The following is a 65,712-nucleotide window of genomic DNA, read 5'->3' as shown; positions in this document are numbered from 1 at the left end:
ACCGACTTGGTGGGTTTGGGGAATGACTTTCTTGCAACCAAATGTCAAACACGAGGTTCCAGAAAGTGACTCCCTGGGCTGGGGGGCAGGTGGGGGTGACGTCGTGCTTGGGGCAGCTCAGTAGACTCTTGTGGGCTCAGTTGGGTCCAACTCTGTGCGACCCTGGGGCCTGTAGCCTGCCAAGCTCCTCTCTTCATGGAATTATCCAGGGAAGAATACTGGAGTGGGTAGCCATGCCCTCCTCCAGGGAGTCTTCTCAACCCAGGGATCGAAGCCACGTCTGCATTGGAGGCGAATTCTTAACTGTCTGAGGCACCTAGGAAGCCCCCTGACTTATGGGTACTTGTTGCGTTTTCCAATGAACACACGGCATGACAGAGGACCACCGGAACCGAGCCAAATGGGCAAACACCCAGCCAACGCAGCTCGGCCTGGCTCCACACCCCTCTGCCACCCCCTGAGGGTGGTGCTCCCGGCTGACCTCAGTGTCCCTGCAGCTATGTGGACATGGGCCCAATCCGGGAAGCACGTAGTCCAGCAGCGGGCAAGTGTTGAGGGCTCTGCCTTCTAGAAAGTTCTCTGCAGCCTGGAGAATGGTCGAGGCTGGAGGCTGTCACCCCTGGGGGCGGGGTGGGGGGGGAAGCGGCAGTGGGTGGAGAGAGATTCAAGAGGCAGAGCCCCCAGGAAGCCGTGGACCAGAGAGACGGGGCACTCAGGCCTGTGCCCAGAGTGGGTGCAGGGCTGGCTCTGCAGGGGGAGGATGTGGCTGCTCCCAGACAGACAGCTGGGTGCAGGGGTCCGGGCTGAAGACGGGGTCTCAGCCCTGGCAACAGATGAGGGAGGCAGCGGCTCCTGGAGCGTCCGAGGTGGACGCTGCCCGGGAAGGAGCCCCAAGGACAGGAGGAGGGCAGCAAGACGTGCAGGGGACGTGCTCCCCCGGGGGTGATGCTGGAGGTCAGGGAGGGACGCAGCCACAGCAAGTCCCGGGGAACCTGGCTCGTCTGGGCCGGGGAGCCGGGTGAGGCTGGAGGAGCCTGGCTGGATGCTCCTGGCTGGTGCGGGGTGTGTATGGGTTTGGGCCTGCAGCTCACTCCATCCTGCCCTTGGGGAATGCCCAGACACCGGGGTCTTGGTCCCTGCACCGACCCCCAGGAAGTGACCAGGGCTCAGGGGCGGACGGCTGAGCACAGGGGCATGGGTGCACAGAGAGCCAGGACCGTCTCGGGGCCAGAAAGGAAAAGGGCAGCGCAAAGACAGAGCAAAGCAATTGAGGGGAGGTGGTCGGCAGGCATGCGGTGGCCGGTGAGAGCTCAGCGGTGGACTGAGGTTGAGTCTGCACTGTGGTCAGGGGAGAGGGCTGCTCCTGTGAGTCCTTAGGAGTAGAGGAGGCTGGAAGAGGGACAGAGAGATGGCAGGTGGCGGGGCTGAGGATGCGCAGGGCCTCCGAGGGTCAGTCTTAAAACTTTTCTGCCTGCTTGAAATAATTTCCTCCCAATTAAACCTTTTTTTTTTTTTTAAAAAAAAAGTCAAACCAAGAAAACTCTTAAACAATGGCAAAATGGTTGTTCTTCAGTTGCTCAGTTGTACCTGACTCTGAGACCCCATGGACTGCAGCACGCCAGGCTTCCCTGTCCTTTACTATCCCTTGGCTTTGCTCAAATTCATGTCCATCGAGTCAGTGATGCCATCCAGCCGTTGTTCTCTGTTGCCCCCTTCTCTTTCCCAGTATCAGGGTCTTTTCCAATGTGTCGGCTCTTTGCATCAGGTGACCAAAGTACTGTTGCTTCAGTCCTTCCAATGAATATTCAGGATTCATTTCCTCTAGGATTGACTGGTTTGATCTCCTTGGTGTCCAAGGGACTCTCAAAAGTCTCCTCCAACACCACAGTTTGAAAGCATCAATTGTTCGTCACTCAGCCTTCTTTATGGTCCGACTCTCACATCAGTGCATGACTACCGGGAAAACCGCAGCTTTGACGAGACAGACCTTTGTCGAGAAAGTGACGTCTCTGCTTTTTAAGACACTGTCTAGGTTTGTCTCGCTTTTCTTTCAAGGAGTAAGCATCTTCCAGTTCCATGGCTGGAAGTTCCATGTCACCATCTGCAGGGATTTGGGAGCCCCTGAAAATAAAGTCTGTCCCTTGATGATGGGAGGCGGGGGACCCGGACAGGGGTCTCGGGAGGGTCCCGGGCCCACCCTTCTTCAGCAGGTCGGGTGAGTGTGGTGGGCCAAGGAGGCAAGGCAAGGTGGGAGGTGCCAGCCTCAGGGACGGGACGCTGCCAGGGGTCCACCCGGGAGTGGACAGAGCCCCGTGGATTCGGATGGGCTGTGGTCCCTGCGTTCCCTGCAGCTGTGAGACAGGCCTCCCTCCCCCTTCACCTGCACCCTCACCTCGCCAAGGAAAAGCCAGGGGAGCGTCCACCTGGGGCGCCCACGGGGCTTCACCTCTTTAGCTTAGCCCCTGGCAACCTGTCCACCTCTGTCCCCTCTGGTCCCCAAATACCAGCTTCATCTGGGCCCAGACTTGCTCCCCCTCCAGCTCCAGCCCTGGGCCTCCTTGTCACCCTCCTTCCTGACCTCCACTCACTCCCCTTCACAGCTGGTTGGCCTTGGTTTACCCAAAAATGAAATGGGTTTGCAGGTGAGTATACCTGCCTCACAGGACAGACAGGTGAGGACTCCTTCTGGGAGTCCTCCCAGCTTCCCCAGTCACTGCTCCACGACACACCTGCCTCAGCGCCAGGCCGAGAAGGCTCTCTCTCCTGGCCTCCACCTAGAAGCCTTCAGTGAGCCCTCGGGGCTGAGGGCACACGGTCTGGGCCATAATGACCTTGTGTAGAGGGGAGATATCCTCAGCTGGGGCAGGAGTTTGCATGCCCACTGTCCACACTGGGCCCCCAAGGCTCTGCTCATGTCTGGCCCCACCTCCCGACCACCCCATCACCAATGTCCTTGCCAGACTCCTGGCCTTCATCCTCCATTGTCCTGCGGGGCCTGGGCAAGACCTCCAGATGGCCTCCCCCCGCTGTGAATCCAGATGGCTGGGACAAATATCAATAACCTCAGATACGAAGGTGATAGCACTCTCAGGGTGGTATCGTGGACCCTCCACCCGGAATCCTTCGCAGCCAGCCTGGGGCCTTCCCCCTCCTCGCGGCTTCTCCTTCCGGAGCCCTGCTCCTTGAGGCTCTCGTTCCGTCGCTCAGTCGTGTCCGACTCTTAGGGACCCCGTGGACTGCAGTACCCCAGGCTCTCCTGTCCTCTCTGTCTCCTGGAGTTTGTTTAAACTCATGTCCATTGAGTCGGTGATGCCATCCAACCATCTCATCCTCTGCCCTCCGCTTCTTTTGCCTCAATCTTTCCCAACAAGTTGGCTTTTTGCACCAGGTGGCCAAAGTATTGGAGTTTTAGCTTCAGCATCAGTCCTTCTAATGAATATTCAGGGTTGGTTTCCAGGGCACTCTCAAGAGTCTTTTTCCAGCACCACAGTTTGAAAGCATCAATTCTTCAGCGTTCGGCCCTTTTTATGGTCCAACTCTCACATCCATACACGACTATTTGAAAAACCATAGCTTTGACTATTCAGATCCTTGTCAGCAAAGTGACATCTCTGCTTTTTAATACACGGTCTAGGCTTGTCATAAGTTTCCTTTAAAGAAGCAAGCACCTTCTGATTTCATGGCTGCAGTCACCATCTGTAGTGATTTCAAACCCAAGAAAGAAAACTGGTCACTGCTTCTACTCACCCTTCTATTTGCCATGAAGAGATGGGACTGGACGCCATGGTCTTCATTTTTTGAATGTTGAGTTTTAAGTCAGCTTTTTTACCCTCCTCTTTCGCCCTCATTAAGAGGCTCTTTAGCTCTTCTTCTCTTTCTACCATTAGAGTGGTATCATCTGCATATCTGGGGTTGTTGATATTTCTCCAGGCAATCCAGATTCCAGCTTGTGCTTTATCCAGCCCGGCATTTCACATGATGTACTCAGAATATAAGGTAAATAAGCAGGGTGACAATATACAGCCTCGAGGTTCTCCTTTCCCGATTTTTAACCAGTCTGTTGTTCCGTGCCCAGTTCTAACTGTTGCTTCTTGATCTGCATACAGGTTTCTCGGGAGACAGATAAGGTGGTCTGGTAGTCCCATCTCTTGAAGAATTTTCTACAGTTTGTTGTGATCCACACAGTCAAAGGCCTTCTTGTAGTCAATGAAGCAGAAGTAGATGTTTTTCTGGAATTCCTGTGCTTTTTCTATTATCCAATGAATGTTGGCAATTTGATCTCTGGTTCCTCTGCCTTTTCTAAAGCTCATACATCTGGAAGATTTTGGTTCACATACTGTTGAAGCCTAGCTTGGAGGATTTTGAGCACAGCCTTGCCAGCAGGTGAAACGAGTGTACCTGGACAGTAGTTTGAACCTTCTTTGGCTTTGTGGCAGTTTCAGGCTCACTGGAGCTGCCCGCCTTGCAGGGAGACCCAGCCAGGTGCCCAGGAGTCCCAGCCACACCCCTCGGCCTGACCTCCAGCCCCACCAGGGGTCGCGTGTATGCACAGACCCCTTATCTGCGCCCCCGTCTCCTCAACCCTCCCCGGCCTCCGGTGGCTCCTGCAACCCGCCTGCTGCCCCGGGCCCCCACCTGACCTGGTCTCTCCCCTTGCAGACTCCCCGTCCCTTTCTGTACCCAGGCCAGGACCCCAGGGCCCGGCTCACCTGATGCCGGAGCACGGGGTGCTGGGGAGCTGCACCACCAAACCCCGAAGCTCCTCCCCGAGTAAAGCCCGCCCAGCGTTGCGCACACTCCCGCGCGAGGAAGCCTGAGCGCGTGATGAGGGTCACGGTGCAGCTGGAGACCCCAGGCCTCCCTCCAGCCTGCTCACAGCCGACCGTCTCTCTCCCAGCATCTCCTTGCTGTGCCCACACCCACACAAGCCCCCCAGGATGCCTCTGCTGGGGTTTCTGCAGCTGGCATCTGTGTCTGGATCCTCCCGAGACCCGACCTTCTCCTGCTTCCTGTCTGTGCTCGCCGATGCCACGCCTGGGCCCCCAGCGCCGCCAGGAGCCCTGACTTCTCATCCCTCGTCCCCAGCCTCCCTCAAGGTCTCTCCTCTCCTGCCCTGCCAGCCAGGGCTCCAAGGTCCTCAGAGGAGGGGCCTGGGGCCCCAGGATGAGTGCAGGCCCCTCCCCTCCCACCTGGATGGGGCTGAGAGTGAAGCGCTCTCGGCGCTAAGCCCCGAGGTGTGGGGCTGTTTGTTTCAGCCACTCCTTCCTTCCCTGACTGGCACGTCCCTGAGTCAGCGTCCAGGGCACCGACGAAGCACAGCCCAGCAAGTCCAACAGCAGGACTCACGTCTCCAGGCCCGGAAGCCGGAATCCCAGACCCAGATGCGGGCGGGGCTGGCCCTCTGAGGCCCCTCTCCTGGGTGTGCGGATGGCTGTCCCCTCCCCACGTCCTCCAGGGTCGGCCTCTGAGTGTGTCTGAGCCCTGACCACCTCTTCCTACAAGGACACCGTCAGCGCTCCCGGCGGATCAGACCTGCGTCACCCTCTTCTGCCTTGACCTGGCCCTGCGCCGACCACTTCCCTGATTTCGACCCCTGCTCTTCACTCACCCCACCCACTCTCTCACTCACCACCTCCGGCCCCAGAGTCTCATCACCTGGTCACTGGAGGGTGTGGTCCTGACACTGCTTTCCCTAGGGACCTGTCTCACCCGGGCCTCGGGGGCCACGCTGTGCGTGGCCCAGCCTCCCCGGGGTGGTCTGCCTGGGCATCTCACAGGCAGGCTGTGCACCTGGGCCCTTCTGCCCCCGTCTGCCTCACCCAGACCTCCTCCCGGCCAGCCCCTCAGGACCTGCACACCTCGGCTCAGCACCGCAGGGGGCTAGAAGCCTCCCTGGTGCCCACCCCGCCCTCCCGCAGGACTCATTGTTTCCCCCGGTCCTTCGTTGTGTCACTGGAGACCGCGCCGGGCTGGGAGCAAGAGGGGGCTGAGCGTGGCCTCTGCCTCCTGAAGGCCCCTCTGGAGTCTGTGTGATCGACGGCATGTCTGCTTCCTGGGTGGACCCTGAGCTCTTCTGAGGAAGGCCAGCTCTCCTCACCTGCCCCCCAGCGGGGCACAGGGGCCCTCGGACTTGGACACTGGGTCCCCAGGGGTGCCGTCTGCTTCTTGCACGTGTCCTGGACCTGGCAGAGTGGAGGAGGGGGTGGAGGTTTGAGGAGGGTGGGCCCGGGGCATTTCTGCCTGGCGCTGTGAGGTTCTCGCACACGCATGCAGAAATGGGGTGGAGGGAGAAGGGGAGGCTGGAGGTGTGGTCAGCAGCTGGTCGGCCCCGGGACGTGGGGGGCAGCTGAACCTGGGGTCGGGCAGAGCCTCAGGGCAGGAGCTGGACCTCAGGAGGGGAGAGGGTGGCGGAGCAAGATGCGGCCAGGGAGGAGGAACCCGGTGAGCGGCGGGACGCTGCCCCCCTTGGGCCCAGAGCCCGGGCACCCTCGGGCACGGTTGCCATGGGCCCCCACCTCCCAGGCGTGGAAACAGAGTGTCTCTCACCCTCCAGCTTCAGCAAGTGTCGGGGCCTCTTTGCTGGACACACAGCAGAAGGCAGGGGTGTGAGCGTCCTGGAGCGGCTCCCACACCTCCCGTCCTGGAGCCCGAAGGTGGGGACCCAGTTGTCACAGAGGTTCCTCCTGGCCCCTCCCCAGTGTCTGGTGGTTTCCTGGGGCTTTTCGGCTTGAGATGCACCACCCCCACCTCGCTTTCATCTTCAGTTGGCGTCTCCCAACAGGCCGGAGGCTGCCTCCGAATTTCCCCTTTTTGTACAGACATCAGTCATCCTGAATTATGACCTAGTGACCTCATCTTCACTGGCTGCATCTACAGTGACCCTATTTCCAAAGAAGGTCCCGTTCTGGGGCGCTGGCCTGCGGGGCTCCAGCCTACGGATTTGGGGACACAGTTCAGCCCCTCCACAGGAGGGACCTGTTGCTTCTGGGCCTTTGAGGGTGGGGATGGGCAGAGAGGACACTCTGTGGAGGGCCCCAGGATCTGGTGAGTGCTTGGTGGTGCGGGCCAGTCCCGAGTCCCCCAGCCTTGGGGGCTGGCAGAGTCCAGGGGCAGCAGAGAGACCCCAATAGTTCAGGAAAATAAAGAAAACTGTGAGTGAACACGGGGGTGGATGAGGGGGCTCCTGTTGGCAGGGCAGCTCAGGTTGGGCCCCAGAAGTCTGGAGAGCAGGGGCCAACGAGGGGTGAGCCAGCCGAAGGCCCAAGGTTCGGGAAAGGGGACCATGCTCTGGGAGTGCACCCAGGAGACACCCCCCAGGGAGGTCACCACCCTTCACGTGGAGGCTTAGGGACTGGGACCATGCCCTCTGCCTGGGGACAGCAGCCGTGCAGAGGTGGACTTCGAGGCTGGGACTGCGGGTGGGTGGGGGGCTCCTGTGCAAGGTCCCAGCCCCCACACCCTGCACTTCAGCCTCACCTCCGCCTCTGGGCCCTCCAGGCCCCTGCAACTTGCTCAACGCTTCCTGGTGACTCGTGGTTTTTTCTCTTCTCCTCTTGCAGCAACAGATTAGAAAACAACACCCCAACCCCAGCCCCGATGCACTCCAAACCTCAACCTGCAGCCGGAAGGGGGAAGTGAAACCCGGCTGGGGGTGGGGGCTCCAGGGCAGCCGCCCCAGGAAGCGCCCAGAGCTGCAGTCACACGCACAGTGAGGACTGATGGCGGACACTCCCGGCCACCCTGGCTCCGAGGAGCGGCAGGAGCTGCTGGCAGAAGAAGACACAGGGTAAGGCCCCGGGCCGGGCCACACGCATGCCCAGGCCTGCACAAGCCTTTGCATCTGCACGCTGTGGGGCCGCGCTTAACCCGAGGTCTGCGGCACCGCGGGGCCCGGCCGGACGTGGCTCACAGGCTGCTGCAGGGCGTCTTCCTGGGTCCCTGTCCCCACCCTGCCCGGGGCAGCTAGATGCTCTTCTGTCCACCGCTGCAGCTGGGCCTCACTGGGAGAGGTGGGTTCACCCACCCGCCAGTGGGATGCGAACCGGGCTCCAGGCAGCTGGACACCCAGGGAAGAGCCCGGGCCTCGGGCAGGCAGGACGGAGACTGTGAGGGCAGGAGGTGGGGTGGGCCCTGTCCAAGAGGCCTGGCCAGGAGGGTTGCTCAGCCTCGGGAGCCTCGAAGCCTGTGCTGGGAGTCCGGCCAGGCCCTCTCCCGGGCCGCCCTGACCCGCCAGGGGTGAGGAGGCAGAGGGCGCTGCGGGGTCTGTGTGCCCGGCAGGTGGGGGGATGTGAGGGGCTGACCGGGGCTTCGGGGGGGGCTGCGCGTGGGGACAGCCGGAGCTGGGAGGGGACGCTGGCCACCCGGGTGTCTGCAGGAGGCCGCCGGGCTCTGTGGAGCACCCTCACCTGAGAGGGGGGGAGGTGGGGTCCCTGGCTGTGGGGGTCTGATGGTCCCAGGGTGCAGGGGCTGCACAAGAGAGCGGCCAGGGCTCGTGGACGGACAGCAGTCGGGGCGTGGGCAGCTGTGTGGGGAGAGGCCACGGGCCCAGCGGGAGGGTGGCGGGAAGGAAGGAGCAGAGGGAGGCGTGAGACGCTCAGAGCCACAGGACCGAGGCGGAGCCGAACAGCTGCCCCCACTTGCTCCAGGGCCGCTGCGGGGGGCAGGCGAAGGGAGAGCCAGCTGGCCCACTAGGACCCCCCCAGCCGGGCCACCACAAGCCAGGCTCCCCACGGCCTCAGGGTCTCCTTGCAAAGTGGATTCTGCCCCCAGCCCTCCCATGGGAGGTTGGAGGCAGTGGTACCCGGTTCCACGATGATGCTTTTATTGATGAGGAAGGGAGGCTGGAGCTGTCAGCGAGGCGCACGCACGGGCAGGTGAGGGCGGCGCACGGGCGTCTCCTCCCGGCCGAGCTCCAGGGGAGCCCTGGGTGGGGGCCATGGGCCTGAGTCCTGGGGGGCAGGGGCAGCTGGGCAGCAGCTGGGCAGCTGGGGTCCAGGGGGGTCAGGGCGCACGTGCCCACCCCGGGCTGTCGGGGGTAGCTGGGGGTTGCAAAGCAAGACCCACCGCTTGCGGTAGAGGAGGGGAGAGAGGCGTGACCCAGGCTTGCTGCCCCAAGGAGGCGGCCTGTCCTCCTGCGGGGCCGGCGCGCCGCATGGAGCAGGTGACAGGAACAGCTGTCCTCGCTCGGGAATGGCTCTGCACGTCAGCGCTGCCCAGCCCGGGCTCTCATGCGCCTCCGGCCACCACATGTCCATAGAAGGGCACAGCTTGCGCGGCGGCTGGCAGGGGCCTGCCCGCTCCTTGGCCCCATCCTTGACCCCCCCACCAGCTGTCGTGCACGCGGAGGAGAGGGGGCGATAGAGGCAATGGCCACCAGCCCCGGGCTGGGTGGCTCGCCGGGGCCTGTCCCTGGGGCTCTGGGTCTGTCGGGCGCTCGGCGGGGAGGATCAGTCCAGAGACATCTCTCGCCCTGGAGCTGGGCGCCCCCAACATCCACCCCCAGGCACAGTGCGCATCCTGACCTTTCAGAATGAAACTGAGACCCAGGGCAGGGGGGTGGGGGGGTTCTCGTTTCACAAGGTGACGAAGGGAAGCGGGGATTTTCCTGTCTGGGGTGACAGAGAAGTCCCGACGCCCAGGCAGGGGACCTGAGGCTGGGAAGCCCCTCCAGGGGGGCCCCCGGAGGGCCAGGGTCTGCTGGGACAGAGAGCAGAGCTCAGAGATGGCCGAAGACTGTCTCCCAGCCCCCACTGGCCGCCCGCAGCAGAGCCGTCAGGTCGGTGGGTCCAGGGCAAGCCATCCCCTCAGACTGCCTGCGCATGGGACCAGCCCCCTCAAACTGCCCCACTCTCCCTGTCGCCCACTTGCCTCTCCAGCAGGCCCAGCACCACTTGGAGCAGCGAGTGGCGCCAAAGCCCGCTTAGGAGGGCGGATGGCCCCCCCAGCCACGCGGGCTGATGGGGCGGAGGGATGGGGGCCACACACTGGGGCTCCTCTCCCGGCCTCCGGCCCAGATCCGGGGGCGGCAGTCAGAGCTGGGTCAGGCCTCAGGACCCCCAGGTGGGCCTCGTCTCCTCCTCCCCCAGGTCAGGGGTCTCGGGCGCCCGGAAATTTCCCAGGGGAGCGGGAAAGCTGAGCTCAGCGCAGATGATGGATGCCTTCCTTCTGTGCCTCCTCCCGCCTCCATCTGGACCCTTCACATCCCCTCCTCGGTGCGGGGGAGGGAGAGGACCTTCACACACACGGGGAAGTCACTGCAGGGCCCACCCTGCCGACTTGGGAAGCCGGAAACCCTTCCCTGCCTCCCCACCCCCTTCCTGGTCCCCATCTGCCTTCTCAGAACAATCCTGGAGCAGCAGGGGCAGAACCGGGGGGGGGGGTCTTGGGGTCAGGATGGGCGGCCCCTGCCAGAGGGGTACCGTGGGTCGAAGCGGCGCTGCCCACCCCCCACGCCCCCCGCCCGGCCAGCCTCTGTAGCAGCACCCCTCGCAGGGCCCAGAGCAAGGGCCAGCCCCCCTCGGGCAGTGGCCAGAAGCCCCCAAGGCCAGCCCTGAGTGCCGACTTTGCCTTCCTCGGTCCTGACCCAGGGCAGGGGCTGGGTGGGCCCAAAGACCCAGGGCAGATGGCACCGACTGCTGAGGCTGGCCTGGGACTTTCTGGGGTGACTGCACCCCACCCCGAGGCCTCAGTTTCTTCAAGTGCACAGTCATCACTCACAGCCTGGACCGGCCTCGCTGAGCGCTGGAAGCACTGCCCAGCCAGGCAGGCCGGTGCCAGGGCCCCTTTCCACGGGCAGAGCTGAGGCTTGAGGGCTGCACCCGCTGCTGGAGGGCAGCTGGTCACTGGCTCTGACCATCTGCTTTCCTGCAGGGGCCCAGACCCCCTGAGATCCAGCGAGGAGTCGGGAGGACCCAGAACTGGCTGGGCTGCCCTCAGAGGCCCTCAGAAATCCCATAGACTGGTGCTCCCTGAGTTTTCTGGGATGTGGAGAGCCATCCTAAACAGAGCACAACTCAGAAGACACCCCGGGGTCTGCCCCCAAAGCAGAGATGGGGTTTGGCACCGGCAGGGGCAGCAGGTCCTCTCCAGGGCCCCCTGGAGAGGTGCCCTCAGCTTCTCCCCCAGGCCCAGCCCCAGCCCCGTGCATCTCGGGGTCCTCTTTCCAATGGCTGCTCAAGGCCTTCTTGGAGAAGGGGGTGGAGAGGAGGCCTGGGCCACAAGGCCACCAGTGAGGGCAGTTCCCAAACCTCCCCGGCCCTGAGACAGACTCTCATTGCCATGAGTGGAGACCCAGCGGGGAAGGCGCAGCTGGGGTGCAGGCCCCGGGAAAGCTCAGCCAAAGGGGAGCCCCTCACACCTCCCCTCACACACGCGAGCCTGGAGGGAGGGGGCCTGTGAGGGTGTGGAGTTTACAGGAGATAAGGGGATGGGGAAAATCAGGCCTCCTCACCGGCCAGCACAGCCCTGCAGTGCCAGACACAGGCAGATAAGGGGTGGGGGGTGATGGGAGAGGAAAGCCCTGGCCCTTTCCTGGGGTCAGGCCTGTCTGTCCGCACTCCATCAGCTCCCTGCCTCTGAGCCAGGAAGGTGGGAGCGGGTGGGTGGAGAAGCGAGCACCGTCTGGTCCCCTGGCTGGCGGGGAGGGGCTGTCTGGGAACCTGGGAGCTGGGTGCGCCTCGCCCCGCAGGAGCCTGGAGCAGGGCCAGCGCCAGGGGCGAGAGGACCCAGCGATCCGCAGGCAGAGCTGGCAGGGAGTGGTGGGGGGGGCAGCCTCAGCCTCCCCACTGTCCCCCGGGTGAGTGAAGATCGGGAGAGGGTCGCTGCCCGACTCTGTGCCCGGGAGGTGGGGCCTCAGACGCTGCACTTTTCCGCCCACCAGGGGAAAACACAAGCCCCTCACTCCAAAGGGGTCTGTGCCCCTCTGGGAGAGGACCTGCTCTGCGGATGGCTTCCCTTCTGAGGTCCCAAGGCTGCCCACACACCCTCTCCTCTTCAAAACAGAAGTGGGACGTGGGACAGATGGATCCAACCAGTTGGTTCTAGAGGGATCTGGAAAGACAGCTGGGCCTTTCTCCCGGTCCCAGCCCCTCCCCAAACCCCAGCTTCGTGAGGTTCCCACCACAGCACCTGGCCCCTCTCCCCTTGCTGGACTGAGGCTCACATGAGACAGGCGAGCTCTCAGGAACACTGCTGTACCGGAGGCCCCTCTTCCACACTCCGGCCCTCACGGACTCTCACTGTTTGATACATCTTTTTTAAAAAAAATCACTGATCTGGCTTTACTGGGTCTTAGTGGCAGCACGCAGGATCTTCACTGATCATGCGGAATCTTTCGTTCCGGCGCGTGGGCTCCCCCGGCGGCGTGCGGGCTCCAGGGCCCGGGGCTCAGTAGCTGCAGGGTGGGCTTAGCTACTCTGTGGCATGTGGGAGCTTAGTCCCTGGACCTGTGGCCCCTGCACTGCAAGGCGGAATCTTAACTGGTGGACCACCAGGGAAGTGCCTGACGCGCCTTTCACTGAGATATAGCTCTGTGTGCATGCGTGTGTGCGTGCGTGTGAGAATGTCTAAACAGGACAGAGCCCTCCCTCCCCAGTCCTCACTGAAGTTCTGTTGCGGCCCTAACCTTACTGGGGAGAGAGCACGCGCCTCTGTCTTCTATAGCCACAAGCTTATGAACCATGTCTTAGTCACAGAAGAAAGAAAAAGGATAAAAAGACGCAACAGAAGAAAAGCCTAAATGAAGAAAGGCAGGAAGTAGGGACAACTAGCTGATGGATGGATGGATAGATGCGTAATAGGTGGACGGAGGGACTGAGGGACGGTGGGTAAAGGGGCAGATGTGTGCCTGGCTGGGCGGGCGGATGCTTGCATAGGCAGATCGATGGCGACTGCATGGATGGGTGTTTGGATAGATACATGGTGGGGAGCTGGGTAGCTGGCTGGCCGGCTGGGTAAGTAGATGGATGGAGGGATGAGTGGACAGATGGATAGACGGTGGAGTGAAGGGTGCAGAGAAGGAAGGAGAGGTGGATGGGTGGGTGCGAGGGTGGGTGGTAAGTGGATGGATGCATGGATTCGTGGATGAAGGATACGGGGTGGCTGAATAACGGGATGATGGGTAAGTGGATGATGAATGAATAGCTGGATGGAAGGACAGATGGACGGATGGCTGAGTGAGCAGGTGAGTGGATGAGTGACTGGGTGGGTGGGCGCGTGCTGGTTGGGTAAATGGGCGGGGGGGGTGAATGGGTGCAGAAGGGCGGGCGGGCTGGCTGGCGGTTGGATGAGTGGACGGATGAGTGGGTGGACAGATGGATGCTGAGAGGAGGGATGCGGGACGAACGGATGCGTGGCTAACGCGAGAATGAGGGCACGGAGAGAAGGGATGACTGGGCGACTTGCGGGTGAGAGAATAGTCGGATAGGTGGGTGGGCGGATGGACGGGCGGATGGATGAGCAAACAGCTGGGTGAATCAGTGAGTGTATGATGACTGGATGGACAGCGGACGGGTGACCAGATGGGTGAATTTTGGGTGGATGGACGGCTGGATGGATGGATGGGTGGATGAGCGAATGAGTAGGTTGATAAAGGTATGAACGGAGGGATGTTTGGATGGAGGGATGATGTGTGAATTGATTGGTGGGTAGGTAGATGGCTGGACGGCTGGATGTAAAAATGGATTGATAACGGGTGGGTGGATGGATGAATGGATAGGTGGAGAGATGGAAGTTGATTAAATGGATGGACGAATTATGGGAGGATGGATGGGTAGGCGAGTGGATAGACGGATGACGGGTGGATGAGTGTGTGGGTGGATGGACAGGTAGGTGGATGATGCATGGATGAGTTTGAAGACAGGCATTAGTTATGGGTAAATAAATGTAACGTTATAGATAAATAACTGGGCAGATAAATGCAGATGGATATACATAACTGGCAGCTTTTTACGAGTGGGCAAGTTTAATTCAGATGACCGTTATGTTTACTACTGTGGGCAAGAATCCCTAGAAGAAATGGAGTCGCCCTCATGGTCAACAAGAAAGTCGGAAATGTGGTGAAAAAGTGAAAGTGAAAGTGAAGTCGCTCAGTCGTGTCCGACTCTTTGAGACCCCATGGACTGTAGCCCACCAGGCTCCTCAGTCCATGGGATTTTCCAGGCAAGAGTACTGGAGTGGGGTGCCATTGCCTTCTCCCTGAAATGGGGTACTTGGGTGCAATTTCAAAATGACAGAATGATCTCGGTGCATTTCCAAGGCAAACCATTCCGCATCACAGTATGCCCCAGCCACATCTGTGCCCCAGCCACTGACGCTGAAGAAGCTGAAGTTGACCAGTTCTATGAAGACCTACATGGCCTTTTAGCACTAACACCAAAAAAACCTGTCCTTTCATTATAGGGGACTGGAACGCAAAAGTAGGAAGTCAAGAGATCCAAGGACTAACAGGCAAGTTTGACCCTCAAGTACCAAATTAAGCAGGGCAAAGGCGAACAGGATTTTGTCCAAAGAAAACCCACAGCAAACACCCTTTCCAACAACACAAGAGACAATTCTACACATGGATAGCACCAAACGGGCGATGCCAAAATCAGATTGGTCATATTCTTTGCAGCCAAAAATAGAGACGTTCTCTACAGTCAGCAAACACAAGACCTCAAGCTAATGTGGCTCAGGTCATTAGCTCCTTCCTGCAAAACTCAGGCTTAAATTGAAGAAAGTGAGCTATGCAGCTGTGACCGATAGGCCATTCAGGTATGACCTAAATCACGTCCCTTACGATCATGCAGTGGAAGTGACAGATAGATTCAAGGGCCTGGATCTGATAGACAGGGCGCCTGAAGAGCTGTGGACAGAGGTTCACTACACTGTGCAGGAGGTGGTGACCAAAATCATCCCAAAGAAAAAGAAATGCAAGAAGGCAAAACGGTTATCTGAGGAGGCCTTACAACTAGCTGAGAAAAGAAGAGAAGCTACAGGCAAAGGAGAAAAGGAAAGATATTCCCATCTGAATGCAGAGTTCCAAAGAATAGCAAGGAGAGATCAGAAAGCCTTCCTCAGTGATCAGTGCAAAGAAATAGAGAAAAAGAACAGAATGGGAAAGACTAGAGATCTCCTCAAGAAAATCAGAGGTACCAAGGGAACATTTCATGCAAAGATGGGCACAGTAAAGGACAGAAACGGTATGGACCTAACAGAAGCAGAAGAGATTAAGAAGAGGTGTCAAGAATGCACAGAAAAACTGTACAAAAAAGTTCCTAATGACTCAGATAATCATGATGGTGTGATCACTCATCTAGAGTCAGACATCCTGGAGTGTGAAGTCAAGTGGGCCTTAGGAGGCATCACCACGAACGAAGCTAGCGGAGGTGACGGAATGCCGGTTGAACTGTTTTGAATCCTAAAAGATGATGTTGTTAAAGTGCTGCACTCAATATGGCATCAAATTTGGAAAGCTCAGCAGTGGCCGCAGGACTGGAAAGGTCAGTTTTCATTCTAGTCCCAAAGAAAGGCAATGCCAAAGAATGCTCGAACTACTGGACAACTGTGCTCATTTCCATGATAGTAAGGTTACGCTCAAAATCCTTCAAGCTAGGGTTGAGCATTACGTGTACTGAAAACTTCCAGATGTAAAAGCTGGGTTTAAAAATGGCAGAGGAATCAGAACTCAAATTGCTATCTGTTGGATCATAGAGAAAGCAAGGAATTCCAGAAAACATCTACTTCTGCTTCGTTGACTACAAAAATCCCTTTGACTGTGTGGATCACAACCAACTGGAAAATCCTTAAAGAGACGGGAATACCAGACCACCTTATCTGTCTCCTGAGAAACCTGTGTGCAGGTCAAGAAACAACAGTTAGAACCTTACATGGAACAGCTGATTGATTCAAAATGAGGAAAGAAGTATGTTAAGACTGTCTATTGTCACCCTACTTATTTAACTTACTCAGTTCAGTTCAGTCACTCAGTCATGTCCGACTCTTTGCGACCCCATCGACTGCAGCATGCCAGGCTTCCCTGTCCATCACCAACCCCCGGAATTTACTCAAACTCGTCCATTGAGTCAGTGATGCCATCCAACCATCTCATCCTCTGTCGTCCCCTTCTCCTCCTGCCTTCAATCTTTCCTAGCATCAGGGTCCTTTTTGACGAGTCAAGTTTTTTGTTTTTTGCATCAGGTAGTCAAAGTATTGGAGTTTCAGCTTCAGCATCAGCCCTTTCAATGAATATTCAGGACTGATGTCCTTTAGGATTGACTTGTTGGCTCTCCTTACAGTCCAAGGGACTCTCAAGAATATTCTCCAACACCACAGTTCAAAAGCATCAATTCTTCTGCGCTCAGCTTTCTTTATGGTCCAACTCTCACATCCACACATGGTAGGCAGAGTACATCATGAGAAATGCTGGGGTTGACGAAGCACAAGCTGGAATCAGGATTGTGGAAGAAATTTCAATAACCTCAGATCTGCAGATGACACCACCCTTATGGCAGAAAGGGAAGAGGAACTAAAAAGCCTCTTGATGGAAGTGAAAGAGGAGAGTGAAAAGGTTGGCTTAAAGCTCAACATCCAGAAAACGAAGATCATGGCATCTGGTCCCATCACTTCATGGCAAATAGATGGGGAAACAGTAGAAACAGTGTCAGACTTTATTTTGGGGGGCTCCAAAATCACTGCAGATGGTGACTGCAGCCATGAAACTAAAAGACACTTGCTCCTTGGAAGGAAAGTTATGACCGACCTAGATAGCATATTCAAAAGCAGAGACATTACTTTGCCGACTAAGGTCCGTCTAGTCAACACTATGGTTTTTCCTGTGGTCATGTATGGATGTGAGAGTTGGACTGTGAAGAAGGCTGAGCACCAAAGAATTGAAGCTTTTGAACTGTGTTGTTGGAGAAGACTCTTGAGAGTCCTTTGGACTGCAAGGAGATCCAACAAGCCCATTCTAAAGGAGATCAGTCCTGGGTGTTCATTGGAAGGACTGATGCTGAAGCTGAAACTCCAATACTTTGGCCACCTCATGCGAAGAGTTGACTCACTGGAAAAGACCTTGAGGCTGGGAGGGATTGGGGGCAGGAGGAGAAGGGGACGACAGAGGATGAGATGGCTGGATGGCATCATGGACTCGATGGCCGTGAGTCTGAGTGAACTCCGGGAGTTGGTGATGGACAGGGAGGCCTGGCGTGCCGCGATTCATGGGGCTGCAAAGAGTCAGACATGACTGAGCGACTGAACTGAGCTGATGGGCAAAATAATGGATAAAATGTGCGTGTGTGAGTGTACACTCCGTCGATCAGTTGGTCCCGTTCTCTGCAACCCTGATGCACCGTAGCCCACCAGGCTCCTCTGCCCGTGGAGTTTTCCAGGCAAGAATGCTGCAGCAGGCTGACAATTCCTACTCCAGGGGACCTTCCAGACCCAGGGGCTGAAGCCGCGTCTCCTGCATGCCGTGTATTGGCAGGTGGGATCTTTGCCACTGTGCCACCTGGGAAGCCCCGATGTGTACGTGATAGGACAGGCATACACGTTTTCAGGCACAAGCGGAGGTATGACTTGCCAGGTGGGAAGATGGAGCACGTGTGGATGGATGAATAGGCAGATATATCAAAGGATGTACGGATGGGAAAGATAGCGAAATACTGATATTTAGATGAATGTGAGTACAGTAGGATCTTTAGAGAGACGGACGGACGGACGTGTAACAGATGAACACAGTTCACCAGCTGGGTAGCAGGACCAATGGACATACAAATTGATGAACACGTGGATAATAGCAATGAACATATTTTCAGTAGTTATTTTGCTCAGAATGGATGGATACCTAGCTAAATGCCTCTTTTAAGGGTTTTACATGCTCTACCTGTATTAAGACCTTTAAAATCATGGATGGAGGGACTTACGGGGGATAGATGGGTAGGTGATGCGTGGAGAACAGATGGATAGGTGATGGATGGATTGAGTATGGATGGATTGATGTTGAACGGAAGATGGATGGGCAGATGAATAGATAGATGATGGATGGAAAAGAGATGGTGGAGGATGGATGGAAGGAAAGAGGATGGACGGAGGATGCACAGACAGGGGGATGGATGGATGGATGGAGAGAAAACGGTGACGCTGACGCCAAACACTCTGCCCTATTTTTCCTGTTGGGACATGCCTTAGTTGTGAAACTGTGACCCCTCACCGCGGCATGTAAACTTCTACTCTTGCTGCTAATACCTCCCACCCATCAGTCTGATAAGCAATTGTGCAATTCTGTTTAAGTTTCAGGGACAGGAAACTCCCACCACCCCAAGGCAGCCCTTTCCCCTGTGGAAATATTTTTCCTTCTTTTGAACCGAAATATGCTTTGGCACATTTCATTCCCGGCTGGCTGTGGCTGGGATTCCAGAACTAAGAGCAGGGGGCAAGGAGGATATGGCCAGTTGAGATGGGAACAAAACGCAAGCTTCCTTTCCTGGGGTGATCTGGCTCAGCCCGAAGCCCAGCCCTGCAGTCCCCCTCTCCCCACTCCTCCTCGCCCCACCAGCATCTGGGGGTCTCTGCATCTCTGGCTGGGGGCTGGACACACAGTGGGCACAGCGGCCTCCACAGCACACCCCACACAGTCTCTGGCCCCTCCTGGCTTGTGCAAGGGGAGGCGGTGGGTCCCAGGACGCAGCCTGGTGCGTGGGGGCCAGTCTGAGCCAGAGGGCTCACCACAAAGCCTCCAGCAGGCAGCGCCACGCAGAGGCACCGAGGACCTGTGGGCCACGCAGAGTCTCTCCAAAGGCTGCCGCCTCCTCCAACACACGGGCACTCACCCCACGTCCCCCCACCCTCTGGTCTGATCCCAACCTCACGCTTCGTTCCCTCGCACGTCCGCAGGAGCTCCCAGCCCTGACAGCCTGGCGCGGCAAGTCAGGGAGGCAGAGGCCGTGCAGTGGTGCCGGGGTGGCCGGCAGGCGCCCAGCGGGCTTGGTTCTGGCTCTGCCGGGCCCTGACCTCAGGTACCAGTCTGACCCTTGGTCTTCCCACCTGCAGCACGGGTCTATGGTGGCATCTGCCTCTCGGGGCGTTCGAGGGCGTGAGTGAGCCCACCAAGCTGCTGGACACGAGGCGGCCCGGCCCGGAGCTGGCCCTCGGTGACTCCCCGAGGGCGAGCCGGGTCGGGCCCTCCCCGGTCCGGCCAGTTGCCCGGTGTGCTCCACAGTGAGTCACCAGGGGCGCCTCAGCCCAACCGGAGGAACAGTGGGCTGGGCTGCTGCTCCTGGAGCCTCGGCCAGAGCCCGGGGGGCGAGAGGGGCTGCCGGCCAGGCCACCGTGCTGACCTCGTGCCTCTGGCCACTGGTGGGGAGCACGGCCGTCCCGCCCGACAGGCGAGCCTGCAGTGGCCTCAGGAGCCTCCCGGGGCCGTCTGTCAGAGGCGGGGTGGGCAGCAGCCTCCCCACCGGGGAGCTGATGGCATTCCCGGGGTGCCCCGGCCTGCTCCTCGAGGTGATAACAGGAGCCGAGGACTGGGAAGAAGCAGCGGGAGCACGGAGACTGGGGGGAGGAGGGGGGGGAGGAGGGAGGAGGGGGAGGAGGGGGGAGGAAGGAGGGAGGAGGGGGGGAGGGGGGCAGACAGAGACCGAGACACACCAGGGGGAGAGAGGAGGCTGCGGGACCAGGGGGGCCAGAGGGCATCAAGCGGAGGAACCGGGCCTGGCCTGGGACGGCCGGGCAGGGGGCGAGGGCAGGGAGCACAAGGTCAGGGCCAGGCCCTGAGAGGCGGCGAGGATGGGGGCCGGGGCGCAGGGGGAGGGGGCGCTGCGAGGCGTGGGGGGCTGGCAAGGGGGCGAGGGCAGGAGAGGGAACCAGGAGGCAGGGGGCAAAAGGTCTTGCTCAGGCCCCAGGCTGCCGGGCGGCGAGGGTTTCCCTCTTCCTTTTTTACTAGTCTCAGAAGGAGCAGGGGGTGGAGGTGGACGAGGCCGAGGCGGGCGGAGAAGGGGGATGCGGGGGACCAACACGAAGCAGCTGCTGGGCGTCCTGGCGCAGGAGAGGGGCCCAGAGCCCCGCAGCCCACGAGGCCATGCAGACAGGGCCATTTGGGGTGCCCGGGGCAGCCAGTGGGCAGAGGGGCCAGGACAGACAGACAGACAGACGGAGGGTCACGGACCCGCAGACAGAGAGAGGAGCAGGGAAGGGGTATCAGAGCCGGAGACCAGCCAGCCAGCCAGAGGAAGGGGCAGAGCAAGAAGCAGGTGGTTGGGTAAAGAGAGGGGCGGGGAGGGTCCCAGGGCAGGAGGAGCCGGGTCAGTGGGCAGCAGCCTCTGAAGAAGCAGCCGCAGCCGCAGCCTCCAGCCCCAGGGCGGGGGTCAGGCCAGGTCGACGGGCAGCCGGGCGCCCGCCAGCATCATGAGCAGCTCTGCGCTCCTGAGGAGGAGTTCTAGCAAGCAGGGCCTGGAGAGCCTCCTGAGGTAGGTCCCTCCGCCCAGGCCAGGGCGCGGAAGGCAGGGCAGGGTGCCCGCGGGTGCCTGCCCAGACGCCTGGCCCAGCGGCCCTGCAGCTCCGACCCACGTGTGTGTGGGCGCCCGCCCGCCTGCTGCCATCTCCTCCGCCGCTGCATCCTACCACCAGCTCCGCGCCCTCTCCGGTGACAAGCACTTCCCCAGAGCGGCACCCCCCGCCTCCTCTGGGCCTGCTGGCCCTGGGGACCATCAGGCCACCCCTTACTTTGCAGAGGGTAAAGCCGGACTTGGCCCCACATTCTCCGCCCTTGCCGGCCCTTGGCGCACCTGCCCCGGGTGGCAGGCACCGCGGGCTGCGTGAGCGCTTGGAGTCAGGCCTCCGCAGGCAGAAGCTGGGTCTACATCCTTGGGGCCAGTGCCCTGCCCTCTGAGCCTCAGTTTCCTGCTCTGTACAGTAGGGGCGTCGCGGTGCCTGCCTCACAGAGTCCCGGAGAGCGAGCAGAAGCGAAGGGCCGTGGGTGGGCTGGGAGCCCCCGCAGCGCTGGGGCCTCGCCTCACGTCCCTCTGAGCCACCCCCAGTGCCCTTCTCCTCCACCCTTCCGGGCACCAAGGCCGGGGGAAATGCGGCTTTCTTCACCTAGCCCGCCTCTGCTTCTCCCAAGTGGGAGGGCCTCCCGCTTCCATGGGGCTGCTGGCCTGCCCCCCCCTCCTGACAGCCTAGTCTCCCGGGGCAGACTGCTCGCTCCTGGGGAGACTGGTGTCCCTCAGCTCCCCAGGTCCACCACGGCCCTGACTCTGGATGGAGCAGGCGCGGGGTGTGCGGGTGGGCTCCACGGCGTCTGAGTGGAGCCGGGAGCCCCTGGCCGTCCCACTCCAGCTCACAGGGTTTCTGCAGACACAGGCATGGCTTTCTCCCTGTCCCGCCCGGCCCGGCATGAGGGCCGCAAGACCAGGGCCAGGGCCACGCAGAGTGTTTGCGTGCCCACTGAGCTCGCCGAGCAGGAAGACCCTCGAGGGTCCGCCCCTGGCTTCACATCTGCCTGTTGCTGGCTCAGCTGGCCTCCCTGGCGCCGCTAACCAGGGGACCCTCAGGCGCGTCTCGGGGGGGGACTCCCGGGCATCTGGGAGGAGTCGCCGCTGTGCTCCTGTGCCCAGCTTGCAGCCCAGGAGTGAAGGGGTGCCTACCTGTCCTGGAGGTCCAGCAGCGCCCTGTAACAAGTGGGGAAACTGAGGCCAGGAGGGACACTGTCCAGCCCAGCGGGGCGTGGCAGGGAGAGCCCCAGGGCCTGCCGGTATGCGCACCTGTCATCCAGGTGTTGCTTTGCCTCATTCCCAAGCCCAGTGCCAGGTTGCTGCCCTGGGCACGCCGGGGCCCGCTGGAGGTGCTGCTGGAGCTTGGGCGGGGCAGCGGGGCTGAGGGCGCAGGCAAGCCTGGGCGTGAGCCCCGCAGCCCTAGATGGCCAAGGCGGGCCTGTAAGTGACCGGCCGGGGCAGGGACAGAGGGCGGCCTGCCTCTGAATTCCCTGGGAACACGTGCCGAGGGGAGTGGGGGCGGGGAGGTCCCTTGTGAACGGTGGTGGAGATGGTCTGTCCACCCAGCCGACAGGCACAGCCCGCACACTCACCAGGCCCCGACCCATTGCGCATGGGCCCTGACCCCGCATACCCACGTGGTTGCCACTCCCAACTCTGAATCTAAGAGGCCTCTGGCTGGCAGGCCCTCGCCCTTGGCGAGCGGCAGAACCAGAGAGGCTGCGATGCCGCAGGTGCCCTTGGGAGTGGGCAGTTGCCCTCCTCACCAGGCGGATCACCCTGGGCCCTCACCTGGGACGCCTGGCAGCAGGGGGCGGGGGCCGCAGAGGGCCCCGGACGTCGCTGTCACGAGTGCTGGGAGGGTGTGCTGGGCCAGCAGCGGCCAGGGTGCCTGTCAGCTGAGTCCACCCGGATCCTCAGCGAAGCCTGGCTCATTTTGGGCTGCGGCCGCGAGGCTGTGCAGAGAGCCAGCAGGAGGGTTCAGGCTGGTGGGCTGGGACCCCCGGGGCTCACCCCCTTCCCCTGCGGTGCCCCCATGCCAAGCTCTGCCCCTTCCCAGGTGGCAGGGAGTTACCCCCACCCCTCCAACGGCCCGTGGGGGTCTCAGCGCCTGCCTCAGGCCCATCTCAGGCCTGGCCCGCACGGGGGACCGTCAGGGACAGACAGGGTCCCTGGGCCCACGCACTTCTGGAGGACTCTGGACTCAGGGCATCCTGCGGGCCATGGAGTCGTCCAGGGCCTGGCCTTGTAAGGTGAGGCTGAGCTGATACAGGGCTGGGTGGTTCCCAGTCTGCCCAGGGAGGCCGGTGGGGTGGGCCGCCCGCCGCGCTCAGCGCACCTCCATCTCGGACGCGCCGGTCATCCGCATGCCCGGCTCTCCCGCCTGAGGAAGCCTGGCCCAGGAGGCCCTGAGGGGCGGCCAGAGGGCAGGGAACGTGGCCACTGCCTGCCGAGCTGGCCCGAGGGCACTGGGAGAAGCCAGGCCCGAAAACCACAGCATGCGTGGGGCGGGGCTGCCTCAAGCCCACCCAGGGCCCCGCATCGGGGGGTGGGTGGCCCCCGCCCTGGCAGGGCTGGGTGCCCGGGGGGCGGTGCTGTTGTGGGTGCAGGTGGTCTGGCGTTCAGAGCGAGTCCTGCGCCAGGAGCCTGGGCGAGCCGGCAGGGGTGGGTACGGGGACGGAACGGCCCAGCCCCCGGGCAGGCGGTCAGGGCCGGAGCCCAGAGCGCCGAGGCAGAGGCCAGGCCAGGCCTGACCTGCAGACCAGCTGAGGTCGGAGCAGCCGGCGAGCGCGGCCAGCATGCCAGGCACCTGGGGCTGGCGCCCCGTCCCCACGGAAGCCTCAGGAGAGCACCTCGTGGCTCCTGGGTATCAGAGATGGCTGGATGGGACGCGGCCCCTGGGGGCATCTCCTGGGGCTTGGAGCAGCTCAGTGCAGGTTGGTGGTGGGGGGCTGACTCCCTGTAGGTGAGGGTTCAGGACGAGAACCCTGAGGGGCCTGTGGACCGGCGGGGCAGTAGGGACCCTGGCCACACGCAGCCGCTGAGGGGGACGAGACCCTGGTCTGCCCAGGAAGGCACGGGCACGGGGCTGTGAGGGCTGGCCGCTGCCCATGACCCATGGGGCAGTTCTGAGGCCGTGGCGGGGAAGCTGCAGCCAAGCGCTGAGCGCCCTGAGGTCCCAGGGCTCCTGTCCTGCTGGGTGACGGGAGCAGGCAGGAGCGGAGAGACGGACCAGGCAGGGAGGGGGCAGCGGGACCTCTGTGAAGACAGAGTGAGCGGGGACAGGAGGGGTCGGGGGCACAGGGCCATGAGCAAGAGGTTAGGGAGGCTGCAAAGGAGGGGCCACACGGGGTGGGAGATGGGGTGCTCGAGGGATCCCGGACCCCCAGGCCAGGCAGTGTGTGTGCCGAGTGCAGGAGGTGGGGGCAACCCTGGCCAGCAGGGAAAGGCGGGCTGGGCAGGCAGGTGAGAGCAGGACCGGAGTGGGGGGAGCACGGAGAGAAAAGCCCACCGTGGGGAAGGTGGGGGGCCAGAGGGACCCTCCTGCCCCTGGGCAAGACTGCCTGGGTGCTGAATGGGGACTGTGAACTTGGGGCCCCAGCTGTGTCCTCCCAGGATGGGGGACCCCCAATGAGTCCGCACCTCGGTTTCCTTGCTCATGGAGGGGTCACTTTGCCCCTATAATGGGGCTGTCCCAGCAGAGACCCCAGCTCCCGGCGGAGCCCTTGGTGGGCAGAGGGCCAGGGCGGGTCCCGCAGGCTGGTGGAGGCTGGCCCCAGGCCCCCCATCTACGTGGACAGAGAGGCTGAGGCTCAGGGAGGTGGGGTCTTGCCCCCGCTCTGGGGCACAGGCCATGGGGTCTGCAGGGTCAGAGGACGCGGAGCTGGGGCAGCAGGGCAGAGCAAGCATTAGGGCCGGTTTGGTGGCAAAGCCCCCCACCCCCTGAATGACCCATCCCGAGGGGTCTGGGACGAGGCGTCCTTTGGAGGAGGGGCTGGGGACCGGGCAGGGGCTCTGGTGGCGGAGACAGCGAGGGTCCCGCTGCTCCGCATGCTTGGGGCCCCAGGGCCCTGCGGGAGGGCCAAGCCGGAAGCAGACAGACAGGCGCCTGTGCCAGGCTGTGCCTGCTCCCTAGGGGGGCAGCTGAGCTTAAATGACAGGCAGACCCCTGGACTCTGCCGAGCACGTGAGCCCCTTTAGCCTCGACTGCGGGCAGAGTCGCGCGTGGGGGCGCTGGGGAGTGGGAGGTGGACCCATGGCACCAAGCAGGAGACGGGAGGGGGAGGCAGAGGCTCCAGCCGGTGCCAGCCACCGGTCGCGTGTCCCGGAGCGTGCCAAAGCCTGGCCTCGTGAGCGCTGCGAGGTCTGTGCCAGGCAGTCCCAGCTGGCTTGGGAGCGTCCGGCTCTCCTGGAGGGCTGTCCAGCGCCAGGAGGAGACCGGGCCGGGCCCGGGGCTGCAGCTGGGGCTGCTGCTCAGTGGGGGTGCTGGGCGGGCGGGCGGCCCCCCAGTCCCGTCCCCCGGGAAGTCGGCCCGGGTGAGGCAGTGTGTAGGCGTGGGGGTGGGCAGGGCGACTCACTGATGTGAAGGGTGGGGCGGGGGCGCCCGGGGAGGTCTCCTGGGCTGCCTCGGCCCCGGGCCAGGCCCCTGCAGCGCTGTGGTCAGTGACTCGGAGGAGAAAGGAGGGACCCAGGCGCGCGGGGCACGGGGCAGAGGAAGGAGCGGCCTCAGCCCTGTCGGGCTCCCCCAGCCCAGACGGGCAGGCTGGTGAGAGCAGACGGGGGCAAAGGCGTGGGAGCACCACGGCACGGAGGCTGGGCACGGAACACATCACGAGAGGTAGGGTGTGTAGCCAGGGGCGGTGGCGGGCTGGGCGCCGGGGAGCCCAGCCTGGGGGCCAGCCTTGGGGGCCGAGGGGAAGCCTGGCATCTGGAGGCTCAGGGCCCGAGTGCCCACTTCCCACTCTTGGCAGGGTCTTCCAGGGTCACGTGTGGCTAAGCTGTAGGGGTGGGTGAAGCCCCCACAGGGAAGGTCACAGACGCCCTTCGATGGGAGCCTGGGCACCTGGGGGGCCTGATTCCCATCAGGACAGGACACCCTTACCATTTGTGTGTCCGAGGGGCTGGTGGGAGTCTGCCTGGCCTGCCTGGACAGCTCTAGGAATGGCGGTGTGGTGGGCAGGCCTGACCTGCGGTGCCCCCCACCTGCCAGCATCAGATCCCGGACCCTCAGGAGCTGCGTGGGTCCGGGGTCTGGGGTGAAGAGTACGGCAGGAACCCAAGGCCGCAGGACAGTGGGCAGTGGACAATAAGATGGGGCCGGGCTCTTGCCCGGAGTCCGGGGCCAGGGGTCTTGCTCCCCTGGCACTGCCACCTCACAGGGGGTGGGCAACGGCCGGGCAGCCACCCTCTGGGAATGGCAAGCAGCTCCAGATGGGGGGCTGGGGCCGGAGCAGGGAGCCCTGTCCATGGGGACAGAGGCCCCTCCCACAGCGCTTTCTCTTGGGGGGCGAGGACCAGGGAGCGCCCCCAGGAGGTGCCAGGACTGTGCGTCCAGGGCCTCCCCCTGGGCTCTGGGAGGATGGACTGGCAGAGGCAGGGCTGTGGGGGGTCCCAGCTCTGAGGGCCACAGCCATCATCTGCAGGCTGCTGGGCCACGACCCCTGTCGTGTCTCCCGGGCACCACTGTGCGTTTGCTGACCCGCCCCTCCCAAGGGCCTCCTCCCACCACGGCCCCTTTTCCCTCCAGGCTGGGTGCAGGCATGGGGGTCCCTCATCCGAGAGGACACCCCCCTAAATGAAGCTCAGAACAGGGGTCCTCTTCTGAGGCCCTGGAGCCACGCTGCGGGGCCAACACAGGCTTCCCTGCATCCTCTAAGGGCAGCGAGGGCATCTCACCCATCGCTGGGTCCCTAGCCCCTGAAAAAGTTGAGTGCTGGCGAAAGAAGGCGGGAAGAGAGACCCCGGCAGGCCGGGAGAGTGGGCTGCGCTGGAGGGAGGGAGGTAATGGACCAGGTGGCAAATGCCGGGGTGTCATCTCGGAGTCCCGGCCAAGGTCGGAGGCCGGGGCGGTGCCCGGCGGCTGTGGTCCCCTCGCCCACCTTCCCAGGGAGACCACAGGCCCTGCAGCCTCACGCCTGCCCCGTCTTCAGCTGTAAGTGGGCACTGAGTCTGCTGAGACCTGGGCAGTGGAGCCGTCCTGCCTGGAGCCAGCAGAGGTGGCCCAGGTGCCAGTGGGGTCACGGCCTAGAGGAGGCGTGGGGTGGGGACTGGGCCTGAGCGGGCCCTGGGGCTCGAAGGCCAAGGCAGGGTGACTCCTCCTTAGTTTGCCCGAGGTGCTGGCTGGAAAGTCATGCAGGAGGGGGTCCGAGGCTTCAGGGGCTCCAGGCGGGCGGGCAGCCAGGGGTCCTCCAAGCGAAAAGCCACCACATGCCGCCCCACTGCAGGAGGATGAGAGGGTGACAGGCAGGAAGGCTCCACCTGGACTCAGAGGCAGCGGTGCCTGAGGGCAGGGGCCAGTGCTGGGGGGATCTCTGGACTGGGGGCGCTGGGGGGAGGGGCCAGTACTGGGGGGCTCTGGACTGGGGGCGCTGAGGGTGAGGGGGCAAGTCCACAGGCTGCTCTGGCCTCACCCTCAGGTCAGAGGGCCCTCCACTCCCTCAGGGCAGGAGCAGCCAAGGTCCTGGGCAGGGCAGGCCACTCGGCCTCTGTCCCTGGGCCGCCCGAGGGTGCTGTGGAACCGCTGCAGGGCTTGCCTCTCTCCCGCGAGCTTTGGGCTCCCAGAGGTTGCAGCTGTGCCCCCCCCCCCCCCCGCCACCAGAGGTGCAGGCTGGGTGCCCTGGAGACGTAGCAGCGCCTCCTGCACCGGCAGTCTGTGCCTCTGGGGTGCCACGCTCTCTGTGGTTGTGGGAAGGCTAGTTTGCAAGCTGATGCTCCCTCCTCCAGGGAGGCTTCCCAGATGTGACCTGCCCACAGGGCCAAGAGGACATGCTGTTGGGGGGGCGGGGGTGGGAAGCCCAGACCCATGAGGGCGCTTTGCCTCCTTCTTGGGGACACGGGTCTGCCCTGGTGCCAGCTGTGGGGAGCGGGAGCTGGGTCCGCCCGGCCAGGGCTGTCCTCAGTTCTCACCTTGCCAAGTGGGGTCAACACCCCTTTTCACAGCTGGGGAGCTGGAGACTGGTCCTGGGGTCTGGCTCGGGAGGAAGGTCAGAGGGGCAGAGCGACAGCTCCTCCCCAGGGGCCGGCAGCTGCCCCTCCCGAGGCGGCCTGGGCCCTCCCCGCCCCCGGGGGGGCAACAGCCCACCTTCCGCATCCCTGAGGCCTCCCTGGTCACCCCAAGGGCGGCAACAGGCTCCCCACCTCCCGTCCCCTGCTCGGAACCCTTCGTCTCCCGGGGCCCACAGCTCAGCCTCTGCACTCAGCCTTGCCGGGACCCCCGCGGCCCCCCCGGCCCTGAGTCCTGCTCCAGGTCCCGCCCCCTGGTGCTAGGGGTACAGCCATGCGGAGAGTCAGGAAGAGCTGGCACCCCACAGCTCAGCAAAGGGGGCACCCTGAGGCCCCCAGTGGTGGCTGGTGGTGGCGGCTGGGCCTCAGCTGTGGACAGCAGGCCCTGGAGGTGCCCGTGGGGTGGGCGGGGCCGGAGGGAAGGTGGCAGGAGGGGCTCTGCCCGCAGTTGCCAGGAGCTCGGCACCCCCAGCTTATCGCTCTCCTGGTTCCCCTGACCACCCTAGGGGCTGCTCATCCCCGGAGGGCCGGGGCACCCCGTCTGCTTCCTGCCCCACTGCCTGTTTCTCCAAGACCCCGGTGCCCCCCAGGCTGACGCCTCCCAGGCTCCCGCATCCTGCCTCTGGGGAGCTCTGGATGCCTGTCCCTTTGCCCTGCAGCCCCTCTGCCTTCCGCCTGCCAGCTCCCCACCACGTCTGCCCCTTCCTCGCAGCCCAGCTGGTCTGGCACCACCTGTGCCGCTGTGGGCTCACCTGACTCCCCCTAGGGGACAAGGGCACTGCCTCCCAGACACAACCCCCACCGCCTGCCCCAGCCTGACCACTCAGCTCTCCCGCCCCCCATCTCTGCTTTTCCCTCAGCCTCTGAGGTCCGCCTCTCAGACCCCTGCTCTCACCCTCCAGACCCAAGCTCAAGGCCACCTGCGGAGCGTCCCTGAACAGGGCTCGGGGCTGGCCCTGTGAGGCGTCTTCCTGATCTAAGCCGCCCCAGCGGCACAGACACACCCAGGAAGGTGCTGCTGGGGGTGGGGGTGGGCCAGGAGGGGCTGGACCCGCGCTAGGGTGGTCAGGAGGGTGGGGGCCCGATGGCCCGCCGCTCCGTGCCAGCCCCCCACTGGGGCGGCCGCCCTCACCCTGCGCCACCCGCCTGCCTGGGTCTCCTGCATGCTCCGGGCTCGGCCCTCGAGCTGCCACGGCACCCTGGGCCCCACGGACCCTCCTTGAGCTGCACCCAGGGAGCGGCTCCCCTCAAGTCGTGGGGCGCGGGTGCTGCCCAGCCTCCCGCCCCACCCCGAGCCCCCCGGCTGGGCCCTGCCCCTCCTCTAAGACCAGCTGGCTGGGGGTGCGTGCAGGCCCCCGGGCTGAGTGTTCTCCAGGTCCTTCCACGCTCCGTCCCTGCACGCGTGGGCTCTGTGGTCACTCGAGGCGCCGGTTGCTCTGCGGCGTCCGCCTGGGCAAACGAAAGCCCGGGGAAGGGGTCACTTGATGGGACTGGACGCCTTGGTGGTCACAGGCACACGGGCTGGCCATCCCAGCTCCCCAGGACTCCTGCCCGTAGTGTCCAGGGGACAGTGGTCAGGAGGGTGCCTGCGGGTCTCTAGAGGGAAAAGCCCCCACGTCAGCCTGGCCCAGCCTGGCCATTCTTCCCCGGGCCCCAGGCCCCCAGCTAAGCCCCTGGGCCTTCCTGGGACTCTGAGCTGAGCTTTAGGCTCCCGGAGACGGGCAGAAGGTGGGGGGGCGGACAGGAGCTGCCTGCAGGGGGCAGAGTTGAGACAGGACCGAGGCTTGACTGCCTTCTGGAGCCGCCAGGCAGGCCAGGGAGACCAGAACAGGCCTGGCACCGCCGGAGCCTCGGTGGAGACCGGGGGGCTGCGGAGGAAGGGGAGGAGGGGCCCCCGAGGCGGAGGACGTGGCGGGGGTGGGGGGCAGCCGCTGGACTTGGGGACCCCTGCTGAGAACGGGGGCCTGCACACGCTCACGCTCATGCGCCTGGAGGGGCGAGGCTGCTCAGTGGAGCGTGACCGGGCTGGGGAGCGGAGCCCCGCTCCGCGGCCCCTGGGGCTGAGCCCTGGGCGCGCCCGGAGCCAGAGCAGACGCAGGAAGGAGATAATTGCGTTTGTGCAGGAACACCAAATCCCTCGCAGCTGCGCGCAGGCCGAGCCAGGGCCACGGGCGGCCGCGCCAGCATCCTGACAGCTCCGCCTGGCGTGCCAAGGGGTCTGGGCCGCCGGCCGGGGGCGCCTTCCCAGGCCAGAGGCCCCCACCCCACCCCAGGAGAGCTGCCCCCCTCTCAGTTCCCAGAACGCGGCCCAGCTGCGGAACAGCGAGGGGGTGAGGTCATGGGAGGGGCCCGGGCCCCATGACTCACATCCTGGGGCGGAGGGAGGGGGGCCGGAGGGAAGGGGCCCGCGCCGCGGGTCAGGGCCCGGGGCAGCGAGGCCTCTCCCCCCCGGCAGGGGCTGCAGGGAGCCCCCCGAGCTCCCTACCCCTCGTCCCCCCGCTCTGTCCCTGCCCGAGGGCTGGGAGTCACGTGCGGACCGCCGGGAGCAGGGCTGACCTTCGGAGGGGCCTCTTCTCAGGAGCACAGTTCTCAGAAAACATGCCTTGGCCTCGGGCCAGCCCCGTTGTCAGGACGATGGCGGGAACAGTAAACACGGGCTGGGGCACCCTGGCTGGGCTGGGGGGCGGCCGGGCCCGCCACCTGGCCCTCACCTGCTTCCTGTGCCTGGGTCTTGTGGCACGTGGACCCCCGGTGTGGGGTGCTGGGACCCACGGCGGCCCGAGGGTCCGGCTTAGGAGGAGGTGTGCGCGCCCGCCGTGTGCGTGGCAGGGAGGCCGTCGTGCTGGCAGGCCTGGGACCAGGATGGGGTGCAGGCGGCGTGGGGCCTGGTGGCCGGGACCCAGGGCCCGACTGCGGGGAGCAGCCTGCCTGGCCTCTGCATTTAGCGGTGCCCGCGAAGGGTCCCCGAGGCTCGGGGAGGGGGCTGGAGTTACAGCCTGAGAGAGGCCCCACCTGGGTGCACTCACCAGCCCACCGGGGCCCACGCGCACACACTCAGCCCCACACGAACACACCATGGGCGCGTGTGCACAGCAGCGAGGGGGACCATGGCTGATCTTGCCCCTCCAAGGAGCCCCCCAGCCCCGGCGCCTCCAGGAGGGGTCTGTGGACACCTCTCCAACCCACAGCCAGGAGCCTGGCCCCGCTCGCCTCCCACCCTTGGCCTGGGGGGCTGTGGGTGCTCACGGGAGGGAGGACCCCTGGACCCCAGCCCCCCATCCTCAGAATCACCCAGGCTCTTCCCCCTAACAGGATGCGGCCCCCAGCCCCCGCCGAGGGCCTGGGGCGGGAGGCTGGCTCTGCCGGCAGTGTGATGGGGCCAGGTGTGGGGGATTAGGGGCTCCCTGGAGCTCGGGGGGGAGTCGAAGGCACTTCTGAGGCGTGGGGGTGGGCGGGCGGGGGGCGCCGAGGTTTGAGAGGGAGGCTGGTTTGCACGGCTGGGGTCCCCTGCGGCTGCCGCGGGGGGGAGTGGGCCTGGAGCTGGGGCTGTGGAGGGGCCTGGCTTTTGTCTAGGAAGCTCCGGGGAGACCTAGGAGAGATTAGATCATGTGTTGGCAGGCCTGCCGAGACCACAGAGCCGGCCCACCCTGGGCAGGGGACGGGGCCCTGAAGGAGCGGGCTGTGGGGTCAGGCGGGGGACACAGCAGTGGGGCGCTGAGACCCTCCTTTTGGGCTCCCGGGGAGCCGGGGCCGGCAGGCTGGCCGGGGCCTGTGGTGCCCACTAGGTGCCAGCAGCTCGAGAGCTGGGCTGGGGCCGGGGTGGCCAGGCCCTGGGCCTCCAGCCTCAGGCCTCCCCGTGTAGCCTGGGTGAGGGACCCCAGAAATGCTGGGGCTCAGCAGGCCTGCAGGCGGAAGCTCTTGGGGGCCTGGCTCTGCATGGGCCTCAGTTTCTCGTGGACAGCATGGTCTGGAGTGAGCCCGCACCGGGGCCTGGGGTAGAGAGTGGCGCTGGGTGGGCTGAGGGGTTCAGCCCCAGCAGAAGGCAGCCCCTCCCAGGTCCTTTAATAGGGCCTCCCTCTCCCAATGCCTTTTACTCATGGTTGGGGGTGGGGGGCAGGCAGGAATGATTGCCCCCTGCCCAAGAGGGTCTCCTGAGGGGCTGGGCTGCCGCTGGCCTGGCCCGCCCAGGCTACCAGTACCCGACTGACCGAGGCTACAGCCACTTGACTCAGGGAGAAGGAGGGACACCAGCCCTCCGGCGGCCACAGCCAGCTCTCCGCACCTCGGCCAGAGGTGAGGTGCTGCTGGGCCCTGCCTGGAGCCGGAGCTGCACTGGCCGGTGTCTGGCTGTGACAAGGGCCAGGGAGCCCTGCTGCTGGCAGGGGCAGAGGGCCTGGCCCCGTCCCTGGGGCTCCCCAGGCCCATCTGACTGTGGGCCCTCGTCACCAGGAGGCACGTGGGCGTCCAGAGGCCAGCTCCACCGGCCGAAGGCACCTTTCCTGACCCTCTCTCGTGGCCTCTGCTTTAGAAATGGGGAAACTGAGGCCTCGAGGGTCCCCAGCTGGCCTGCTTGGGTGGGAGGCAGAGGCCCCGAGGTGACCCTTTCTCTCGCCCCTAGGCTCGTCGCTCAGTGGAGTGTGGAGGAGGAGGAGGAGGCCGCCTGCGAGCGGCAGCTTCGGGCTCAAGACAAAGATGAAGGAAGCCTGTCCCCGGAGCAGTCGGAGCAGGAGAAGCTGTGAGCCGCCCCCCGCCAGCTCACCCGTCCCGCACCGCTGGGCAGAGGGGGCTTCTGGGCATCAGGCCCCCTCCAGGGCTGGAGGCCCCAGAGCAGAGGGGATGAGGAAGCAGGGGGAAGGCCGCCCCGGGGCCTGGGCATGGTGGGGACGTCCTCGGGGTGAGGGTCACTGCAGCACAAAGGGGCCAGGGAGTGCTGCTGGACGTGGGCCGCTGACCCCTCCCCACCAGCCTCCCGGGGCCCTGACTCAGCCCCCGTCCCCCTGCTCGGTCCCCCTGCTTGGACCGATTCTGAGCGCAGCTGTGGGGCCCTGGGCCCCGAGCCCCCTGCCCCACTCCTTGCAGCCAGTGACTCACGGAGGCCACGTCCAACTTGGCGGCCGAGGCTGGCTCGTCCCCTCCCGGGGCCCAGGAGGCCGCTGTGGCTGGGCTGGGCTGTTTTTCCAATAACGTCCCCCCCGCCCCGGCCCTGTCGCTCCATTTTCCCTGAGTCAGCAGCTGCGGGGGTGGTGGTGTAGCGGCCAAGGCCCTTCCAGCCAGGTCCCCATCCCAGCAGAGACCACCCGGCTGGGTACCCCGGAGAGCAGCCTGGCGCCAGACCCCGCCGGCTCAGCTGAGGGGGCAGAGGGGGACTCCTCACCCATACTCGGGGACCCCAGGCTGAGGGGGGAGGCCCAGCCCAGCACTCGGGGAGCCCCAGGCTGAGGGGGGAGACTCAGCCCAGCACTTGGGGAGCCCCAGACTGAGGGGGGAGACTCAGCCCAGCACTTGGGGAGCCCCAGACTGATGGGGGAGCCCCGGCCCAGCACTCGGGGCACCCCAGACTGAGGGGGGAGCCCCGGCCCAGCACTCGGGAAGCCCCAGGCTGAGGGGGGAGACTCAGCCCAGCACTTGGGGAGCCCCAGACTGAGGGGGGAGCCCCGGCCCAGCACTCGGGGAGCCCCAGACTGAGGGGGGAGCCCCGGCCCAGCACTCGGGGAGCCCCAGGCTGAGGGGGGAGACTCAGCCCAGCACTTGGGGAGCCCCAGGCTGAGGGGGGAGACTCAGCCCAGCACTTGGGGAGCCCCAGACTGAGGGGGGAGCCCCGGCCCAGCACTCGGGGCGCCCCAGGCTGAGGGGGGGTCCCCGGCCCAGCACTCGGGGCGCCCCAGGCTGAGGGGGGAGACTCAGCCCAGCACTTGGGGAGCCCCAGACTGAGGGGGGAGCCCCGGCCCAGCACTCGGGGAGCCCCAGGCTGAGGGGGGAGACTCAGCCCAGCACTTGGGGAGCCCCAGGCTGAGGGGGGAGACTCAGCCCAGCACTCGGGGAGCCCCAGACTGAGGGGGGAGCCCCGGCCCAGCACTCGGGGCGCCCCAGGCTGAGGGGGGAGCCCCGGCCCAGCACTCGGGGAGCCCCAGGCTGAGGGGGGAGCCCTGGCCCAGCACTCGGGGAGCCCCAGGCTGAGGGGGGAGACTCAGCCCAGCACTTGGGGAGCCCCAGACTGAGGGGGGAGCCCCGGCCCAGCACTCGGGGCGCCCCAGGCTGAGGGGGGGTCCCCGGCCCAGCACTCGGGGCGCCCCAAGCTGAGGGGAGAGACTCAGCCCAGCACTTGGGGAGCCCCAGACTGAGGGGGGAGCCCCGGCCCAGCAGTCGGGGAGCCCCAGGCTGAGGGGGGAGACTCAGCCCAGCACTTGGGGAGCCCCAGGCTGAGGGGGGAGACTCAGCCCAGCACTCGGGGCGCCCCAAGCTGAGGGGGGAGACTCAGCCCAGCACTCGGGGAGCCCCAGACTGAGGGGGGAGCCCCAGCCCAGCAGTCGGGGAGCCCCAGGCTGAGGGGGGAGACTCAGCCCAGCACTTGGGGAGCCCCAGGCTGAGGGGGGAGCCCCAGACTGAGGGGGGAGCCCCGGCCCAGCAGTTGGGGAGCCCCAGGCTGAGGGGGGAGACTCAGCCCAGCACTTGGGGAGCCCCAGGCTGAGGGGGGAGGCCCGGCCCAGCACTCGGGGCGCCCCAGGCTGAGGGGGGAGACCCAGCCCAGCAGTGGAGTGCTGCGTCTGTGCAGATGGGGTCTCCCACGCTTGGTGCCCAGGGTCTGAGAGCCCCCGGCCCACCTCCAGCCCGGCCCTGAGACCCTGCCTGCTCTTCCAGCCTCAGCCCGCAGCCCTCGGAGGCCCCTGAACTGGATGAGGACGAGGGCTTTGGCGACTGGTCCCAGAAGCCAGAGCAGCAGCGGCAGCAGCAATGGGGAGCTGGAGAGACCCCGGATGCTGGGGACCCCTCTCGGGGCGTGAGTCCGGAGGGGACGCAGGAGGACGGCAGGCAAGCGGGGGTCACAGCCTGGGGGCAGCGGGCTCCCTCCAGCCCCCTAACCCGTGTCTGGGCCGTGCCCTCTGTGCCCCTCCCTCCCCAGCAGCCCCCCAAAACGTCCCTGTGGCTGTGGGGACAGGAGCAGGAAGAGAGCGAGACGGGGGCGGCGGGTGGGGCTCGCTCCGGGCCCCCAGGGCCCCGGCCCGTCCAGACCAGCTGCGGCCCGATCAGCATGTGTGCAGCCCGCTGACGTCAGGGAGGCCCCGCGCCCCCGGGCCCCTTCCTCCCTGGGGGCAGCGCGCTCTGTTCCCACGGAGGGGAGCAGGTATTTCCAGATGTTTGAGGCGGCCTGGGGGACAAGCTTTCCAGATGCACAGACGCTGAACTGGGCTGGCGCGGGGGAGGGGGCCTCGCCCCCACCCGCCTCGGGGGGCTCTGAGCCGGGCTCCAGGCCCTCGGTCGTGGTCAGGGCCCAGATGGGTTCGGGAGCTCCGTGCTTGGGTCCCTGGCACCCTCCCCGGGGCCATCTCCGGTGCCCCCCACCCCGAGGTCCCTAAGACCCCGAGCTCTCACTAAGACCACCCCCACCACCACTCAGTCACCCCGGTCCTCCTGCAAGAGGCCCCCACGCCCAGGGCTGGCTGCCTGGCGGGGCCCTGGTCCTGCTGTGGCCCTCTGGCCAGGACCACCCTCCAGGCCTCGGCTCCCCCCGTCTCTGCGGGCCGGGGTGCACCCTGCATTTCTGAGCTGGGGTGGGGGGCAGCAGGGAGGCCCATCCCCACTGGTCTTGGAGTGGCCGCCGGCTCCCTCTGTCCCTGGCTGCCGGCCGCCAGCAGGGGGCACTATGGCTCTTCTGTGGACCCTCCTGGGCGCCAGGCCTCCCTGCCCCCCGCACCTGCCTGGCCGCCCGCAGCCGGGGCTGAATGGGCCTCTGTGAGCCCGCTGCGGGCTCCGACCCCGGCGCACCTTGGGCGGTGGGTCTGGGTCTTGGCTGGCACGAACACCATGGGGCCTGAAATCATGGAAAATGCGAACATTTCCCATCTTCTTCTCCAGGTTCAGTCCCGCTCAAACGCAGACCCGCACGGGCTGCCAGCGGCCGGTCTCCCTTGCCCCCGCCAGCCGTGTCCGGCCTGCTCCTCTGGGCTGGGACCCCAGTTCTCGCCTTGTCTCCCACTGCACCAGCCCCCAAGCCCCCCTCAGATCCCTCCTCAGGCCCCCTGGATGCCTGTTGCCCCCACACAGTGCAGGCAGGAGCAGGGGCCCCGCCCAGGCCGGCCAGGCGGACGCTGGCAAGCAGGACACGGGCCCGGCCTGGGGCCTGGGAGTAGCCTCAGTGAGCCGGTGGCCCTCTGTCTACGGGGCAGTGGGCACTGGTCACCACGGGGCAGATGCTGAGGTCCTTGGCCTCACTTCCCCAAAGACGCCCGGGTCTTGAGATTCCTTGGCACTTGGCTGGTCTGAGGGCCCCAACTTACAGACGGGGAAACCAAGGCTCAGACCTGGGGAGACCCTCAAAACAAACCATCAGATGACCTTTAACTGATAGGACTGCCTCTCCCACGACCACAGGCCCCACCAGGGAACCTCCGGGAGCCAGGGAGGCGACGAGCTGAGCCCAGCTGAGGTCGGTCTGGAGGAGCTGCATCTGAGCCCTGACTCGGAGCCCCGGGAGGGGCTGGCACCAGAACCCTCAGAGCCCACTGGGCCCGAGGAGCCCGGGCAGGGCAGCCCAGGGCTGGCAGAGGCCACGGAGGCAGCGGTGCAGGTGCGGGGCTCCCACAGGTCTGGGTGGCACTCTGGCCCCGGGCTGGCTCTTTCTCTGCTGCCTGCATGCCCTGTGGGCCTCACAGGACCGGCCCAGAGGGAGCCATCACCCCCACCTGCAGGCAGCCCCTGCCGCCCTGGAGGGGGCTGGGGCCGGTGACCGTGGGATGGAACAGCACGTTCCTGGACTCCCCAGCTCCTGTGGCCGAGAATTCAGAACCAGAGCACGTCAGGGCGGGAGGGGACCCGAGGAGGCCCAGGGAGGGGCAGTGTCCGCCGGGGCCCTGGGGGGGCAGGAGAGGGGGCGAGGGGGCAGTGGTCCAGCCCTAACCCTGGATGTTCTGCCCCAGCACCAGAGCTGCCAGCAGCCCAGGACACCCAGCCCCCTGGTCTTGGAGGGGACTGAAGTGGGCTCGCCTCCCCTGAGCCCCAGCACCAAAGTACGTTAAGCACCAAGGCTTTGTCTTCTGTCCTGCACAGGCTGTTGATTGCCTGCTGTGTGGTGTTCGGCAGGGCCTGTGATGGGCATAAGCTGGGCAGAGGGACTGGGGTGGGGGCGGAACACAGGGGGAGCAGCTGCGGGGCAGGGGCTCTGGGCCTCGCTCCAACTTCAGATGCTCCATCTCCGCCTGCCCTCCACAGCTCAGTGACAGAACCGAGTCCCTGAACCGCTCCATTAAGAAGAGGTATGTCTAGCTGCTTCCCAGGCAGGACCCAGGTTCTCCAGGGGAGGCAGGACCCAGGTTCTCCAGGGGAAGGCTGAAGAGGGGGTCCATGAGGTGGAGATCTGGGGCCCGAGAGAGCTGTGGCGGCTGCTCAAGGTGAGGCCCAGAAGCTGAGTGAGGGCTCCTGGGCCAAGACCCTTCTCTCCTCCAGTAACAGTGTGAGGAAGTCCCAGCCAGCCCTACCCATCTCCAAGATTGATGAGCGGCTGGAGCAGTACACCCAGGCTGTCGAGGTGGGTACAGGAAGCCTCACTTTCTGCTGAGCTCTTCCTCCATTCGTGAGCCCTTTCCTCCATCCAGCCAGTGTCCCTCCACTGATCCCACAGCCCCCCAGCCAACTAACACCCTTTTATTCAACTAACTGACTTCCATCCGACCAACACTACTCCACCCTTCCACATTCTTCCTTCTAGCCCTTTATCCATCCAACCAAGGTTCTTCCATTGGTCCTACACCCACCCCCAGGCCCCACCCATCCAACTAACATGTTTACTCAACTCTCCCATCCAATCTACACCACTCCTTGCAATCAACACCCCTTTATCCAACCAATGACCCTCCAGCCAACCAACACCACTCTGTCCAGCCAACGTCCTTCCATCCAACCAACACTTCTCCATTCAAGCGATGGCCTTCTATCCAAGCAATGCTTCTTTGTTTAACCAGTGTTCCTCTATCCAACCAACACCTCTCCATGCAACCAATACCCCTCCTCTAATCCGCACCCCTCTATCCAACTAACACCCTTCCATACAATCTGATCCCCTCCATCCAACCTATGCCCCTCCATCCAACCAATCCCCCTCCATCCAACCAATCCCCTCCATTCAGCCAGTTTCTTTCCACCCAGTATTTCTTTGCTCAATGGATGTTCCTCTATGCAACCAACGCCACTCACCCCGACCCACACACCTCCATACAACCAGTACCCTTTCACCCAACTAACTCCGGTCCACCCAACTGTCACTCCATCCGTTCAAGCCCTGCTCCTCCAACCCCATGCCCGAGCAGAGCGAGGATGGCCCTGTCTCCTCTGCAGACTGCAGGCAGGACCCCCAAGCTCACGCGCCAGCCCTCCATCGAGCTGCCCAGCATGGCTGTGGCGAGCACTAAGAGCCGCTGGGAGACAGGAGAGGTGCAGGCTCAGTCGGCTGCCAAGCCCACCCCCTGCAAGGTAGGCGTCCATCGTGGGGCGGAGCCGGGCCCCCTCGGCACAGCAAGCGCAGGCCGTCCGGGCTGAAGAGCGGGCCGCAGGGCCGGTGGTCGCCGGGCTGGTCCCTGGGGAGGGCTGGGGGGCTTCCGGGCCTCCTCCGTGGGCATTCCCTGCAAGGGGGTACATGGGCCGGCCCTGCGGCCCTGGATCCGCCAGGCTGGCGGGAGACGTGCCCGGGGCTCCCAGCTCCCCCAGTGGGGCCCCCCTGTGAAGCGGCTTCCTTCTGCCCCCAGGATATTGTGGCCGGAGACATGAGCAGGCGGGATCTCTGGGAGCAGAAAGGAGGCCCCAAGACTTCGTCCACGGTCAAGGTGCCTCGGAACGCGGCGGACACAGGGGGCGGGCCCAGCGGGCGGGCGGGCGGGGAGAGCGGCCATCTCCCTCCGTGGCTCTCACCTTGGCCCTGGGCCTCCTTCCCGGCAGAGCACCCCGTCTGGGAAGAGGTACAAGTTTGTGGCCGCCGGACACGGGAAGTACGAGAAAGTGCTTGTGGACGAGGGCTCGGCGCCCTAGGCCCCTCTGCCTGGTGAGTCCACAGCAGCGGCCCACGTGTGATGTGTTATGCGTAAAGTTTGCCGCCCTGGGCGCCTGGTGGCAGGAGCCGGGAGGAGGCTCCTGAGGGCGGAGCGCCCAACTCAGGGCCGGCCCGAGCCTGCCCCTCTGGTCCCCCTGCGCAGCCCCCGCCTTCTGGGGTCCTGCCCTGCTCCCTCTGGCAAAGCTCTGACTCCCTTCTGGGAGGAGCCACGAAGCCCTGTCCTCACCGCTGGGGCAGGCGAGGCCTTTGGGGGCACTGCAGGGCGAGCGGCGGCCCATCAGCGGGCTCAGGGTCCTGGGGGGGCCAGAACCTTGGGCGCTCCCTGTTATCCCAGGGGGAGCTGCTCCTGTGGCTGCCGCCCACCTCATCGCCTGGGGAGGCAGAAAGGACCGCGGCGTGGTCGTGCACACTTTTATTAGTGGCCTGGGTCCCAGGATCCACGTACAGCACCAGTCACATCCCCCTGCCAACCCCCTCCTTCCCTGCTGAGTCCTGCCCCGGGCACCTCCCTGTTTCTCCCCAACTGCTGGTCAGAACCCCACTGCTGGTCCTGGGTCAGACCCCCTCTGAGGGCACATTGGGGCCTCACGGCCTCGTGAGGCCCGGGGCCCCCTTCCCCACCTGTCCAGGCCACGGCTAGTCTTCGCCGCCGGGCCAGGCTGCTCTCCCCATCTCCTCGAGGCTGAGACCCACCTCCCGTTTCATCAGTGAGTCCCCCCCGCCCAGCTCTGCCCTCAGTCTGGAGGAGTAGAAGCCACAGCGAAGGGCGGTAGAGGGGCCGGCTCCCTCCCGGGCCTCGGCCTGCTCCCAGCTCTGGCCAGGGCCCCGTCCTCCGGCAGCACGGCTGCCAGGGCAGGCCACAGAGGCGACCCCGCCTGAGCCCAAGCCCCCAGCCACTACCCACCCCCACGGAGACACAAGTCTCCCCCACTTTCTAGGCAGAAGGGAGCAGCCCCAGAGTCCTCCTTGTCCCAGCACATGTCAAGACTCACCACCCGGAGCTCCCGGGGTTAAACCCGGCCCTGCTCCCTGGGGCCGGGCAGACCCTCCTGAACAGCCACGGCCCCTCCAGGCCCTGCTGGTGACCGCCCCCTACAGCCCCTGCCCCAAGCCCTGTGCAGACGCCCAGGTGGGCCCCGCCCTGCAAGGTTACTCAGACAACCCTGACCTTGAAGCGGCCTCCTGAACTGTCTGCCTCCCCAGAGATTCACCCCAAAAGCTCCCACACTCTACCCCAAAGCAGACCTCTCTCTGCCCGTCTGCACCGTCCAAACCCACTTTTTAATGCCCTTCTTAACCCACTGCTTAACCCGCTTCTCCCGCTGTGGTCCTTCCTACTCCTGTCCGCCCCGCCGCCCCTCCAGACCCCCAGGCCGCCAGGCTCCCCTCTTGAATGGTTTCAGTTCCCCAGCTGGACACTCAGCCCCTCTCGTCCACCCCACGGCCCTGGGGCCACCCAGCCGTTCAGTGGAGCCTCCAGCCGGCTGCTGTCCGGTTGAAGTTCTTGGGCTGGGGGTTCAGGACCAGGACTGGGGAGGTCACAGGAGGGGGTCGGGCAGCCACCTCCTGCAGCTTCCGGGCGTTGAAGCGAGGCCGATAAAGGAAGGGCAGGCGCCTGAGGCCAGCCAGTGTGCTCACCCCCGCTCCGGGCCCCACCTGGCTGCTGCGGGACTCTGCCATGGACACGCGGTAGAGTGCCGCGTCCCACATCTTGGAGGCCCGGGAGGCGGGGGGCCGGGGCTCCGGGCTGGCAAGGGCGGTCTTGCCCTGGTCCACCTGCCCTGGGCTGGGCTCCGGCCCCGGGAACTGGGGCTCCTCCGGCTCCTCCAACAGCTGCTTCTTGAGGCGCGCCCAGCCGCTGAGCTGGGGCCTGGCTGTGGCTCTGGGGGCCGGGCAGGGGTGGGGGCCTGCCAGTGGGGCGGGCAGTGAGGCCGCATGGGGGCTGGAGACTCTCTCAGCCTCAGTGGCAGGGCCAGCTGTGGGGGGCTCCTCCAGGCGCCCAGCTCCGGGGGTCCCAGAGGCCGGCCTGAAAGGCGAGGGTCCTGGTGAGCAGTAGGTGGGCACAATGGGCACCACCACCCGGGTGCCAGCCTCCCTGGGCACCGAGGGCTGCAGGCTAGTGGGAGGCCTGGGCACTGGGGACGCCGCAGGCCGGGAACTGGCCACCTGCGTCCCAATGGGCAGTGGGCGGATGTGGGCCACGGGGATCAGGGGCTGAGCCCCGGGAGGGCAGGGGGCCATGTGCTGATCCTGGGGGGCTGCCGGGGGGGGGTCGGGGGTCCCTCCCTGCGGGGATGGTGCCAGCTGGACGTGCACTTGGCTGACATGGCGGCCCCTCGCTGTAGGTGCCGCGACCTGGGTGAAGCCGCTGGGGCACCAGGCAGGTTCCGGGGCTGGGGCTGTGAGCTGGGGGCCCGTGGCCCTGAAGTGGGAAGCCAGGCTCCTGCGCTGGGCGAGGCTGAAGGAGAATGTGGACCTCTGCGTGGGGGAGGCCACGTGGTGGATGACAGGGGTCGGGGGGCAGCGGGGTGTGGTGGCCACAGCTTTTGGGGCCTCGGTGGGGCACGGGGCATCAGCAGGATGCACGGCCTCTGCTGGACGCAGGGCCTCCACGGGATGCGAGGCCTCCATGAGACGCAGGGCTTCGGCCAGATGCGGGGCCTCTGTGGGATGCACGGTGTTGGCTGGGCGTGGGGCCTCCCTGGGACGCAGGGCCTCGGTGGGGCGTGAGGGCTCAGCTGGACGTGGGGGCTCAGCTGGACTTGGGGCCTCGGTGGGGCATGAGGGCTCAGCTGGACGCAGGGCCTCCATGGGACGCGGGCTCGGGGCCTCCTGGTCTCGGCTGGCCTCGCTCACGGGGGACAGGGAGGTGCGGAAAGCCCCTGGCGGAGCGGGGGGCCCGCCCCCGGCCATCCTCTTCCGGGCCGCCTTCCTCAGGAGCCTCTGCAGGCGCAAGTTGTCCTTTCCCGGCTTGGGCAGCAGAGGTGGTGGCTGTCCAGGGGGTCCTGGGCGGCACAGCCCAGCCGTCCCAGGGGCCACGGAGGCGGCCGAGATGAGCATCGCTGCTCCCTGGGGCGGGAAGGAGGCAGTGGTGAGCCCAGCCCTCTGCCCACAGGCCGCAGCCCCGAAGGGGGCACAGGGCTCTCCCGTCTGCAGGGGACCCCCCAGATGTGCTCTAGGCGGGCACATTTGCAGCATCGATCAAGGGGGCGGCCCCGACATCACCCCCAGACTGGGAGTGAGCCCACAGCGGCCTGAGGTGCCTGGTGGGCACGCAGCAGGGCCGGGCCGGGAGACCCACGGGCGGGCGCCAAGCGGGGACACGTGCTGGGCCAGCCGCCCGCAGAGGCAGGAGGGGTGGCCACCCGCAAATGTGAGAGCCGCCTCGCCGTCGCCGGGCCGACCACAGGCGCGTCCGCTGTGAGCCGCGGCGAGGTGGCGGCCAGCGGCCGGGGAGGCAGGGGCAGCGTCCCGAGTGGTCGGCTGGGCGGAGGCGGGAGCCGCTCCCGCCGAGCTCCGGCTAAACGGGATGTTCCCTCAGGCCTCCCTGTGGGCTGGTCCCAGCCAAGCCGCCCGCCCTGCTTTGTGGGCGCCACGTGCTTACAGGGACGTTGACGGATGGCGCCCGGGCAGAGCGGGGGCCGTGGGCTGGGAAGGGGGGAGGCCAGGGCTGCGGCCGTGGGGCCCGCTCTGTCAGGCAGGAGCTGGGGGGCCCGGGAAGGGGTCTGCTTCTGGCTGCTGCCCGCAACCAGAGGACCAGGACCTCCTCGGGAAGAGTAGGGTACCCAGGCTGAGTCCCTCCACCCTGAGCCCTGAGCAGGGTCCAGGCGGCAGTGTCAGGAGCCGGCCTCCAGTTTGGAGGGGGACCGGGGAGGCTGCTCCTGGAGGCCGGAGGGGTTGGAAGGGCGGCCCCCGGAGAAAGGCTGCAGGCTGCGGTAGGCAGGGCTGCGGGCCCTCCTGGCTGCGCCTGATGCCCTCCCCCCGCCCCGGCCCCGTGTGTGTGTGTTTCCGCTTTCCCAGGAGCAGGGCACAGGCCGGCAGCAGGTCCTGCTTCCCCAACTGCACGCCCAGGGGGAACCTGGCCACGTCCGTGCCCCCGCCCCCCGAACCCGACCTTGCCGAAGAAGCTGCTTCTCATGCCTGGCCTCGCCCCACAACCCTGGCAGCTCTTGCTGTGGGGCCCTCCGACCTCGCCCTCCGACATGGCACTCACTGCCCCCCACAGTTCCGGGAGGAGAGGAACAACCAACTCTGGCTGTTGGTTGGTGAAGGGACCCCCTCCAGAGAAGCCGTAAGCTCCCAGGGAAGGCGCCGTCAGTGCTGGGAGCGGCCATGTGCTGGGGTCTCCAGGTCAAGAGCCACAATCCCTGCCCCGCCTGCACTGTCCCCCACTCCCCGCTGGCAGCCCCTTCACCCTGTCCAGTAAAGATTCCATGTGTCTCCACTTGCTGGCTCTCTGGGGCTCACTGATGGGCGGGGAGGGAACACAGCTGTCTGGAAGGGCCACCGCCCTGCCCAGTGGTGGGGTCCAAGCCTTCCTTCAGATTTGGACCCTGTCCTGTCCGGTGGCCTTCTGTGTGTGAGGCTCTGGGGTCTGAGGTGTGTGACGGCCAAAGTCAGGGTGCAGCTGGCAGTGGGCTCAAGTCCTCCTCCGGGGCGTCCTTGGAGTCTGCAGCCCCCGAGACCCTGCGCATGCCACTCTGCGCCCCTAGGCTGTGCTTTCTCTGAGGACGAGAACTTCCTTAGGGTCATCCCCATCCTGGTACCCAGGAGATTTGGTGGATGATGGATGATGGATGATGGATGGATGGAGGGTTAAGACGCATGGACAGATGGAGGGATGGGTAGGTGGGTGGAGGAAAAGATGGATGGATGGAGGGTCAAGGTTGATGGGCAGATGGATAGAAGGAGAGAGGGGTGGCTAGGCGGATGGACTGGTATGGAAACAGCGAGAGAGGTGACGCCTCCTTGGGTGATGGATGGCTGGATAAAGCGCAGGTGGAGGGTGGGCCTACAGAAGGGATGGCAAAAACGCCGCTGTGCAGAGAGTAGACGCAGAAGAGACAAGGCAGTCAGACCGCGCCTGCTTCAGGGGCGCTGGGGAGGAGGACGGGCGGGCGGAGAGATGGACGGGTGGGCGGTGGGAGGCGGGAGTGGAGGGAGGGGAGGAGAAAGGGACTGTGCCACCAGCGTGCCCCGAGTGCACGGGCAGGCCGGGGGGGACAGGCTGGGGCTGTCCTTCTGGGCCCGTGCCTGCCCCCCCGGGCTGCACGTGGCCCCACCGCGGGGCCCTGCTGCCCTCCGTGTCAGGGGAGCCCCTTTGAAGAGCAGGCCCCCTGGCCCCCTGACGTCCCAGGCCTGGGTCTGCTCAGAGCCCATTTTCTGAGGTCTCCTAAAGGGGAGCACAGATACGGCAGGCCGGGAGGGCTAGAACCTGGGCACGTCACACGGCCTACCACCCACCGAGGGGGCGTCCAGGGCTATGCCCGCCAGCGGAGGAGGGTGTCTCCCAGGGAAAGAGGGCTTCTCATCCACCCGGCCGGATGGGACGTTACGAGGGCCACAGGCAGAGGCAGCCCCCTGGGCCACTGGGCAGCAAGCGGGGCCCCGAGGGCCAAGGGGTGGGCAGAGCGGGGCAGGAGAAGCAGCCGGCCACTCAGCCCACACTCAGGCCAGCCCCTCTTGGGGTCCTGGCCTCAGGGACAGGAACCCAGGGCTTGTCTCCTCTGCCGTGGCAGCGTTGAGCCCCCACCTTGCAGAACCTGGGGTCAGGGCCTGCCCACCGCAGAGGTCAAGAGGCTTAGAGGGGCCACCACCCGCTGTCTGGCCTCTGCCCTCCATCTTGACTGTCTCAGTGGCCCCTCCAGGCAGCCCCCTGCTCCCCAGCTCTGGGCACGGAGTGCCAGCCCTACAGCGCAAACCAGCAACCCACTACAGGGCCCGCAGAAGCACTCAGGGTGTGTGGGGGAGGCCACCCAGGCTGGGAAGGGCTCACCCTGAAGTGCTGTGTCAGCGGCTTCTAACTGGGGCCTGGCAGGGCCTGAGCCCACGGGCTGGGCCGACTGGGAGCTCAGACTGGCTGGCACTGGAGTGGGCACCCAGGTCAGCTCAGGGCTACCAGGCGAGGTTCAAGGTCTCTGGGCCCCACCACCGCCAACCATGCACATGGGGGGCCCTGCCCTCCCCCGTCCGCCTGGGGGTCAACCCTGCAGGAACCTGAGGGGGCACAGGCCCCGCACAGCCTCCTCCCTGCTCCGTGGCTCAGCTCAGATTTGCAGGCTTGAGAAGCCCACCCCAGCCTACCCTGCTCTGTCCCCAGGCCGAGGCCCTGCCCTGTCAGCCCTCAAACTCTTCCTGGGGTTCAGCCATTCCCTCGCTGCAGCCCCGGGCTGGGCCGCCCGGTCCGTGCCTCCAGCCCAGGTCTCCAGGCCCGGGGGGGGGGCGCCCAGCCCTGCCCCCTCCTCCCAACCCAGCACACGGGGTGTGGGTTACCTGTTGCAGGCCCTGGGCAGCCGGCGGCCGTACAGCAGCACCCGCTCAACGCCGTCCTGCAGTACCCTGGGCCTGGCGCCCTGAGAGGGAGGTCGCCGATACCCAAAATAAAACCTACCGCGTCCCTCTGACCTCAGCACCCGCTCCCTGGCGCTGCCCGCTCATGGGCGCCCTCCTGCCAGGGCCAAGGCCACTGAGCGGGCAGCCACCCTCCTCTGCTGGCCGAGCAGGGTCACTGCAGGGCCGAGGAGTGCCCACCTGTGGGTAAAGACGCCCCAGGCCTGGGCGAGGTATGGCCAGCCGCCCTGGGCACCGGCGGCCGGTGGGGCTGGATGCACGTGAGCCCCTACTGTGTTTCCCCCAGGGTCTCCCTGCATCTGTGTCCGGGGGGACGGGGTCACTGTCAGCAGAGCACGGGATGCCTGCCTGAGGAGGGCCGTCAGCTCCCACCGTGGGGAGCAGACGGGGCAGGGGCCCCCCAAAAGCAGCCCAGGGCCCTCATTCGGATGTGTCTTTACGGCTGAGCCTGCTGGACACAGAGTTGGTCAGCATTATCCCAGGGTCAGCGCTGTGTGTGGCCTGTCCCAGGATCCGGGCCGGAGGAGGGGTTCAGAGACCCCACGAGGGAGGCAGGACAACTCGGCGCCTCCGGCTTCGGGGGCTCCCCACCCTCAGGGGCTCTGGGGGGCGGACAGGATGGGGGCTCTGTCCACCCCTTGGCTGAGGATGGCGGGCCCACCCTGCCTGTCTCGAGCCCCACGGCCTTATCTCTGGCTTGCAGAAATTGGATGAGGTGCTGAGGGAAACCTTCCAGAAGGCTTGGGGGACCGGAGCAGGGCGCAGAGCCAGGGGGCTCCAGGGCTGGGGTGTGAGGGCAGCCATCCTGTCACCCCTGGCCCTCAGCCTCCGGAGGACAGGACCCCCATCTGAGTCTGCTGGGGACCACCCCCCGGCCTGGCCCCTGGCCCACCAGCCTCGGCTCTGGAGCAACCACAGCCCCACCGAGCCTCTCGGATCTTTCGGGCCCCTCTCCCCTGCTCTCGGCTCCCCTGCCCGAGGGGCAGGCCCAGAGGAGCGTGCAGCCTCACTGGCCCACGAGGGGCCGTGGGCGCGACTTCTGCCGACTGGACGGTGCCACCTGGGGTCACGAGGAGAGAAAGAGCGGGCTCCACGGGCTCGTGGCGGAGCACACTGTGGGCAGCACGCGCAGCCCAGCCTGTGCGCAGGAGGCCTGTGGGCTCTGGACCCTGAGGTGGGATCTCCCGGGCTGACTGCAGAGACGTGGCCCCTGGCACCGGGAGGTGCCAGACCCCGTGCGTCAGACGTGGGCTGGCATCTCGCTCGCCCGTTTATGCTGTGTGTCCCCAGCGCGCCACCCAGGGAACCTGGTCTGGCCACTGAATGGGCTCCGACCCCTGGAGGCCTGGCCGAGGACACACAGGCCCCCCATTCCATGAGGGTGCGAGACCTCAGGCCAGCACCTCCGACGAGGAGGCTGGGTGGGCCCGGGACCTGGATGGACAGATGGCAGACCCCCTTCCTGGGAGGACCCCCTCTCTGGGCAACTCCTTGGAGGGAGGGGCAGCTGCCTGGGAAGTCAGGGCCCCAGCCCTGGGGACTCCAGTCCAGCCCAAGGAGAGTCCTTGGCTGCCTCCTCAGAGCCGCCCAACACCTTCTTTGCCCTCCTCAGCCCATCAAGAATGTGCCCGCTGTCGGGGGGGTAAAAATAGAAGCTGACACTTGGCGGGGGAGGAGGGCGCCCCCGACCCCTCGGACGCGGCCCCCTCCTCGGGCCTCCTCTGCTATTCCTATACTTGGTCAGGGGCCTCGGGGCACGGCCCCTGCCCACCCGCACGCGCCCAGCCACCGAGCCCGGCCAATGGGCTGCCGGGCAAGATCGAATGTCACTATAACTCGAGGGCGCGCGGCTGGCGGGCAGTGCCTGAGCCGGTCCTGTCCACAGGAAGCTCCTGCCTGTCTCTCCAGACCCAACCGCAGGTCAGTAGAACCACGGGCAGCCCTGGGCCTGGGCCGGCCTGCTGTGTGCTGGCGGCCTGGGGTCCCGGGACACAGACACCACGCCTTCCAGCCTCTCCACTCTAAGCACAGCATCTCAGAGACACCAGGAAGCCACCCCGGGGTCTCAGGGGTCTGGGATGTGGGCACTGCGGGGTCACGTTTGCTGAACATCGGATGTAGGAGAAGCCGTTTTAGACCCGAGCACAGGATCTGGAGAGGGCCAAGATGAGGAGGAAGGGGGACCCCTGGAAGGCCCAGGGGGGCGGTCCCCAGGCAGACAGCTAGAGAGAGCTGAGGATGTGGGGTGAAGAGGCAAGGAAGGGGCTTCGTCCAGGGCTTCAAGGCCACCCGCTGCGGTGGGAGCACTGCTGCCCACTTGGCCTTGGCCAGCGTTTCCTCGGAGGCTCAGGCTCTCGTCCCAGCAGCCACTGCCCCCAATGCCACCATCCGTAAAGATGAAGACGAGGGTGGGGCTTGTGTGATGCCCTACAGAACAGGTCTGTGCAAGGGGCGGCTGGGACCCCAGCAGCCTGGGAGTTGGTGTCCAGTGGTCAAGGCTGGGAGTGGACAGGACAGGGGCTGGGGCAGAGGGAGGCGCGGGCAGCCGGCATCTGTCCCTCCCGCCTGCCTCGGCCTGGGCAGAGAAGCACGTGCTCCCAGGAGTCCCAGCCTGAGCTCCCCAGCCCCAGGCCCCCCCACCGCCTTTCCTGTGCCCGCTGGGGCCGGGGCCCAGCCATCCTCCTGACGTCATGGGACGGGGCGCCCTCGATAGGCAGCAACCTTTCTGGTGCCCTCAACCATTCTGGGAGGAGACGGCTGGGGAGCCACGGCCACACGGGACGGCAGGGGCCCGGGGGTCATGGAAGAGGGTCAGGGTCCCACGGCGAGCTGGCGGCAGGGCCTCCTGGCTCCCCGCCCACCCCCACCCCCCCCTTGTCACTTGGGAAGGAAGGAAGGAGGAGGGGTCCCCGAGGAGCAGTGACCTCAGAGGCTGTTTGCACAATGGCCCCTCTGAGGGCAGGACATGAAATGGACAGCTGGTTTCCTTCTCAGCTGTCGAAATGCCACCCTGCCCCCAAGCACACCCCACCCCAGGCCCCTCCCCAACAGTGGGGGGATGGGGGACACGGAGGAGCCACGGTGTGACCCCGAGGGCTTCGCTGGGCAGAGGAGCAGGGACCCCGAGGGCCCTCAGTTTCCCTGTTTGGAGGGTGGGCACCCTGCCCGGGGGTGCAGGATGGAGTTCTCCGGCCCAGAAGACAAGAGGGCACAGAGGCCTGCAGGGGAGCTGACGGGGGTGGGGTGGGCGGGCCAAGACCTGAGCTGGTGGATGTTCTCAGCCCCCCTCCCAACATCTTGGGTTTCTGGCAGAGGTGTCTTGGCTAATCTGGGTGCCTATTTCTGGACGTCTCAGCTGCCACTGACTCCTTAAAAATAACCCACCCTGGACTCCAGCCGACCACCCCTCTCAAGGCGGTGACAGGTGTCAGGTGCCGCCAGGGGCAGAGGTGGGCAGAGCCGGGGCATGACGGCAGCCTGGGTGGGGTGGGGGCCCAGCACCCAGGGACAGGGTCCACGGGGGGCCGTGGGAGCTGTGTGCTGGGTGAAGCAGGAGGCTGTGACTCGAGGAGGCAGCAGAGCCCCAGGAAGGGAGAGCAGGCTGGGAAAGTGCTCGGCTTCCTGGAGGGGGTTAGCAGAGACCCATCCGCTGGTTAATTTTGCATGGAGCTTAAATTGCTTTGGGAAAATTAACATTCTTGACAGAGGCTTCGGAAAACTGTTCCCACCTTAGCAATGCGATGTAAATGCATTTTTCAATGATGAACTTGTGTTTTTCTTATACAAAGCTCCCGGGGGGGACCAGAACTATTGTCTTCAAGTGGGCTGTAGCGTGTTGTCATGAACTGTTTTTCAAAACCCTGGGCCAACATTCTGATGCAGCTGCCCCGAATGTTCCCAGGCCCCGGCTGCCTCAGGCCTGCACGGGGGCCAGCTCACGGAGAGACCGTCCCTGAGCGGGCTGGCCCGGAGCCGGCCGCACCTGGACGCACGCAGCCAGGCCCGGGCAAGAGCTTCTTTGCAGACGTTGACAAATTCAAGAGCATCTTTGGGGCCTGGGAAAGTAGGCTGAGGAGGAATGGGGCCGTTCGCTCAGTTCTCAGAGGGCGTGTGGGCCTGGCAGGGGCGCCAGGCTGGGGAGGGGTGGCCGCGTGGACATTTAGAAACAAACCAGACACATCCCGGTGAGCTCAGGGCCCAGTCTGCTGGGGTGATGGGAGATGGAGGACGTGGATGCCTAGTACTCTTGTGATTTTGTAAAAGGGCTCTGCAGAGGGCCGTGAAGGACCCCAAGGAATCCCCGGGTGCCCCCATCAGAGAACGCAGCATCCTCACGGGAAATCATGAGTGGGAGCAGGGAGCATGGCTCATTCCCGAGGAGTGGGCCTTGTGGGGACTGCAGGCAGGAAGGCCAGGGAAGGTCCACAGTGCCCATTTTGAGGAGCCAAGCTCTGTAATTCAGAGGCTGCCTGGGAGCCCCCTCCCCTCCAGCCCCACCATCTAGACCCAAGAGCAGAGACTGCCAAGAGGGAGGTTTTGAGCAACCTCAGCAGGGCCTCGCAGGGGCCTGGAGCTGCCAGGAAGGGCCCCCCGCCCCAGCCCGCTCAGCCGCGTGCTTTCTGGATGATCCTCCTTGGGGAACGCTGCAGAGAGCATGTCGGCCCAGCCACCACCTCCCAGCTCCCGCCCAGCTCTGGGATTCCAGGCAGCAGGCCGGAGCCAGGCCCGGAAGGGGGGCGGAGGGGGATCGGATCTGGGGCGAAGAGGGCTGGGGGCCTGGGGCCTCGCAGGAAGCAAGGCAGCCTGCCGAGGAGGCCCTGTGCGGGTGCAGCCCGCCCAGGCTAGGGAGCTGGCCCTCAACCCCTGTGCAAGGATAGCCCCCCACAGTCGGCTCGCTGAGCCCACCCCCCACATTCCTGCACCTCGAGGCCCAGGCAACTCCTCACTCATGCCCTGTCTCCCCCCACCCCCTGCAGAAAGCACCCAGCCGCCATGTCGGACGAGGAAGTGTGAGTATCCGCCTGCTTCAAGCCCCCTGGACCTCGTGTGCTCAGAGGCCAGAGGAGGCCCCCCTCCCCGCCAAGAACTGACCCCTCACCGCTCCCCTTCTCCCCACAGCGAGCACGTGGAGGGTAAGTGTGGACGTCAGACTCTCCCTGCATCAGCTCTAAACAGAAAGGTGGGACGGGGCTCTCCACCTGTGGCCAGCACCTCGCCCGGGGAGGCCCCGGAAACCGCGGGCATGTGGACGCCCCTCTTCAAGCAGGCCCGCACCCCTGCCCGTGCACCTCCTCTCAAAGGACAGACCCCCAGCCCAGCCCATGGACACCCTGCCCCGTGATGCCCCACTTGCAGAGGGGAGACTGCGGTCCCACTGCAGAACCAGGCCTTCGAGGCTCGGAGCCCTGCCCATGAGCCTCTGCGTCTTCGCGGTCCTCCCCTGACAGCGGCCTCGGTCCAGGCCGGCCCCCCGCTGCCCTCTAACCGCTTCCTCTCCTCTGTTCTACTCCCTTGCAGAAGAGTACGAGGAGGAAGGTAACGGAGGTGCCCCCCAGGCCCCCGCCCAGCTCACCCATTAACCGTCCACCTCTGTGGTTATTAATCCCCACCTCCCGCACCCCTAACAGCCACCTCCGCCCTCCATTGAGAGGCGCTCAGTAATCATCCATTAACACTTCTGTATTATTATGTATCACTTATACATAATAATCTCACGGTATCTCTGGTGTGTGAGGCTGGCTGGAATTTGGTCATGAAGACACTAATAGCAAGTCTGGAGTGCTGCCCACCTGCCTCACTCTGCCTGTCTTACCGTCTATCTCTGTCTCTCTATCTCTCTCTATCTCTGTCTCTCTCTATCTCTGTCTCTCTATCTCTGTCTCTCTGTCTCTGTCCCTGTCTCCCCCAGCTCTCCCCCTCTCCCTCCCTCTGGGAGTGGGGACCCCAGGTGAGTCAGGAGGCCCTTCCCGGGGGGTCGAGCCCCGGCAGGAGGGGAGCCCGGCCCTGGGAAGGGTGTGCGGGGCAGTCCGCAGGCCTGACGGGCACCCCGGGCCCTGCTCCACCGCGGCCAGGCTCTCCCGAGCTCCGTTGGGCCGGCTCTCCTGTGGGGTGTTCTGGGAGCTAGGTTTTGAAAATATTTTGAAAACACTTGGCTACTCTAGCTACGTGAGCAACACTCTTCCTTTTTCTGCTGAAAAGGTGGAGAGACTTCTTTCTGAGAGGGAACCGCGGTCCCGGGCGGTGCCCTCCCAGGGGAAGGTGATGGGGTGCGTGGGCAGGTGCCCCGAGTAGGCTCCTCCAACGCCTGCCTCTGCTGCCCGCCACTGGGCCCCCTGAGGACGCCAGCCCACACCTGTCCCCTAATACCTGTCCCCACCTCCGGTACCTTCAGGGTCCGGTTACTTAGTGGAACCCTCTGGAGCACAGACACCTCAGTCCAGCACCCGCTCCCCAAGGAAAGGGGAGGGCAGGACCCCCAGGACCTGAGCAGGCCGCGCTGCAGAGGCCTACGGGCCCATGATGCCTGTCAGCCTCCCTGGTGCCTGGAGCGCCTGCTGCCCGCGGCCCCCCAGCCTGGGGCGCCTCCCTTCCCGGCCACCCCTTGCTTGGCCCCCTAACGATTGTCTTATTCCCTCTCTCCCTCCTGCTCCGTCTGGTTCCCACTGCAGAAGAGGCCCAGGAGGAAGGTAAGTGGGGTCCAAGACCCCGGCCCCCAGCCACCCTCCAGCCCTCTGTCCAGTGACCCCAACCCTCACGCGACCCCGCGTGCCCCACCCTCTAAGGGCGTGCAGTGCGCTCCTGGCCTAACCTCTCCTCTCTCCTTCTGCCCCTGCACACCCAGCGTCCCCCCCGCCTGCAGAAGTCCCTGAGGTCCACGAGGAAGGTACGCGGACGCAGGACTTCTGGGCCCCATGTGGTGCCCGGGGCTGGCTGCGACACAGTGGGCCGGGGAGGGGGCGGCAAGGTGCCAGCCAGCCAAGGGGCCCCCACATGTGGCCCCCACGTAACCCACTAACCACGGCCAATGCTTGACCAGAGCAGGCCGGCCCCCCAAGGGCGAGCACTGCGCTCCCAACATGGGCCCAGGCACCCCTAGCCCAGGGAGGGCAGGTCAGTAGGGAGGCCGCTGGACCACATGAGACCTAGCTGTCCCTGAGGCCCGCCTCCTGCCCCGAGGTGGGCACCTGAGAGTCCCCGGCACCTGACCCCTCCACTGGGGTCTCGGGGGAGCCCAGGGTGATGGGGGAACAGCCCCTGCGATCTGTGCCCCCAGCCAGGCCGAAGTGCCCCACACAGGCCCCCTCTAGCCTGCCCCAGGGAGCTCCCTCCCGGGTCAGGGGCAGGACTGGAGAGTGGGAGGGTCTGGAACCTTGGGGTTGGCACAGCAGTCAGGGCAGCTGAGAGCTGGTACCCAACACTCAGGCCCCTCCGTGGGCACAGGGAGAAAAGGCAGTGGGTGCCCCGGCCTCGGGCCGGTAGGAAGCTTCCCTTCCAGGCCCCAGGGGCCACCCTCCAGGCCACGGCCCTGCCCCCAAGGAAGTCCTCGGGGGCCTGAAGGAGGTGGGAAGTGGTGGTGGGGTTGTGCTGCCAAGCGAGGCAGGACCCCAGTGGCCCCTCAAGCAGGAGGGGTCCCGTGAGAGAAGCGAAGCCTGGCCTGCAGGCAGGGACAGGACTGGAGGGGGGGTGCTGCCCCGGCCAACATTGACCTTGTCTTGCTCACTCCCCGCACGCTCCCCATCCCCGGGCCTCGGCCACTGACCCTCCTGTGGCGACCGGCTGTTTCCATTAACCCGGGATCCTTTCTCCTTTGACCTCTGACCCGTGCGTTGCCTCTTGTTCCATGGCCCTCCTTAGTCCATGAAGTTCATGAACCAGGTATGTGCCATGACTTCAGTCCCGTGTGGGTGCGCGTGCACACGGGCCGTGTGTGGGTGTGAGCCGCAGCCTGGCCGACGAGGAACAAGAGGGGCCGTGTAACTCACTCACCTGCTTGCCCGCCACCCGCCCCCAGCCTCTTCCTGAGGTTCACAGTGGTTCTCTCTCCCCCTCCCCACCCCTCGGTGCCGCTTCTCCAGAGGAAGTCCAAGAAGGTACGCTCGCTGCCCCCCCGCGGCCCCTGCTGAGGCCTGAGCACCCCCCGCTGCCATCCGGAAGGCTGGGCCCTGGGTGGGACGCTTAGGCCAGGGATGGGGAGGGTGGCTGTGGGTCAGACGGCTGGCAGGCAGCGAGCATTCAGGACTGAGGGGGTGAGGCCCCGCCCGGGTCACCGCAGGAAGGTGGGGGTAGCCAGGCCCAAAGGGCCTGACAGGGGTGCTCGGAGGATGGTACTGGGGTCCACTGGGACGCCCTGGACCCACCAGGCTAGGTGGAGAAGGGCAGAGGGGGAGAGGCAGGGCCCCAGACAGCAAGGAAGGCAGAGCGCAGAAGTCGCGGGGGGGAGGGAAGTGTGGGAAGGCAAGCCGGGTGAAGCAGAAAGTCAGGCTGAGGCCGAGGCGGGGGCCCGGGGGCCTGGAAGTACTGGGGCCCCCTGGGTGGAGCTGTCGGGGCCCAAGTCAGAGGCCCCCGCCTTCACACGGCTCGTGGGGCTGCAGGGGGCCTCCTCTCGGGGCCTGCACCCAGAGCACGGGCTGCAAACTGTCTCCCCTCCCGGGGCCTCAGCAGGACCCCCTGTAAGACAAGGGCCCGGCTGGGCCCAAGGGACACCCTGGAATCAGCCCTGGGGCTGACAGACCAACAGACAGGCAGGCTGGGGCTGCCAGGTCGCATCCCGATTGCCCGCCGCCTGGGAGCTTTGCTGCCTGGCGCTTTGCCTCCCCTGTTCCTCGCCCCGCTCCCAGCCCCCCACCAGGTGCCGGGGGGTGGGGGGCAGTGACGTCAGGCCCACCTGGAAGCTGAGCAGCCCCAGTAGCCGCAGGAGGCTGTTTGTGCGAGTGGGGGCCGGTTGCTAAGCAACCTAGGGGTCCGTGCGCTTAGGAAGGGGATGCCAGGGAGACCCTGACCACAGCCCACCCGCCCCGGCCAGGCCCCCAAGTGGGGACACTGGCAGCTCAACATGGACGGCCCTGTCCTTGCCACCAAAGGCCCAGGAGCAGGGGCAGGCGCCTGGCCCTCAGGGCTGAGCTGATGCAGGCTCCCGCGCCTCTCGGGGCTCAGCCTCAGCGCGCTCGTCCTCTCGGCTTGGGACCTCAACTAGCCAGGCTTCCACAGGTCTGAGGTCCCAGGAGACGTTATCAGCCTCCTTGTTCGAGAATCCCTGGGTTTCAACTCAATGGAATCCAGGAGTCTGGCCCCCAGAGCTGCCCGCGCCTAGCCATTGTTGTTCCGTCACTTCGGCATGCCCAACTCTGCTCACACTCACGTCCGTGGAGCTGGTGATGCCATCCAACCACCTCATCCTCTGTCTCCCCTTTTCTTGCCCTCAATCTTGACCAGCATCAGGGTCTAGGTGTGTCATAGCTTTTCTTCCAAGGAGGCCACCTCCAGTGGAAAGGCTTAAGGAAGCCTGCAGCCAGCACCCACAGGCCCTTGGCGGCCCCTCCAGCTACCGCTGGCCTTCTGAGGCTGGGGGTCTCCCCAGGCATGCTGGCCCCGCAGTTAGCTCTCACAGACCTTCCCAGACAGAAGCCCTGCAGCCTTCAGCGGGGGTCACCGATGGGGTCCAGGCCAGCGCCCGCCCGGGGAAGCGGGGTTCAGGAGTGCCCCGGCTGGCCCGCCCCCAGCCTGCGCCCGCGCCCGCCCCGCGCCCGTGCCCGCCCCCAGCCCTCTCCCGCGCCCGCCGCTTTCTCTTGCATGTGCGCTTCTGCCTGAAGACGCGGAGCACGAGGACTGGGAGGACCAGGCAGGTAAGGCCAGGCCTCTGGCTGCACGCGGTGTCCGTGTGGAGTCTGGACAGACCCTGGCAGAGAGGCCCGACCGCCCGGGGTCCATCTCGAGGGCTCTCTGTTCCTCTGCTTGGCCGCCTGCCCACCTGCCCGTCCTGCCTGTCTGACGCCAGGGCCTCCGAGGGCCAGGCCTTGCTGCTTCAAGCTGCGTGGGCTGTGGGGCTTAGCTCTGTCCCGACCTGAGCTTCCGCCCCACACCGACACTAGGGGGTCAGCAGGGGCCCAGCAGGCACGTCAGGAGGAGGGCAGGAAGGCGCTTCCTCCACTTGGCCCACAGCCTCAGTCTTGTCTCTGCCCCGAGGGTGTGGCACCCCCGGGCCCCTTCTCTCCTTCTTTTCTCCACCCGTCCTGCCCTGGGCCCTGCACCCATTCTCCTCCTCAGAGCCCACGGGGGCTCCTGCGTACAGGCCCTGGTGGGGGCAAGTCCCCGGCCTCTGGTGGGCAGGGAGGGCGGGTCCACGGGAGGGGGGCCCTGGTCAGGCGTGTGGGGACCTGAGTGAGCTGCCCTCTCACCTGGTCTCCCTGTCTCCTCTCCTCCCCCCGCCGACGCCGCCCTGCTGATCAGAGGAGAAGCCGAGACCCAGGTGAGTGTGGGGCTGAGCCGGGCGACGGGGGCCTGTGAGGCCTGGGCCTCGGACGGCCCGGTCCCGCGAGAGAGGCCGCGAAGCTCGTTGGGCCCTGGGGACCTGAATCTTCAAGGGGCCGCAGCCACTCGTTTGCTCCTGAATTTGGGGTCCTGGATTCTGGGTGAGGCTTGCCCGGGGAACGGGGTCACAGGGCAGCTGATGCACTCCTCCCAGGCAGGGCTTCACCCTGGGGTTGGGTAGGGATGGACTCTGGAGGTCCAGTCCATGCCCCAGACCCTGCAGGCTAGACAAGGATGGCTTCCTGCAGGAGGAGGTGCTGGGCAGAGGAAGAAAGGGGGCAGAAAGTTGGGGGAGTCGGGGCAGAGGGAGGGAGGCCCCGTGGAGCCCCCATGGCCCTTTCCGGTGCCCACCCTCCTGGCCGTGCTGCCGCCCGCATCTCCCGGGGCCCTCGATGTGAGTGGTGGGGTGCTGGCAGGGAGGCTCTCGGCCTTGAAACCCGCCTGGGAGCAAAGCCTTGACCGGAGCCCCCATCATCCCCTTCGTGGGGGCCTTGGGCCCCCGGGGGAAGCGTTGACCTCGTTCAAAGAGGCTTTCTCTTGCTCATTTGGCTCGCGCGCTAGTGGTTCAGAGGTTTCTTGTTTTAATCCAGCGTTCCTGATTTTCTGTTTCTGATAAGTACGTGCGAGCCCACGGCCCTCTGTACGTGATTCACCCCCCGTCCTCGGGGGACACGCGCCTCCTTTGCTCTGCAGGGGAAGGCGTGTCAGCGCCTCTGAGCGCAGGCCAAGAGCTCGCTCCCACTTAGGGGAGCCCTGTGGACTCTCCACAGAGGACTGGAAATATGCGAATGTGTAGCCAGCCCGTTTCCATCCGTTACACTTTATTTTTCAGCAATTTTAAAGAAAGCTGCCGGGTCACAAGATATTTTCTAGTTTTAAAAAAATGTTTGTGTTTTCATTATGAAAATAAAACACCTCATTAAAGAAAATTTGGAAAATACGTAAAAGTCCAATGAAAAAAAAAATCATCTATAACTCTCCCACCCCGCCAGCCAGACTGCGGAAAAGAGGAGAAAGAAATACAAAGGCTTATTTTTTCCTACTCTTTTTCCATGCATAGGACTCGGAAAAAAGGACTGAAACTCTGAGCTGTTTTTCAAACATCGTCTTGTCTATACAGCCTTGAATTCTGCTTTTCAAAAATGCAGCGCTGTCCCTAAGTATTTTTCCATGTTTTTACATAGTCTTCTTAAATATTTTGAATGGCCACATAATATTCCATCAATTGGACAAACCATAATTTTCCTAACCGTTCCTCTCTTGCAGGATATTAAGGCTTTCCCCAATATTTTACTATCATAAATAACGCCGGGTGGAAAGCATTTTCTGTCTTTTGGCTTATTTGCCTAGGCCGCATTCCCAGAATGGAATTACTGGGTCAAAGACTAGGAACGTTCTTAAGGCTTTTGATGTCCGCTGCCAAAAGGCTTCCACGAGGACCGCCAGCGCGGCCTCCACACCGCATGCCCGGGCCCGCGACGTGCCTGCACACGGAGCCTCTGACGGGTGGATGAGAAACGGCCTCTCTGGCTTGTTTTCGTTCACATTCCTCTGATGGCTCGGGAGCCTCTCCCTCATGTGTTGACTGGTGGTCTTTCTTCTCGGGGAGCTGCTAGCGTTCAACCTCTGCCCATTTATCTAACGGCGGGGGCGTCTCTATGTTTTCTTAATCATCGGTTTGCATAAGGATATAAGTCTTCTCTGTATTTGCTGAAAATATTTTTCTAGTCTGGTTTCTACCCCCCTTCCACGTTGTGCCTTTTTCCATAAGTTTTTCATTTGCATGGCCTCCTCTGGCCATCTTTGCCTGAGTGGGGCCTTCTGAGCTCAGAAAATCGCTTCCCTCGCCAGCATGCCGATCCACATTCAGTTCCACAATCTTCTTTTTTGAAGAAGCTCTTGCTTCTGCTGTTGATTTAACTCTTTGCTCCCTCCGAGATGTCTGGGGGGAGGGGGAGGGCCACGGCCACCCTGGCCGGAGGGATTCGAGAGGGATCTCGTCTCTTTTCCGCACGGCGTGCGTTCTGCCCAGCACCCCCTCCTCTGGGTCCCCAGAAAGAGAGGTCAAAGGGTGACCAGAGCAGCGCAAAGGGTCAGCCGAGATGGCCATGCCTGACCGCAGAGGCCGAAGACCCGGGAACGGTCTCTGGTGACCGCCTTGCCTTCTTTTGTTTGAGAAAGAGAGCAAGGCCACCCTTCTTGGGTGAGCAGGGGTGAGCAGCCCTTGAGAGGCCTAGGAGTGGGCGAGAGAAGGACGATAAGAGGTTATAAGCTTCTAGAAGGACCAGGCCACTCTGGGGACAGAGGGCTATATATTTGATAAGAGCACCAGTCTCCTGGTGGGGACCCACTCACCGTTCTCATGAGCCACTCTCTCTTCTTCAGACTCACTGCTCCTAAGATCCCGGAAGGGGAGAAAGTCGACTTCGATGTAAGTTTACGGGACCCAGGTTTACACAGTCTCCCCAGACCCCCAGCCTTTGGCTTCAGCCTAAGCCTGAGAAGGTCACATCCTCTAGAGCAGCCAGAACTGGAGCTTCCTGGTTCCATGCAATCCCGCTGTGATTCATTCCTGGATCAGAGGGAACTCGTCCGGGAACACCACCTTTCTCCCCTCCTCCCCAGCCATCCATCTCCCCATCTCCCCATCTCTCCCCATCCATCCAATCACCCACCCAACTATCTATCATCCATCTGTGCATCCCATCTGTCCATCCACTCCTCCAGCCACCCCCCCATCTACTCACCCACCCATCCATCTGTGTGTCCAACAGACTACCTCGTTCCCCAATTTCCTCTCCGTCCAACCCACTCAGGCATCTCTGGGCTTAACAATGAGGCCAAGTCAGAGGCAGTCCATCCCAGGGGTGCTCACTGACCTCAGGGCTCTGCACGGCCTGGACTCAGCCACAAGGAGGGCACCACTCTGACCCCGTGGCTGAGGGAGCAGGCAGCCCAAAGTTCGAGAGGAGGGCAGGTATGACGGGCCCGTCCCCACAGGACATCCAGAAGAAGCGCCAGAACAAAGACCTCATGGAGCTCCAGGCTCTCATCGACAGCCACTTCGAGGCTCGGAAGAAGGAGGAGGAGGAGCTGGTCGCCCTCAAGGAGAGAATCGTGAGCGCAGCCCTGCAGCTCTGGGCGGAGGCCGGGCTGGTGGTTGTGGCCGGGGGTCCAGGGGAGGGCCAGGCCGGGCTGACCCGCTCCCCTCGGGCCACAGGAGAAACGCCGAGCAGAGAGAGCCGAGCAGCAGAGGATCCGGGCGGAGAAGGAGCGGGAACGCCAGAACAGACTGGCGGTGAGGTGGCCCCCCGCCCAGCCCGGCCCCCCGCCCGGCCTCCAGTGCAGGCCCCAGCCCGGCCTCCAGCCTGGCCCGACCCCAGCCCAGCCCAGCCCCCCGCCCAGCCCCCCCGCCAGCCCCCAGGCTCCCGGGCCTCCCCATTTCTGACATTCCCCTTGACACTGGCCTAGGAACCCAGGCCATCAGTCAAGCTCCCCCTGCCCTGCAGAAACCCTGCGAGAGGGCAGATTCGATGGGGACTGTGACCTTCCAGAAGGTTCCCAGCCCAAGCAGGTCCTCGACAGCCGTGCTGAGGTCTTGGTTGGGGAGGTCCTCGACAGCCGCGCTGAGGTCTTGGTTGGGGAGGTCCTCGACAGCTGCGCTGAGGTCTTGGCTGGGGGTGGGGGTGTCCCTGCAGGAGGAGAAGGCACGGCGGGAGGAGGAAGACGCCAAGAGGAGGGCTGAGGACGATCTGAAGAAGAAGAAGGCGCTGTCCTCCATGGGGGCCAACTACAGCAGCTACCTGGCCAAGGTGAGTGCGGGCGCGGGGCCGAGCTGCCCACCGTGGCCTGGGCCGGCTCGACGCGCCCCTCCCATGTCCCCTCAGGCAGACCAGAAAAGAGGCAAGAAGCAGACGGCCCGGGAAACGAAGAAGAAGGTCCTGGCCGAGCGGAGGAAGCCCCTCAACATCGACCATCTCAGTGAGGACAAGCTCAGGTGAGGCCCTGCCGGGATTGGGGGCAGCACCCGGACCCTCCTGCTGGGGCTGACCCGCCAGCCGCTCACCCACGGCTGCCCCCCAGGGACAAGGCCAAGGAGCTCTGGGACACCCTGTACAAGCTGGAGACCGACAAGTTCGAGTATGGGGAGAAGCTGAAGCGCCAGAAATACGACGTGAGTGTTGTGTCCTCGGCCTCACCTGCTGGCGGGCACCCCGAGTCCCCGGACCCCGAGCAAGGCCCCTGCCCTGCGGGAGGCCCTGCCCAGGTTGGCCTCATGTCATCCCGGTGCTCAGGGCTGGCAGGGGGTGCAGTGGGGCAGAGTGCCCTTGTTGCAGGGCGGGGGTCTAGAGACCTGGTGTCCTGAGCCCACCAGAGGGGCACTGAGTTCCTCTGGGGTCGGGGTTCTGCCTCACCCAGCCTCCTCTGCAAACCCAAGTTCCAGCCAGGCCAGCCCTGGCGACTCAGAGCTGGGGAGGGGGCCTGGCCGGTGCCTCCCCCACCCTGGGCTCACAGCTCAGGTCGGCAGCCCCGGGTAGACACCCTCCTTGGAGTCAGCATGGGCCTGGGTACAGAGCCTGATGATAGGCCCACGACAGAGCCTTCCCTCCAGCCTCCGGTGTCCCCTGGGGAGGATCGCCCACTCTCAGGCCCCTCTCCCGCTGGCCCCTGAGACAGAGGGTGTGGGTGACCAGTGCTGGCAGCTGGGGGAGTCCTGCCTCCTTCCCAGAGCCCAGGGCCCTGGGGTGGGTCGCCTGGTCCTCCTGCACTTCAATTTTCCCACCTCCCTCCGGGGAAGGACCCTCCCCCAGGGACCCGATGAGGGGGCACCGCGCTCTGTGCCAGTGCTCCCAGCTGGCTGGGAAACGGGCTTCAGAGGGCCCAGACTGGCTCCACTCATGCTGGGCCAGGAGAGCAGGCCCTGACGCTCATGTGCACAGTGGCTACCCAGGAGCTTGGAGAGCCGAGGGCCTTGGACCAGGCTGGTCCTGAGCACGCAGGGCACCGAAGCCTTGGCCGCCCACCCAGCCCCTAACCATCTCGGTCTTTCTAGATCATGAACGTCCGGGCCAGAGTGGAGATGCTGGCCAAGTTGTAAGTCACTGGGGCCCACCCTGGGCCAGGCTCTGGTGTTCATGCGCGGTGGGCCTTGCGCTTGGCGGAAACCTAGGTCGTTGCGGGTGTCGGCGGCAGCGGGCACGGAGATCCCGGAGGACGTCCCTGGGTCCTCCCGCCCGCCTCCTCCCCCTTGCCTGCTACCTGGGGGCTTCCGAGGCTGACCTGCTGCCCTTCGTCGGCAGCAGAGGCTGGCCTTTGCCTCCCTAGCCTCCCCCAGGCGGTCAGCAGGAGGGAGCAGCCAGGCCAGGGAGCGAGATGGCCGCGGGGCTCTGAGCTCCGGCCACCAGGCAGGGGCTGTGCTTGCGAGCCCACCTCCAGCCCGTGCCCCTGCCCCACATCCTGCAGAGGCGGGCAGGTAAGTGGCCAGCTCTGGGGCTGCGGTGTGTCATGGCCCAGGTGTCCAGCTCAGGCCACCAAAAGTAAGTCAGAGGCACGAATCTAAGCCCCTCCAGACCGGAGGAGCCTGGACAGTAAAAGCACCGAGGCCCGCCAGGGCCGCCGAGGGGCCCACGGGCAGGAGGCCACCATGCAGCCTGGCCCCGTGCGAACGCACAGGTAAGTCCCCTGTGTTGTTTGCAGATCACCAACCTCAGGAGCCGCATTGACCAGGCCCAGAAGCAGTAAGTAGCCCTGCCCGCCCCATGCTCTGCGCCAGGCACGCAGCCCCAAGGGGTCGGCTGCCACTGCCCCCAGGGGCCCGGAGATGTCAGCCTGTGCCAGTGGCAGGCGGCCCCCAGCAGAGCAGTAACAAGATTAACTGGCTGGGCCTTTGGGCCGGCATGCTGGGCCCTGAACCCCGGACCTGCAGCCTCCTGTCTCCCCCATCCCCAGAGCCCAGGAGGACAGGTGGGGAGAGCCAGCAGGAGGCCCCCAGGGTGGCCTTCAGGGTGACCTGAGCAGGGACTCAGCAGACCCTGCACAGCCTGGCATGAGACCCCTGGTCTGGGGTCAATGAGCCCGCTGGGTCCACGGGACCCTTTGCAGCAGCTGCCAGGAAGGGCTGGAGGGCGTGGGCCCAGGTGCCCCCTGCTGAGGTTCAGTGCCCGAGACTGGAGGCTGAGCTGGGGCCACCCCGAGGGCTGCAGAGGGGTCTGACAAAGGCTCACACCCTCTGCCCCGGGCTCTGTGGCGTGAGGCAGGGGTTCTTGCAGGTCACTTGGCTAGGTGTGTGTGTGAGCATGTGGCTTCTGCTGAGGGACATGGGCCGTGAGCAGTGCCAGGCCTTCCCCTGAAGCCTTGGGAGCCGCAGGGCCCATTCCAGCCTGAAGCTGCCCACAAAGAGTGCCGATGACCGCCCACCCCCGCGGCCTGGCCCCCTGCCAGCTCCTGGCTGCCTGCTGCACACAGGGCTCAGACAGATGGGGTGGGCTCCTGAGGACCCCCATCGCCTGAGGTCCCATTCTCACCGGTGACTGAGGGGCTGAGATTCTAGAACAAGACGGAGGCCTCCCAGGTCCCGAGTCTGTCAGGCTGGACTGCTGGCCTGGAGTGAGGAACCAGAGCTGCCCGCTGCCCCTGCCCATCCTGGCCGGGGAGTGGGGGGCCTGGCTCTTTTCAGGCCAGAATTACTGGGAGGATGGCGGCTACCAGCAGGGACAGCTGCCTGGGCAGGCTCGGGTCTGCCTGACATAAGACCCCGTGCCCCGAGTCCATCGGGTGGGGAAGGGAGGGAGAGGGGTCCAGCTCTTGCCAGCACCCCCTTAACCTCACTAACGCCCCCACCACAAAGTCGCCCAGGCCCGGGTGGGCAGGCACAGGTGAGTCACTGCGGCTGGACCAGGGCTGGGGATGCCCCTGGGCTGCTAGGGCTGGGCCAGGCCGAGCTTCCAGGGTCTGGGGTCTGCTGGGGGCTGGGGAAGGGGTCAGCTAGGGTCCCAGACGCCCTCATGCTCAAGACCAACTTGCTTCCCATTTACAGCAGCAAGAAGGCCGGGACCACACCCAAGGGCAAAGTCGGCGGGCGCTGGAAGTAGAGCAGCCGAGGAGGTTCCCAGAGGCAGAGACCCTCAGCCCGGGGGGTTCACACAGCGGCGTCCGGCCCCCAGGGGCCCCCTGCGTCTCTGTCCTCACTGTGTCCGTGCTCTGGGGCCTGTGAATAAAGCGAGCAGGCTCCCCTCCACCACGTGTGTGCTGGCTCATCAGTGGGGCCCGCGGGTGGGCAGGGTATCGCGGGGGCTGCTCTGCAGCTTGAGGACCCAAGGGACCCAGGTGCTGACCTCGGGCTCGGCTCAGGAGACCCCCGGCAGTGGTCATCTATGCCCCAGAGAGCCCCAGGTGCCCACCGGCTCTGCCGGCGGCTACCGCTTGTGTCCGCAGACCATCACCCCGTCCCCACCCCGCGTGTGAGCCCACTCTGCTGGCCCCCGGCCCCCCCCCCCGGATCTGCTCTGAAGCCAGTTTGGGGCAGCAGAGCTTGGCTTTTGCAGAGTGTCCGGAAGGCAGGCCTGGGGCACAAACGTCCCCCAGAAACAGGGCAGCAGGGAGCTTGCAGCAGAGGACGTGCCGCAGCCCCAGGGAGGGGGGAGAGCACATCTCAGGGAACAGTCGTGGCAACACAGACCGTTCTTTCTATATTATATGGGAACAGAGTGCTCCCTGTGTAAGTCTGAAAGGCCTGACCAAGTAGAATTACGGAAAATATAAATCACAAAAATTGGATCAAGACATAGAGCCCTGCTCAGCCAAGTATTCACGGAGGAAGCAGCCGAGCCTGGATGGCCCCCCGGGAGGGCTCTGCGGAGCAGAGGGAAGCGGGGAGTATCCTGGCCCAGGCTGCTGTGGGGCGCCAGGCCCCGGACAACGAGCTCGCCCACCCGGATTGTACGTGACCATACACAATGTACACCCCAGCACACACACACACACGTCCACAGGCCCTCGGTCACCCCACCCCCGCACGCCAGGGCTCCTTGCAGTCGATGTGAATACCCTGCGCCCGGCCACTGCGCCCTCCTGCAGCGGGGGACTCGAGGGTGAGCACCTCCACGTGAGAAACAGTGGGGTCCCCCCAGCCTAGCACCGTCCCTTCACATCGCACAGGAACGCCCTGGGGAAGGCAGTCAGCACACAGGGGCGGGAGGTTCAGCTCACAGAATCGTGCAGGTTCAGAACAACATGAACTGAGCTGCAGATGGTGGGACCGCTGGGGAGGAATAAGTCAGGGATGGGAGCGGGAGAGTTTCAAGCACGTCTCGGGGTCAGGAAGTCAGGAAGATGGAAGGCTTGGAGGTGGGTGTGAGAGCTCCGAACAGAAGAATTAGGCCTGACTGATGGACGCTGATGGGCCACAGTCCCTCTGAAGGAGAGTGTGCGTGGGAAATATGGCAGGCGTAGGCTATAGACGAGGCTTTGCAGCAGCTTCAGGCTCCAAGGGATGTCTCAACGAGCAGCCAGCCCTCTGCAGCCCAGTCGGAACCGATGGCTGGCAGCTTATGAGCGAAGGTTTAGAAATGCAAAAATGCACTCTGAATAGTTGATGGATCCCAGAGGAGATGGGGAAGACACTTAGGAAGCACCTTAGAGCTCCATCACAGAACAGATCCCTGCTGATTTGGGACCTACAGCGAGATGTCAGGCCCGCCCACTTCCGTTAGAACAAGGAGGGGAAGAGCCGTGTTTGCAGTAAGTTAAATGGCTTCCCAGGTGGCTCAAATGGTACGGAACATGTTCACAATGCAGGGGACCTGGGTTTGATCCCTGGGTTGGGAAGATCCCCTGGAGAAGGGACCAGCAACCCACTCCAGTGTTCTTGCCTGGAGAACTCCATGAACAGAGGAACCTGGCGGGCCACAGTCCATGGGGTCGCAGAGTCAGACACGACTGGGCGACTAACACTGAGATGTCACCGTCAGGAAGTTAGGAAAGGAACGAGACACAAAACCCGAGGGGAAGAGAAGCCTGGGCGTGAGCACGGAAGACAGGAGACAGTCTAATAGAGGAGATTAGTGGGGAAAGCCAGCAAAGCAAGACGGGTTCTTCTGAAGGAGACCGATAGAAGGTCTGCCATGGAAACCAAGAAGATCAGGTAGGAGGGGGAGAAGGCCCAAACCCACTGACATGGAGAGAAAGCACATGGCAGAGGCGGCAGAGACGAGTCTATGATGCCTTTTCTATGACACGATATTTGAAAATGAGATAAAATGGTCAGTTTCCAGGGGAAACTTATTTCACTGAAGCTTGAAACTTGAATAGGCTGATTTCACATTAAAAATGTTGAACCAGTGATGAAATCCCCCTCCACCAAAAGCTTTCGAAAGCTACACCACGACCAAGGGAGAGTCCCCTCCAACGCAAATGTAATTTCACACCAGAAAACTGAGCAGTGTAATGATTTATGGCACACAAACACAAGCAGTCCAAAGGCTGGGAAAACATGGATGATACAGCGCCCGGTTCACGGTTTCTTAGTCAACCTAGAAGGCAATTTCCTTACCTTGAGGAAGGCGTCTCCCAAAATCCTACAGCAAATCATCCTAATAGTGAACGCTTGGAAGATCACCTTGAAGATCAAGAGTAAGGCAGAAATGTCAGCTTCCTTATTTTCTTGCCTACTAA

General features: G+C 64.5%; 3 protein-coding genes and 1 long non-coding RNA gene across 22 annotated transcripts; 2 read left to right on the top strand and 2 right to left on the bottom strand.

Annotated features, from left to right (window-relative positions):
• Nucleotides 1-6,750: 6,750 nt before the first annotated feature.
• Nucleotides 6,751-43,387, top strand: LSP1 (lymphocyte specific protein 1). 3 transcript variants are annotated; one of them, XM_069565791.1, is made up of 12 exons: nucleotides 6,751-7,044; nucleotides 7,560-7,786; nucleotides 32,305-32,421; nucleotides 34,545-34,715; nucleotides 36,276-36,471; nucleotides 36,821-36,910; nucleotides 37,113-37,156; nucleotides 37,347-37,428; nucleotides 38,235-38,369; nucleotides 38,642-38,719; nucleotides 38,832-38,934; nucleotides 42,964-43,387. In XM_069565791.1, the coding sequence occupies exons 2-11, from the start codon at nucleotides 7,719-7,721 to the stop codon at nucleotides 38,919-38,921; spliced, it is 1,071 nt and encodes a 356-aa protein (XP_069421892.1). In that variant the 5' UTR covers nucleotides 6,751-7,044; nucleotides 7,560-7,718; the 3' UTR covers nucleotides 38,922-38,934; nucleotides 42,964-43,387. The 3 variants fall into 3 exon arrangements, with proteins under 3 accessions (XP_069421892.1, XP_069421893.1, XP_069421891.1); XM_069565792.1 differs by lacking the exons at nucleotides 6,751-7,044; nucleotides 7,560-7,786 and adding an exon at nucleotides 20,034-20,441; XM_069565790.1 differs by lacking the exons at nucleotides 6,751-7,044; nucleotides 7,560-7,786 and adding an exon at nucleotides 30,075-30,487.
• Nucleotides 39,341-45,500, bottom strand: PRR33 (proline rich 33). The gene is made up of 2 exons (XM_069565771.1): nucleotides 45,436-45,500; nucleotides 39,341-42,012 (listed from the first exon to the last, which is right to left on the bottom strand). Exon 2 carries the CDS (start codon nucleotides 42,001-42,003, stop codon nucleotides 40,408-40,410), a length of 1,596 nt encoding a protein of 531 aa, XP_069421872.1. The 5' UTR covers nucleotides 42,004-42,012; nucleotides 45,436-45,500; the 3' UTR covers nucleotides 39,341-40,407.
• Nucleotides 45,501-47,186: 1,686 nt separating this feature from the next.
• On the top strand, nucleotides 47,187-63,277 carry TNNT3 (troponin T3, fast skeletal type). Of its 16 annotated transcripts, none has more exons than XM_069565775.1 (18): nucleotides 47,277-47,433; nucleotides 50,490-50,522; nucleotides 50,632-50,645; nucleotides 51,031-51,048; nucleotides 52,182-52,199; nucleotides 52,355-52,396; nucleotides 53,368-53,388; nucleotides 53,589-53,603; nucleotides 55,323-55,355; nucleotides 55,960-55,978; nucleotides 58,426-58,471; nucleotides 59,041-59,157; nucleotides 59,261-59,338; nucleotides 59,739-59,852; nucleotides 59,928-60,037; nucleotides 60,124-60,214; nucleotides 61,738-61,778; nucleotides 63,077-63,277. In XM_069565775.1, exons 1-18 carry the CDS (start codon nucleotides 47,315-47,317, stop codon nucleotides 63,129-63,131), a joined length of 984 nt encoding a protein of 327 aa, XP_069421876.1. In that variant the 5' UTR covers nucleotides 47,277-47,314; the 3' UTR covers nucleotides 63,132-63,277. The 16 variants fall into 16 exon arrangements, with proteins under 16 accessions (XP_069421890.1, XP_069421876.1, XP_069421875.1 ...); XM_069565774.1 differs by lacking the exon at nucleotides 61,738-61,778 and adding an exon at nucleotides 61,094-61,134; XM_069565777.1 differs by lacking the exon at nucleotides 55,323-55,355.
• Nucleotides 56,845-59,157, bottom strand: LOC138426851 (uncharacterized). 2 transcript variants are annotated; one of them, XR_011251797.1, is made up of 3 exons: nucleotides 58,920-59,157; nucleotides 58,396-58,612; nucleotides 56,845-58,273 (listed from the first exon to the last, which is right to left on the bottom strand). It is a non-coding gene; the product is annotated as an uncharacterized lncRNA (long non-coding RNA). The 2 variants fall into 2 exon arrangements; XR_011251796.1 differs by having other exon boundaries at nucleotides 58,396-58,599.
• Nucleotides 63,278-65,712: the final 2,435 nt, after the last annotated feature.

Source organism: Ovis canadensis, chromosome 21 (assembly GCF_042477335.2).
Source record: "Ovis canadensis isolate MfBH-ARS-UI-01 breed Bighorn chromosome 21, ARS-UI_OviCan_v2, whole genome shotgun sequence".
NCBI classification, from domain to species: Eukaryota; Metazoa; Chordata; class Mammalia; order Artiodactyla; family Bovidae; genus Ovis; species Ovis canadensis.
This window is presented reverse-complemented; position numbering and strand designations above follow the sequence as displayed.

Bases quoted from the DNA above. Each gene is read 5' to 3' on its own strand.
- LSP1 (XM_069565790.1), top strand. From the start codon at position 30,285: ATGCCTTGGCCTCGGGCCAGCCCCGTTGTCAGGACGATGGCGGGAACA. The intron at 36,472-36,820 runs GTGCGGGGCTCC...GTTCTGCCCCAG, and splicing joins CCACGGAGGCAGCGGTGCAG to CACCAGAGCTGCCAGCAGCC. The intron at 37,157-37,346 runs GTATGTCTAGCT...TCTCTCCTCCAG, and splicing joins AACCGCTCCATTAAGAAGAG to TAACAGTGTGAGGAAGTCCC.
- PRR33 (XM_069565771.1), bottom strand. From the start codon at position 42,003: ATGCTCATCTCGGCCGCCTCCGTGGCCCCTGGGACGGCTGGGCTGTGC.
- TNNT3 (XM_069565772.1), top strand. From the start codon at position 47,315: ATGGGCTGCCGGGCAAGATCGAATGTCACTATAACTCGAGGGCGCGCG. The intron at 60,038-60,123 runs GTGAGGCCCTGC...GCTGCCCCCCAG, and splicing joins CTCAGTGAGGACAAGCTCAG to GGACAAGGCCAAGGAGCTCT. The intron at 60,215-63,076 runs GTGAGTGTTGTG...TCCCATTTACAG, and splicing joins TGAAGCGCCAGAAATACGAC to CAGCAAGAAGGCCGGGACCA.